Source organism: Alosa pseudoharengus, unplaced genomic scaffold (genome assembly GCF_046254945.1).
Source record: "Alosa pseudoharengus isolate Yale_2024_CS ecotype anadromous, Long Island Sound unplaced genomic scaffold, YU_APseudo_1.1 YU_APseudo_1.1_scf_6, whole genome shotgun sequence".
Lineage (NCBI taxonomy): Eukaryota > Metazoa > Chordata > Actinopteri > Clupeiformes > Clupeidae > Alosa > Alosa pseudoharengus.
In genome coordinates this window covers 39,224,225-39,296,313 of record NW_027468848.1, presented here as the reverse complement: position 1 = coordinate 39,296,313, position 72,089 = coordinate 39,224,225, and the positions used below count along the sequence as shown (strand labels likewise).

The window sequence follows — 72,089 nt, the reverse complement described above, 5'->3', positions numbered from 1 at the left end:
CTATATATAAATACAAGTGTGGCATGGCTGGGCAGACTGCGCCGGTGCTCCTGGAGGAGAGACACAACACATGCTACTGAAGAAATCATCAGGAACGCTCTTCATCATGTCATCAAACAGTGGGATTGAAGAGTCGCTCCATGACGTTCACATGGGAACCGAGCCCAGAGTCGACACGGTGACTTGACTGGGCTCTCTGCTCCGTGATCAGTCTGCCAAAAGCACACCAGAGAGGGTGAGTGAGGAGCAGTTGTATATTTGTGAAGGGGCAGAGGCCCAGATTAGCACTTGGGACACAACAAGCAAGTTCTGACTGGAACAACAGCCTTGAGTTTACACCATAAAAAAGAAATGAAAACAAAAAAGTCTGAACTGTGAAATTCACTTGTCAGTGTTACAGCTACTGGATGCAGCTATCAAGGGTTCATCTTGAGGAAGGTCTCAAATCTTTCTACTGTACTGGTTACTGAATAACACCTGACTGTTAATACTAATAACTGGTTGTATTTATTTTTAATAAGTGCTTTCAAAGAAAGACTTAATCTTTTTAGGCTCAAGAGATGTTTTTTTAATTATTATTTTAATTAATCAAGTGTAAAATTATTTAAAGTCATTAAACTGGAGCCAGTTCAAGTCTTTTCCATTGTTGTTGTCAGAAGACGTCCGCTAACTCTGTTTGGGGCCTTTGCGAAAGTGAACATTAGAGAGCTCTGACCCCTTGCGTATGAGGGTGTATATTTATTTAACTGTGCCAGAGATAGACCAGCCATGGACCTGTTTGCTCAATGTTTGGATGGTCAAACAAATGAATAAATCATAAGAATGGAGAATTTTAAACTCCATCCTTTACTCTCACTTCCTGGATGGCCATCAGTGAAGCGGGTTTATGGCCTGGAGTAGGTTTATGACCTCACTTCCTGTAGAGTTCAGTGACCTCACTTCCAGACGACCACTGGCCCTTTTTGTGTTACAAGGCTTCATATTTTGCATGTGAAAGTGCAAAGGAATTTTTTGTCCTCCCCTCCCCTTTCCACAACCATACACACAAGTGCAGACACACACTCCGACAACTAGAACGTGTGGTTGTTTGGACTCATCGCCATGCTGTTGAAAGCACTCAGCTTATTGAGGACGTTTTTGACATGGATTATTTTATGCCCTCCTGACTACTCAAACCTGTTACCAGTGACGTCTGATCGGTCTGTTAAATAGCCTGTTTGTGTTTCACTTCCACATGTAAATTTGTGCCTTACACTCCTTGAGTAGTGATTTTTCTTTGTTTTCTTTTTCTTTTGTATTTTCATTTCTTACTTTTAACTGTTTTCCCTTGTAGCTTTTATGATGATTATTCCCTTTGTTTAAAAAAGAAAAAGCAGTGAAAGAATGTAGGTGTTCTTGTTGTAACTCTGGTCCCATTGGAATAACAGTGGTGTGGGGTGGGTGGTTAGGGTGGGTGGGGTAAAGGGGTAGGGGTCTCTCTCTGTGGGTCATCTTTCAGATTGTGCCAATGATGCCCTCCAGTCAGCTCTGCTCTTTTCATTTTGGCCACTCAGACAGTGTCGACACATTTACGTTTTTTTTTTTTATTTATTTATATTTTTTAATGGTGTTTTTTGTTTTTTTTATGTAGCACAATGTGTTGCTGTTGTTTTTCTTAACCTTCTCATTTCTGCTGTATTCAGAGTTTTGTGTTGTTTTGGAAAAGGCCTTAGCCTTGGAGTTAGGTATGGTCCACCATAATACAGTCACAAGAAACGAGTCCCATTACAATGTATGTCTTTCCTCCCAGCTCTTCTATATCTCTGACCCACCGTCCCCTCTCCCTCGCCCCAGGCCCTCATGTATACCATCAAACCCAATTTCTAGACAGATGAAGGCAGGCTGGTTCCTGTGACAGTAAAGCATTGAGATCATATCAAGATGACAATATCAAATCCCCTTTTTAAAAAATATCTTTCTACTGTATGTTTGTGGCTTATGTATTTGAACTTAATCGTGTCTCATCCTATAAGTCCTGTCCTGGACCAGTGTTGTGTTGACCACTTCTCTTCACCATTGAAAACCAGCACATTGTTAGTGTTGTTAATTATAGTACGGTGTTGTAAATTCTCCACGCCATTCTCCAGCCCCCCTACATTCATTTCAAGTCCTTCACTCAGCCTCTGATGAAGCTGATCTCCCTTTGTCACGAGGCATGCATATGTGCAAGTGTTTTGTTCACAGAGAAAGATTAATGTGTATCAAATGTATTGACTCCATTGGCTGCATTACGGATCTTTGATATACTTAGGGGGCGTCTAGTCCTCAGTTAGTCAACTGCAGCGTTTGTGAAGTGAGGGGCAAGCCTGTTTCTGACCTCATTCAGTGATGAGCTTGCTCAGTCCTCAGTCTGTATAGTGCAGCATCTCGTTTTAGATAGAGGCATGTTCATTTCACCATGGGGGATGGTCACTGTAGTCAGATAGTGCAGCGTTTCTGCCTAGTGTCTGGATGACCATTAGTGGACCATAGGTCTCTGTGGTGTGCCTTCTTGTGTCTCAGCCCTTGCTACGCACTGCTAGACTTAGCCCAAGGCTTCATTCAAGAGCAGGCTTAGGACACAAGTTTTAAACTGCTACTCGGGCCACCAGAACATTTCCTATGCTAAAAGCAAAGTAGCGAAAGCTCACAATCATAGGTGTTGTGTGTTGTGAGTTCCTTTCTGTTCAAATGATGTGTCCAAGCTCAAGTTTCCCACATGCCTGTCTGACTGAAGCATCGTTTTTTGTTCTCAGAACGATTTCTTTGTTCCTCATTTTTTTTGTAAGATTGTAAGATATTGTTGTCACCAGGTTTTTCTTGCTGTCCACTTCCTTAACATATGATTCACAACTAAATGTATGTTGTAAAGAAATTCTCTTTAATAAATAAAAAGGTGTAATGAAATCATTCAACTCGGTTCTTGTAGATTGTCTCTGTTAGTGTTTTTGTATCCTGTTTGTTTTTGTGTGTGTTGGTGTGTTTAGGGGGTAGTTTGTGAGAGAAAGGATATCTAACAACCATGACAGACAGCTTATCTTGATTGTGTAGTTCAGATTATGTAGAGAGTCCTGGTTTCTTTGTTCAGGGACTCCTTTCATCGCTCTGATGGCTCATCAAGCTTTTGTAAACAGGCGCTCAGGGGCAATGCTGGTGCTGTGTGTTGGATGGAGTCTCTGCTGTCAGGGTGGATAAACAGTGCAGATAGGCATCGGTCTGGAGCCACAGGCACTGGGCGGCCAAGATTGAAATGCCTCAACAGCTCCTGCCAGCACTCTGGCACGGTGAGTCAGGAGTGGGGAGGTTTTGAGTTTCAGCGCAGCTCGTCCCCCTGCTCAGACGCTCCAGGTGTGTGTCAGTCTGACGGCGCGCAGCTCACCTCACAGGCTCAGGTGACCACAGTGTGTCAGGTGCCCAGGCGTAGCGCCTCTGCGTACAGACAACACTTGATCTGCCCCGTCATCATGCATCAGATCTTTGTTTATGACTCATTTGTGAGTGCGTCCTCAGATCAGATAAATGGCACTCGATTTGAAAGGTTCACACCAAGAAACAAAGACCCTTTTCATTGTGAAAGGAATGTAGTGTGAACCCAAGGTGACCGCTATAATCTCCTCCATCTATTTTACGTATATCACCTGCGCTAGCACTGTAGCCACAGAGGCTTGTGCCAAAACATATGGAAAGCTAACGTTATTGTCCTGTTGCCAGGAGGGGGGGGGGGGTTCAGAGTACTGGACAATACTGAAGAGGAGGAAATTGATGCAGCAATAAGGAAATCAATGCTAATGTACTTTCAGGGTTGGAATAAGATCCATGCTAAAAAAAAAAATACATTCAACTCATGAATAGAATTTCAGTTTCTGTTGCCCATAGCCCGATCATGACACCCTTTTTTTTATTGCTCAATGTTATCTTATTGCCATCCTAATTTAAGGATAATGGGTCTTATAGGTCTTTTATACAGTAGCACCTTTGGATTGACCTATCAATCAGAGATTTCCTAACAAGAGCTTTGAAACGGTGTGGCTGTCCTCTATGGTCCAAGCCACTGCTTAAGTCTGTTAGCTCTCTGTCAAGCTGCAGCACAATCACGGCAGGCCCACAGATCCCACCAGGTTGGAATCTGCCTTTTCCTGGCTTAAGGGCCGCTAATCCCCTGGCCGCCATCTATACTCATTTTGAGTGCTCATCAATCTGTGGTCAAAACAAGCTTAGGCCCGTAATCCTTGACCCTTATTTCTCCTACTGTCTTTTGCAACAGAAATCTCATATGGACCCCTATCCGCTTAGGACGTGTGACTTTTTCTGTCTTGGTTCAGGCCGGGAACAGTAGTGGCCAGTGTAGGCTACTGTACTCAACATGTGTGGGTCACAGTCTTAGTCCCCTATGGCTTGAGAGAGTGAGCCGGGAAGAGCAGACTCCTATACCATCTAATGATGCACCAAAATAAACCAGTTATCCAGAGGCCCTTTTTTCTTTTTAAAAATCTTCTTAATGATAATGGAATTATTTTGTTTTATATTAACTAAAAAGCTACAGCAATTCAGCATTGACCTCTAACATTTCCCTAATAATATTAGTCTGAGGAGAAACTCAAAACTATGGATTTGGCCTCCTAGATGTCAGTCAAAAATAAGACTATAGGATTGGAGGAACTGAAAGAAAGAGGTAAGAGAGGAGCGATGAGTTCCTGTTTTTTGCTGTGGTTGTTTTAGGTAAAGCTTACTTCATTAACAGGTCATTGACATCTTTGCGTTTAGTCAACAAAAGTGGCTTCTATGTCTCTTGCATAAAATATACCTATGTCATGCCTACATCACTGTCAATCTCAAAGTCATACAGAGCAAGAAATCATTTACAGCTATTTTTACATAGCATTCTGTGATTACCATGGTCTGACTTTAATACTAGAACACATGTAGTATGTGGCACCAATGGGTCTATGTTTCTTTTATAGAGGTTATATGAAACATCTGCAAGATTTTATAAATGGTGTGTGTGTGTGTGTGTGTGTGTGTGTGTGTGTGTGTGCGTGTGTGTGTGTGTGTGTGAAGGACAGAGAAAAGAAAGCTGCCTGTTGTAACTGGTCCAAGTTTCACACGGCAGCCTCTGTGGCGATGTAATGGCTTTCTCTTCGAGCTGAAAGATTTCTATGTCTATTGCCTTTTCAAGGTCAGCCAATGTCTCCGGCAAAACAACAAAGAAAGCTTTCTTTTACGACACATTCTTGTTTTTATCTAGATTGATCCATTTTCTCTGTACCCTGACTGCAACCCTGGTCATGGCAGGACATGTGAACACTGACTCTTCACCTTTCTTGCTTCCAAATAGACAAACACCTGGTCTGGTCTGGTCTGGCACAAGTGGAGAGGAAGACCAAAGACAAAACAATGAGGTAGAAAAGAGTTGGAAGTGTTCTAGCTCTATCTGTACTGTTGCAATATACAGCTTACATGGAATTCCTGTTAACTGTAGTGTGATCTGATCTTACAAATAAAACAAAGATTCATAAGAATCCTGGGCTATTCTGTCACAGGCCCAACAATTTGTTTCTTTTAGCTTTGCTAGGCTAGGGAAGAAGCAACGAAGCATATAGTACTCTTACTCTTACAGTACTCAGTACTCTTACAGTACTCAGTGCTCTTACAGTACTCAGTACTCTTACTCTTACAGTACTCAGTAATTTTACTCTTACAGTACTCAGTACTCTTACTCTTACAGTACTCAGTATTCTTACTCAGTACTCAGTGTTCTTACAGTACTCAGTACTCTTACAGTACTCAGTACTCTTACTCTTACAGTACTCAGTACTCTTACTCTTACAGTACTCAGTATTCTTACAGTACTCAGTACTATTACTCTTACAGTACTCAGTACTCTTACTCTTACAGTACTCAGTATTCTTACAGTACTCAGTACTCTTACTCTTACAGTACTCAGTATTCTTACAGTACTCAGTACTCTTACAGTACTCAGTATTCTTACTTACAGTGCTCAGTACTCTTACTCTTACAGTACTCATACTCTTACAGTACTCAGTATTCTTACAGTACTCAGTACTCTTACAGTACTCAGTACTCTTACTCTTACAGTACTCGGCACCGGTGCTGACACAAACGGTAGTAACTGCATCGAATAACAACGTGGATTTCGGTGCCTCATTTCGGTGCTTAAATAGCGTTTTTTTTTTTTATTATACGAGCCATCACTGCATGTCATGCACAATCTCTAACGTCTTGCTCTGATAGCAAGTCAAGTCAGAGTCAAGTCAGATTTATTTTTAAAGCGCATTTAACATGCACATAGTGCAATCCAAAGCGCTCCACAAACAAGACACATAACAACAAGACAAAAGATGCCGGATGGAGCGGCGTAGTCGCCAGCGTAGCCTACCCATGACATCAAGACAAGACAAATACATTTAAAAAATAACAAATACAAAAAATGCCGGACGGAGCGGCATAGTCTGGAGATGGTGGAAGCACAGTCCAAAGTACGAGCGATCGTGTAGATCCGCAATTCGGTGGACTTAACAGCGACTTTGTTGCTCCGTGAGAATGCAGCTCTTCACCGTTAACGTTAGTTTGCAGTTGGCAAGGCAGCTCGCAGGTCAGCAACAGCTCGGCGGGCACGGTATATCTTTCGCAGAGTAGAGCCTAGGTCCGGCTGTCCCGAGAGATCCACTCGACCAGACAGTGAAGTGCACTGTTCACGGATGGATGGAAGGATGTCAGAGGCCCAGTTAGTCTGCAGTTGGCATGGCAGCTCGCAGGTCAGCAACAGCTCGGCGGCCGGCAGATCTTTCGCAGAGTAGCCTAGGTCCAGCTGTCCCGAGAGATCCCCTCGACCAGACAGTGAAGTGCTGCACCGCTCACGGATAGATGGAAGGATGTCCGATGCCCAGCTAGGGCAAAAGCTAGCCATAGCAAGCTCCCAATGGACAAATGTCAACGACATCAGCTGACTTAGGAGTAAAAAGGACTAAGAATAAGGAGTAAAAAGGACTAAGAATAACACGAAAACTATCAAAAATAGCGTAAATAAATAGGGAAAACATTTAACTAGACAAACCAATACAAAAAATAAACATGACATTACATAAAATTACGAACATTACATAAAAACAAACAAAAACATGATGCCAGACGGAGCGGCGTGTCTCGCCAGCATCCCCGTAACCTAGCAACACATCCAGATACAGTTAGCTAACATATTGTAGCGTTTTACCAAGAGCCAGAGTTTCATTAACTGGTTTATTGAACAAAGCACACAATGCAGCATGTAACACACAGCGGCCCGTGTCAGGCCCAGAACGCAAAGAGGCAGAACCTCCTCGAACCGTAGACTATATTCCTCGGGGGGTCCCGCCCCCCTCTCGCCAGGCTGCCAACCATGAGCGTGCCCGGGGTTACGCATAGCACGGTCGCTACATTACCCCCCGCATCAAAGTTCCTCGACCCTGAGGGAACAACAAATACACACAACACAACACAACACAACAACTTTAAACAAAGTCTTTCAGATGGGCCGGCGGTTTTCTTCGCCTCTGGGGCCGAGCAGGCACCGCCATAACACGTGTGGGAGAGAGTGGCACTGGGGAGAGGGGTGAGGTGGGAATGTCCGAATGTGTGTCTGTGTGCCCATTTGTGGGCGTGTGTAGGGCCCGGTGCCCCTCCCGCTGAGTGAATGCAGGGTGAATAGTGTCTGGGAGGGGGCTGTTAGGGGGGGTCTGTGAGGGCCTGTGTGGGAGCTGGGGGTTAGCATCTCCGTGGTAGGGGGCCAACCTGTCTCTATGTATGGCCACTCGTCTGCCACGTGGGGGTAGCTGTACTCTGTATACCACCTCCCCTAGACGCTCCAACACTCTACAGGGGCCTACCCAGTCACTGTCCAGCTTGGGGCAACGACCTTTTTTTCTCTGCGGGCTGTGGACCCAAACCAGCTCCCCTGGTTCCAGGTGGCGGCCCTTGTAGTGTAGATCGTAGTTTCTGCGCTGCCTCGCCCCTGCGCTTTGCAGCTGTACGCGTGCAAAGCCGTGGGCTGTCTCTATGCGGTCCTGCAGTCTCCTGACATACTCTCGTCCTGGGGGCACAGCTGGGGTGTCAGGAGGGAGGCCAAAGGCCATTGCTGGTGGGGTGCGGAGCTCTCTACCCAGTATGAGCAGGGCTGGTGTGCAGGCTGTAGATTCTTGGACGGCGGACCGACAGGCCATCAGCACGAGCGGGAGGCGCTTGTCCCAGTCGCGTTGATGTTTAGCAGTGATGATGGCCAGTTGCTGGATCAGGGTCCCGTTGAAGCGTTCTACTAAGCCATCGCTCTGCGGGTGTAGGGGGGTGGTGCGAGTTTTGTTTACACCCAGTCTATGACACAGGTCGGCGAATACTCGTGACTCAAAGTTCCGCCCCTGGTCACTGTGTATGGTTTGGGGCGTCCCAAAACGGCAGACCATACCCTCCAGTAGAGCTTCAGCCACAGTTTCTGCCTCCTGGTTAGGGAGGGCATAAGCCTCGGGCCACTTAGTGAAGTAGTCCATTACTGACAGCACGTACCTGTTCCCGCTGTCAGTGACCGGGAGTGGACCGACTATGTCCACCCCGACTCTTTCCATGGGTGCGCCGACCGGAAACTGTTAGAGCTGTGCATGGGACTGTTCAGAGGGGCCCTTCCCGACTCCGCCTCCGTCATTCATCTCACCAGCCATTCCACAAGATGCGAACATTTTCTCCCCACACACTCTGTGGCGGCACCGTCTTGCTAACGCTAATCTCTAACTAAACTGGTCACTTAACTAACAGTGCAGGGTGCACCCTTCGGTCTTCCCTAATCACTCCTTCTATAATTTTTACTTCTGACACCAGTGTAGCGTTTTACCAAGAGCCAGAGTTTCATTAACTGGTTTATTGAACAAAGCACACAATGCAGCATGTAACACACAGCGGCCCGTGTCAGGCCCAGAACGCGAAGAGGCAGAACCTCCTCGAACCGTAGACTATATTCCTCGGGGGGTCCCGCCCCCCTCTCCCCAGGCTGCCAACCATGAGCGTGCCCGGGGTTACGCATAGCACGGTCGCTACATTATGATAAACACTGGATGTATAAACCAGAGGGGTGCACCACATAGGCAAGTGGACAGTGTTTGACAGCTTGCGTGAGCCCAAGTAGCTTACTTTAAAGCGATATCGAGAGCTCCTGTCAAAATCTAGCAGTGGGCCTAACTACACAGAAGCAAAAGCCTATGAAACAACATCAACAGTAGGCTAGCCTATACATTACACAATATCCTTGCTAATGCGCTAACTGACATTTATTACAGTGCATGAAAATGCACTGTACTGTTCTTCCTAGGCAACTTCTTCTTATTATTATTCCGCTTACCACTTTTTCCGTACGCTATTTCTCTTGAACAGTTTAACTTAGAAACTTCATTCAAACTTTGTAACGTAGGTATTCAAACAGACAAAGCTGCTATGTATTTTTCATCTTTGTAACTTTTATACTTTTTAAACTATTAATTAAAAACTGCTCAAAATTTTCCCATAGACTTAACATTATGATTATGACATCACAATACGGCCGTTAAGCAATTAGAATCCTATGGTAGGTGTTCGGGCCACCTGCATCAACTGCCAATCTCAGGCTTTAAGCATACAAACTGGCCCTATTAAGACTACACATCCTGTTCAGCTGCTTCCTCTGCCAAAAACTGTTTCAAAATAAAAGTCCTCACTACAATATTTCACTGTTAAACAATTTAACCCTTTAAACTACTGAACTTTTTAACTGTTCAGCCATTGTAACTGTTACTTGTCATCAACTATGACTCCTACCCACTGTAGCTAGTTAGCATGGTTAGCATAGTTAGAATGTTAGCATGCTAGCATGTTAGCATGCTAGTTAGCATGTTTAGCAAAACTATTAAAAATGATTAGCTAAGTTAGCTAAGTAACATGGTTAGCATGCTACTATGTTAGCATACTAGTTAGCATTTTTAGCAAAACTGCTAAAAATGATTAGCTAAGTTAGCTAAGTAACATGGTTAGCATAGTTAGCATGCTAACATGTTAGCATGCTAGTTAGCATAGTTAGCATAACTGCTAAAAATGATTAGCTAAGTTAGCTAAGTCACATGGTTAGCATAGTTAGCATGCTAGCATGTTAGCATGCTAGTTAGCATAGTTAGCATAACTGCTAAAAAATATTAGCTAAGTTAGCTAAGTCACATGGTGAACATAGTTAGCATGCTAGCATGTTAACATGCTAGTTAGCATAGTTAGCATAACTGCTAAAAATGATTAGTTAAGTTAGCTAAGTCACATGGTTAGCATAGTTAGCATGCTAACATGTTAGCATGCTAGTTAGCATAACTGCTAAAAATGATTAGCTAAGTTAGCTAAGTCACATGGTTAGCATAGTTAACATGCTAGCATGTAAGCATGCTAGTTAGCATAGTTAGCATAACTGCTAAAAATTATTAGCGAAGTTAGCTAAGTCACATGGTGAGTATAGTTAGCATGCTAGCATGTTAGCATGCTAGTTAACATATTTAGCATAACTAAAAAAAATCATTAGCTAGGTTAGCTAAGTCATATGGTTAGCATAGTTAACATTTTAACATTGTTAGCATGCTAGTTAGCATAGTAACTTGGTTAGCATTATTATCTTTGTTAACATAGTTAGCATAACTGCTAGCAAAAATTGGAGCCATTCCAACTGTTAGTTATTGTCAACTATCTGCCTAAATAATTTAACCATTTCAATTATCAACCTATTTAACTGTTCAGTCATTCCAACTATATTAAACCTTATCTACCAAGCAAATAATTTAACCATATGAACTCATCATATTTTTGCATTATCATGCACTATATTTCCTACATTTCTAGTTTGAAATGTTATCAGCAAAGTTGTAGGCCTAAGGTGAAAACTTTTTCACGGTGTGTTAAACAACATAATGGCATGATATTAATCTTTCATGTGCATGAGGCCCATATAGCATCACAATGAATAAGAAGATCATGTTAAAAGTTAGCTGGCAAAAAAAATAAATATGTAGGTTACATACCTGATGTCACTGAGCTGTCAAAGAGGCTACGAAACCATCTCCGTACGTTATCGCTAATTAAACTCAGCTGACTGGTGTTAGCGCATAGCCATAGTTGCTGTTAAAATGCCTACTAGGCTAGCGCTGGGAATCGAAACACTTCAACACCGACATGTAGCCTAACATGTTCATGAGTCCCTGTTAGATTAGCTTGCTTACAAATGCCGTTGTCCATGACCTGGCAGTTTTATGGCAAGCGGTTTTAACATAGGCTACATTATGGCAAACCGCCTACACTGGGTAAACTTGAAAGCAGAGCTCACCATTGTGTGTGCATGCATGGCAAGCTGTTTTAACATTTAAATGTATTATTCGTAGGAGCAATACACGGGTTTCCCGTTTACCAACAAAACTAGATGCGCGCGCAGCCGTGGGGCAGAAGACGCTTGGTGGCCGTCCACAACGTTATAAACTTAACCTAAATAGTAGGCTGCTGTAAGCTACAATCGGATTTTTTTGTATACCCCTGTTGTCTCAATGATAATAACATCTCATTTCAGACTATATTTCAAAGTTTGCCGTTCATTTGCATTATTAATATAACATCGTATTTTGTCATTTTTGGCAAAGACATGCATTACGTTAGGGATATTGAACATATTTAACATTCTCTAACCATTCTCTAACCACGTGATTTCGAATTGGTGCAGTTTTCAGCACAAAAACTCATTTTATTCTTTTGCTCTTTTGCATTGCTCTATGCTGTTCTATGGTGCTTTCTGCCTCTTGGTTGCGCACACATTTTTTCGTGACGTTGCATAGAAATCCATGTATGAGATATTGATAGTAAATTGAATATAACAGTTCAATTTCATGTTCAAATTTGTCTTAATAATAATAAAAAAAAGCAATTCATGCTTTAGACCATTTTAATTTAAAACATTTTAAAAACAAAGTACCGGTTCAGGCACCGTTTCGGCACCGGCACCGTTTTAAAAGTATCGATTTAGCACCGGTATCAGATAAAACCCAAATGATACCCAACCCTACTCTTACAGTACTCCGTATTCTTACAGTACTCAGTACTCTTACTCTTACAGTACTCAGTACTCTTACTTTTACAGTACTCAGTATTCTTACAGTACTCAGTACTCTTACAGTGCTCAGTACTCTTACTCTTACAGTACTCAGTATTCTTACAGTACTCAGTACTCTTACTCTTACAGTACTCAGTACTCTTATGTAGAGCTTGCCTACTTCTGAACATGTTGTTGTGTGAGGGAGGGAAGGAGGGAGGGACACACCGTCCTCTTTTGTGAATCCTAGCTCCTCATGTAACAGATGGAGATATGGTCTTTAGCTCTGTGTTTGTATCAGTTCTACATTAGTGAAATTGCCAAAGGGTCAACAGTGCCATTATTACATCACTGTGAACACTGACAGTGTTTGTTAAAGTAACACAATGTATTTCTTACACATTAAGACAATGGCTTCACATTATTTTTACCACACTGACTTCCAATATGGAGTAAGGAGAAGGAGAACGCCTGGTGTTGCACTGCTGTTTGCACTACACTATCATTGGTGTCAGTGGTAGGAGCATAACCCTTATCGTTGATTTTAGACTAATTGGATATCCTCTTAGTGCTAAATAGATACATCATGTTGTGACAATGTAACATGTGACAATGACCTCAAAAAACGTGTTGAAAAACAGCTCATGTACACAGGTATGTATATATACTAGGGGTGTACTGTATGTGTACCTGTGTTTGTATAGAGACCCAGCTGCTGAGAGATACCTCCCTTCCCCCCCTGTGTTCAGCAGCAGTGCTGCTCTTCTTTAACTCAGAGGGACCCAGGTGTCTGCCATTTCATCTGAAGTGGGAGATATGACCTCCAGCATCCCGCAATCCCTTGAGGCACTGAAGGTCATCCCCACAAGCCCTGGCTGGCACCTGATAAAGTCTGTCGGAGCACAGATTGATTTCTCCACCCGCTGTGACCACAGAGTAATAGAAAGTATGATGAAGGGGCTGGAGAATAATTCACAGACTTTCCTAATTATAGAGCAGGGTATCGCATAAAAAAACATGATAATTTTAAATGGAAAACTCTGCCCTATGTTTTTAAAGTAAAGGAGACTTGATATATTGATAGGATATTGAAGATGACAAGAAACAAAAATATTTTATGAAATTCAATGATCCATTTTTTGCCAGAAAAAAAACAGAAGCAGAACCAGAGCCTGGAGTGAATGTCCCAAATAACCCTACTCATGCGGGCCATCATTACATCTAATAATATGCTTTGTGAATGCATTTTTGATCATTTATGGCCCAATCTTCCATATGCTTCTACTAAAAAAGAGACATTTGGGAAGGAGATCCTATTTTGAGCTGACAGTGTACAAATAAACCCAAAAAGAATACGTTTGCTACTTATATATTTATCTGTCCTTGATACTTATACATGGCAGATTGTTCATCTTTCTTCAAGTGTCTGGACAACGGACAGCCCTGGTAAGTGGGTGTCAGTCAGGGCCTTTAGAGAAGCTGGAAGGCCTAACGAGTTTCATTTCAACCAATTAGGTCAAGGGGCAAAGGTTAGGTTGAGTCATCAGTCATACGTGACATGTAGTATCGACGCAACCCCCACCCAGCCTCACTCACACACACACTCACTCACTCACTCACACACACACACACACACACACACACACACACACCAGACAGTCCAACCACAATATGAAGGTTCCAGTGCAGGAAGGAACCTGTGAGGTAGTTTCAACTGACAATTAAACGAATGGATCAATGGCCAATACTGAACTTAAGGGTCATATTTCCTAACTGTGACACTCCTTTCTGGGTGATAAGTAAGGGATGACGGCCGCCGAGGTGTCCGGTTATACGGAATTAATGGACGAGGCGGAGGCAAAGAACTCTCCGACACGCAGTGAAGAGGAGTTTCCTCTGCCGAGTGTATACAATGTGCATCTTCACAGCTAGTCATGGCCAAAGCCCCATGGTGAGCTTGGAACAGTACCCGTTTATTTACCCTCATGTGGGGCAACCTAGTCCTCATATAAATGACTGTACCTGTGGTCTCCAAACTCATCTGTGGGTGAGGATCACACAGATATGTACGTAGTCTATCTGTACACTACAGCAGTGCCCAGCGGTGTCAGCTTGATTCAGATAGAGAATCCATACAAAACACACTGAACTCCCCAGCGTGGGTTTGTCTTTTGTCTTTGTGTATTCAGAGGCCAAAGATGCAAGTCAAAGAGTTTGTGTGCAGAGGGAGGCTGGAGATGTTGCGTTTGGACTGGAGAGAGCGCCACATAAATCAGTGTGCTGGAGAGATGTGTGGGGATCCGGAGGCCTCTCCTCTCCCCAGCTGCACCTTGTCTGCGCTCCCCCTCTCCGCTCCCTACATCCATAATAGATGAAGGAGGTGAAGCTCTCCCAAGGGCTCCCTGTCGCTTTCTATCTGTCCATATTTATCTCTTTCTTTTTCTTTCCATCCTCTGTTCACGTGTCCTTTTCCTTCTCTCTCTCTTCCACTCTGGCTCTTTCTGTTCTCTTTTCTTTCTACACAGCTGTTTACTGGCAATGGCTGGTCTCTCTGTGTGTGTGCTGTGTGGTCTCTCTCTCTCTCTTCCTCTCTCTCTCTCTCTCTCTCCTCCTCCCTCATCAAGCTGACAGAGCAGCAGCAGGAGGGAGAGCAGGAGGTGTGCCCAGCCAAAAGCACACATCACAGCAACTTTCATCCTGCTTTTATCATCCCTCTCTCTCTCAACATCCCTCCTTCTCTCTCTCTCTCTCTCTCTCTCAATCACACCCACACATACTCATATGTGCATGCAAGCAGTACATACACATACACACTCACAAAGAGCATAAATACAGATACAGATATGTGGTGATTAAACCCACACACATCAGGTGATTGTGCCTCTAGTGCCAGTGGGAATCCACGTTTCTTCTATCGTTCTTTAAGACATTTGGCCCAATTTTTTGCCCTGCTTCAGTCAGCCCTGACAAAGTCTATAATCAGGACACGTTCCTGACCGATCAGTTGTTTGCCGTGGAGTTTGAGCAGACTTACAATGCCTAAAAATGTAACAATCATCGTTCCAGCTCCCAACCGATCAGGTTGGAAGTCAGACATTTCTGTCGGCTGTCTCACAGTGTGAGCAGTTACAGTAGAACATACAGTGTGAGCACAGCACTCGACCTACCCATTACAACATAGTGTGAGTTACCACATTGTATGCAACTGAGAAAAATCACACCATCTTAAGTTTCAAAGATTAATCAGATGAGAGCATTAATTATATCATGCTAAAATTGCATAAGCTAATGCTATTCAACATGCAAGATATAATAACTATATAAAACATTTAGTTTTCTATTACTGAATGAAAGGGGGCCATATATGTGTGTTATTAACACACTCTTATTGCATATTATATACCCTAGAGACAAGAAATACTATGCTGGCTTTTCCCACGTTCATCCCCCACTAACTGTCATACATTCACCATTTTCCATGTATGCTAATATGCCGGTTCTGATACGTGTAAGAGCTCATCTCTGCCCAGCTGCCCCAAGCAGATCGCTCTCCCACCACAATGAGTCATGAATCTGCTCAAAATCTCTTCTCCTGCGCCAGTCACCTCAGCGCCTGCTGTTGGGTGGCAAGTTCAAACTGGCCTCTGGAAAGGGCCTTGAGACATATGCATAGGTTATAGAGCATATAGATAGATAGTATACAGTGTATATGTTAATGTTACTGTTCATTTTACAGACCTTTACCATGTGAGAGATGAGGGTAAGTGAGGGAAACAGTGAGCGAGGTAAAGGAGGAGAAGATAACAGAACACAATCCATTTGATGTGTCTGCGCTGCCGCTGAGATGGGTTGCCATGACTTGTCCTTTTAAAGAGAAATGAGGGCTATGACCATTTACTAAACAGATAGGGAGAATCTATAAGTATATTTATTTTCTGTTTGTGGGAAGTGTTTGTAAAATGAAGACATTGGTCCATTTTATTCTCTGTGTAGAGTGCACCATTCTCTTGTGTTTGAAGAGAAATGCACTTTTTTGTGTTTCTCTTCAGGGGAGTGGGAAGTTCTCTTTTTACGTGTTGAATGTTTCACCTGAACGATTCCACTGTGACTTGATCTGTATTTCTATAAAGCAGACTTTACTGAGATGGAAGTCTACACAAAAGACATGCACCATTAGTCGACTGGTGAGTAAGACACGTCTGTTTTCTCTATGGAGACAAACAAAACAAGACTGCTTCCTCTTCAGAGACAAAGAAGACACAGCTTTGTTCTCTGAGAGAAAAGATACAAGTTTGTTTTTATTTTGAAGCAAACATACTTTTTTTCTGTGAGAGGTAAGAGGTTGGAGTCCCTTTGGCATTGTCAAGGCAGAGCCAGCCGTCATGCTCACTAGACTGGGGTCTCCATTCCCAAAGGAGTAGAGTGCTCTATCTCTCTCTCTCTCTCTCTCTCTCTCTCTATCTCTCTCTCTCTCTCTTTCTCCCTCTCTCCATTCACAGATGGTGGAGATTGACACAGTCCATCCTACTAGCCAACTTATTCTCAATCTGTATAAAGCACACAGCAAAAACATCTAAATAAATGAAAACAGCCTCAATTTAGACATGAATAAAATATGAGCTTGTGACTCGTGCCTGACTCAGCCCCAGTGTGTCCCACATCAGACAGTGTGGCACAGTCTCTCACATGTGAGGATGCCTGGAGATCACAACACACCACAATAAGTAATTTGCACTGAAAAGTCAAGATTAAAGAATCATGAAGAATTTCATGCTTCAGATTTAATTTTGTAAAAATAAATGTTGATACTGTAGATCGAAACAGTCGATTCTATTGCATTACAATGAATGGATCTGTGTTGACTCAAAACATTAGGATGTGATGAACTGAATGGATAATATTACATGAAGCTGTTAAAAACTCATTTAAAACATCACATTATTAACTGCAGGATAACAGTTAACACTCTCCAACAGTGCAAGAAATGACACTCAAAATTCACAGGTTTATGACTTTATAACACTGTACCAGGTGGTTAACGATATGAGACTTTAATTAACTTTTATAAATCTGTGTATTGTCCTTTGAACATATATTTAAACACCTCATAAAGCATTCTGTAAAGATATCATTTCGTATCCGATATATAATGATTAGCTCAGGGAATGGTGCCAGCAAAAGCTGGATGGCTTCGTGCTTCCGTTTAATAGATACAGTTAGAGTCCCTGACCTGATCAAACACAGACACGCAAATCACTCTTAACCTTTACAGCACAACCAAAAAATACTATTAATATCACAACACACAATGCACCCAATATGCAATGAAGAAATGTGATTGATAATGACTGACTGACTATTATTTTGTTACATGCTTCAAATGTAAAGCACTTTGAGCTGCATTCTGTGTATGAAAGGTGCTATACAAATAAAGCTTATTATTATTATTATTATTATTATTATTATTATTATTATTATTATTAATATGCTTTCAAAATCACCTGCAAGCTTCAGGATGGTAAATAAAGGGACTGGGCTTGATACTGTAGCAGACTGCAAGTCTCTAATGAGCGGGGGATCTACAGTGTGTTTGTAAATGAATGGTACAGTTGTTAGCATGTAAGCGGAGGCTGACGTCTGGCTCCTAATTAAATGTGTCTGGGCAGCAGGGGGAAGTGAGGCTACCTGAGAGGAGAGACGGCTTTATTTAAGTGGACACTTGGGCAGCCACTGCTCTGCACTATGCCAGGGGACCAAACAGCATGGCTCCTAACCGACCCAGTCAATCTCATTATCACGCACATGCTCCTGCAACTCACACACAAATACACAATAAATGCATGCTCACACACACACACACACACACAGACACACACACACACACACACCCCACTCACACATAAACATACACCCTCACAAACAAACACACACATTCTCTCTCTCTCTCTCTCTCTCTCTCTCTCTCACACACACACACCTCACTCACACATAAACACACACCCTCACAAACAAACACACACATTCTCTCTCTCTCTCTCTCTCACACACACACACACACCTCACTCACACATAAACACACACCCTCACAAACAAACACACACATTCTCTCTCTCTCTCTCTTTCTCTCTCTCTCTCTCTCACACACACACACACACACACACACACATACACACACACACACATACACACACACCACTCACACATAAACACACACCCTCACAAACAAACACGCACATTCTCTCTCTCTCTCTCTCTCACACACACACACACACACACACACACACACACACACACACACACACACCACTCACACATAAACACACACCCTCACAAACACATTCTCTCTCTCACTCTCTCTCAGTCTCTCACACACACACATTCTCTCTCTCTCTCTCACACACACACACACACACACACACACTTCCCTGATTAGAGTCTGTGACCCACCTACTTAATCTTCTTTTCATCCCACTTGAGCCACACACACCACACACACACAAACCACCCACCCCCACACACACACACACACACACACACACACACACACACACACACACACACACACACACACACACACACACACACAAACACACACACACACACACACACACGTTCACACACAGACATGAGCGCACAGGCTTAAAGAAATTTGTGTTGGCACTGCAATCTCATAGCAGCTGTCCCCTCCCCAGTGCGTAAGACAGCCTCATGTGTTTCTTAACAATCTGTCAGCAGACTTAATAAAGAATGATACTCCATGGAAGACACAGTTGCTATTAGTCTACTAATGGCACACAGTGAGGTCTAGGTCAGGTACAAGATGGAAAGGAACGGAACATCAAATCAAAACATTTTCATACCAAAAAGTAAAACAAAATGAATCCCAATATATATATGAAACAGAGAAAACCAAGGATTTAACAAGTAGCATCTCTCTCTCTCTCTCTGTATTTGTCAATGAATCAGACTATTTAAATATGTAATATGTAAGCCTCTGTATGTGTGTGTCCATGGATTTATTTCTGGTGTGAATATATATATGTGTGTGTGTGTGTCTGTGTGTGTGTGTGTGTGTGTGTGTGTGTGTGTGTGTGTGTGTTCCTGAGGTAAACAGATGGGAGAGTAGTGGGATTCTCTCTGTCCTGGCTACCTGGATTTGGGTAACAGGATTACTAAGTGTGTAATGATATGGGTGGTGTGGGGGCATAGTATACTTATCATGCAATTTGGACAAATGACTATCTCTCCCTCACTCTCTTTCTACAAATATGTATTATTCTGTCTTTATTCAGTGTATAGATTTATATGTTTTGCATATGTGTGTGTGTGTGTGTGTGTTCAGATCTTTCATTGGGAGGAGGAGGCTCTCCAGGTTTTGGGGAGCTTTTAAGAATTGATGTGTCTGTCCTAATTGTAGGCCTCCGCCCCCTGTTGAATGATGCATGAGATATGTGCCACCCAGTGCGCCCAGCCCAGGCCTCCTCAGGACACAGAGCCACCGCCTGCACACTGCTCACGGACATGCAATGCACTACACCATTCACTAGTCCAGAGATCACAACAGCAAAGAAACCTCATTACAACAACCTATATTTTCATATTTTGTGAATATGCAAAAAAGCATAATTTATTCTATTAAGTTTGATAAACTGCAGAGTTGAAAACTGTATTCCACAGTAAAGTAGGGGTCTCCAACCTTTTTTGGGCTGAGGGCTACCTGAAGGGTGAAAACTTTGACGGAGGGCTACAAATTTGAAATCATTTTCTTGAATAAATTAAATGTCTTAATTTCACTATAAAATGATGAATAGATTATTTGTGGTTTTTTTAAGTAAGTAACAGTAAGCAATGAATAGAAAGACATTTAAATATGAAATCTAAATTATTAATAGTCTAAACAAGCTTACTCAATAATATTAGTAATTAATAATGCTTTCTTTTTCTTACTTTCTGACATTAATAGTGGTGCCAATAATTTTGAGCAATGTGCTTTAGTTAAAAATATTTATTTCTTTATGAGATTTTCCTTTTTCTCAAAATAAATTTGCTTCCCTTCAAGGTTGGATTTTTCCTGTTTTTTTTTCATTGTGAGATTACAATAAATCACCAACAGATTGTTTTTTACACCGTTTTTTAGTCAACTTTAGCAGAGGTGCCAATAATTCTGGAGGGTACTGTATGTGATTTAGAACAATGGCTATTTTTAGAACATAAACTGCAGGCACCTCATAGGCTCCCAGCAGGCTACCTGGTGCCCCTGGGCACTGAGTTGGAGACCCCTGTTCTAAAGGATGTCTAAATATTACACAGACGTTTACTGAACAGCTTTAAACTGAAGGAGTGACCATCAACAACATGATGTGATTTGAAATACTACCACTGCTGCTGTGCTACAATCCACACAATAAAGTCATCTATATTATGTTACCATTAGTAACGTTCGTAAAGGTAAGTTCACCTTACATTTACATTTTATTCAAAAACCTAATAAAAATGTAAACTTAGTAAAACAACATAAAAAGAGGTAATGAGTGATTTATTAGGCTACAGTAGGTTATCATATAGGGATCACTATGTGTGCCATGTGAGTTTGGAGACATATAAAAGTGGCCATGTTGGATAATTATGTTGGGTGAACTGGACAGTGCTGTCCCTCACACCGCTCTCCACAGTCAGTGGGTAGAGGCAGCGCATGAAGTGGTGTCCTCCTTCACATCCTCCTTCTCCTGGTGGAAAAAGCCAGTGAGTCTTGACTTGTGATGCCGTCCGCTCCACGCGGTGCCACACCATGAGGGGTGCCCAGCTTGAGCCGCAGCCTGGACAGTGGAAACAAATACATACAATTAGTCAGGACTTGATTGAGTGGCCTGCAGGGTAAACAGTATGTCTGTGTGTGTGTGTGTGTGTGTGTGTGTGTGTGTGTGTGTGTTTGTGTTTGTGTGTGTGCGCTGCTGGTGCCATACTGTGCAAAGTGAGGACAGGTCCTCTCTCTCTCTCTCTCTCTCTCTCTCTCTTCCAAGTTGGCATGCCCGCTCCTCCAACTCATCCATCTGTGCTGGCTTCTATTTACAGAACACACACACATACACCAGCACACATAAACACATACATACATACATACACACACACACACACACACACACACACACACACACAAACATACGCACACAGCAGGGAGAAGAATACACACTTCTACAGCTTAAAACAATGTCAACACGAAAATCTCACAAAAGCTGAGTTAGTGGGAGCAAATGTGGAAGGAAAAGAGCCCTTAGAAGATACATGCTGTAAATGAAGCAATGTGAGAAAGCAGTGCCGTGTGATATTGTGATGAGTGGTGGCCTTGTGCTACCGCGTGTCTCAAGACACTGAGGGAGACATCTTCTCCTGGACACTGACTGGACACTTACAGGCTTGTTGAAAATGCTTGGCTGCAATTCTGTAACAAACAAACAATAGCCATTATTTTCCTGTGGCTGACGCCAGTGCTCTCGATTTCAGCTGCTGTGCGGAGATTTCAGGCATGAGTGTGTGTGATTGGCCCGCAGCACACGGCTGCATCAGGAGCCATTGTGTTTGGACACGAGTCCAGTGGGAGATGGGGGAAGAGGGCAGTGTAAAAGGGCTGATGAGTCTGGACCATGACTGTGTGTGTGTGTGTGTGTCCTCAGACCCAAGACTGACCTTGTCACAGCTGGCCTGTGCATTCACTCACTGCTACTGAGTGTGTGTGTGTGTGTGTGTGTGTGTATGTGTGTGTGTGTGTGTGCAGCACAGCTGGGATGTGGATTGACTCTCCACTTTGACTGTTGCATCAGTTCATTCATCACAGGCTTCACATCACCGTGGTAACAAGGTTTGCTAACACCCGCTCCCTGTTGGGCAGCACTTAAACACACACAAACACATGCACACAAACACTATACACAACCACACACAAACACAACCACACACACACAAACAAACAGCTCTGGAGCGGGGCACTAGGATGAATGAAGTCTTATTGTGCTGTTCTAGATGGAAATAGGCTACTCTTGCCTGCATGAAAGGCACTGTGTACACTTTATGGTGAGTCAGACTACTGATGATGAGAACAACACGGCATTCCTCAAGATTCAAAAGGAAGCGTTGTTTCTCATTTGTCTGCACAAGTAATCACATTTATTTCAATTTATTTCTGTAAATCTTCAGACACAGATCTGTCCTAAATCTATATACACACAATTCATATATCGGTGCTTGTCCTTAAAGGACAATTCTGGTCCAAGAGCAACCTAGGGTCTATTTTTGGATGATAATAGGTGTAAACTTTTGTTGGGGACCAATAGTAATAAGGTAATGCACTGAGTGCACAATCAGTCATTTTAATAGTTCTATGCTCTACACTTACAAAGTAAAAGCTATTTCAGTTCTTCTGTACATGTACCCTCTCCACAGTTGCACAGAAGTGTAATGGTATGTTAAGCCTTGTCAGTGGCTTAAAGTAGCTATTTACTTTAATATAGCGAGCTTGCCCCCAAGACCTTCACTATATTCTATTTTATTGTAAATGTATATTCCAGTCTTACTCAACTGCTCCGATAAGCATTGCTTTGGTGTCAAGTGTCATGTCATTTTTCATTCTGATGCAGCGAGACATTTCAATTAAAATAATACTTTTAAAATGAAAATGGCAACAATATCACCATTACGTTCCTGACCCACAGCATTAACCACATCTGACATGAAAATGAGATGAAGACAGAGGGCTTTGCAGAAAGTCTATTTCTAAGGGCCTCTGGTTCGGAATCTTTTGTACTAAACAGGCGGTTAAAGTAGGCACCATTTTACAGTATGAATCAAACACACAAGCATGTTTTCTTTACCTAATCTAAATTTCACCAGATTTACATGACGTCATGACGTCAAGGATGTCATGTGCATATATGACTATATGAGTGTGTCTCACACGGCTTCCTAACGTACACATTTTTAGAGCTGTGTGTTTGCTCTGCTGGAGAGTTCAGCACGGCCCGTCTCTTGCACTGCTGCCTCCGAGCCTCCATCTGCTCCGCCTGCTGGGTAACACACTCCTGCCTCCGGCAATGACTCTGTGTGTGTCTGTGTTTGTGTTTGTGAGGTTAGGGGTGCGTGTGGTGCTGACGGGGGTGTGGGGAGGTGTAAATTGGGCTAAGATGGCAGCTGTCTTCAGACATGCAAGTGTTGGGTGCTGAATCTTGACAAGGTTTAGCTCAAGAGGTACATTCTTCTTTTTCAACTGCGATCTAGTTTAGGTCAGAGGGGTAAAAATGAGAAGGAAAAAGGGAAAGAGATAAAAATGCAAATCCATGCGTTGCGTTTATCATCAGAAGCGTGTGGTTGGCTTAATTAGCAGCATGTTGCACCATGTGCGACACACACTTCCAAATCTCTGTATGCAAAATGTAGGTTAAGAGCTTTACGGTCTATCCATGTACACAGCATATTGTATGTCCCCCATCTCTGTCATTTTACTGACTTGACAGTATGACGAGATAACGAGCAGGTGATGAGCAAGATAACAGTGTTAATAGACCCATGTTTATAAAACACGTTTAGATTTTCAGCATTTCATTATCACTTTGGGGACACCTCGTTTCTGTGATGTTTCTCAAACCCTCAGCTCCAGACGGGTGGGTGAAACCTCCATCTGCATCCGCATCCGCCCACTAGATGCATCTGAGCTGATGAAAGCACCTTTTCAAAAGTGCGTCCTCACGTTGATAACAGCATTTGATGCATTTGACAAGATGGGCAAGTATGTGTCTGATACCTGAAGAACCACAATGCAAAAGGCCATCACAAAAGATGTGTGTACAAAAGATCACAGTCACTGAAAGTGAGAAAAAAAACCATATATTTTAATTTTTTTATATACACAAAGTATGTGTTCAACTTCAGGGTCTGAACAATAAAAAGGTTTAGAAAATAACAAGAGGTGTTCAGAGAATTTTGTAGAAAAAGAACAATTAACATAATACTAAAATCGTCCATCATTGTCCCCCCTGCTCAGTGCATGGAGAGCCCAGCCTTCATTGCTTAATCTGTATAAAGCGGATGGTGGGGTGGGGTGGCTTCAAGTGAGCGAGTCCAGCTGAGCTTGTATCGTCTCTAGCTGCAAAGACAACAAAGAAGACAACAGTTGGAATGAGGAATGGAGTCATGTCTTGGGCACATACAACAAACAAGCAAAAGAGTGGATATTGACCTTGTGGTAGAACTCCAGCAGCTGCTGATGGTTGAACTCCACTAGGACATTCTCACGTTGCTGAAAGACAACAGGAGAGGAAGGGAGATAATGAAACACTGTCTGCGGGCATCATGACAACTCCCCTTCAGCTCAAGGCAAACACACCCCATGGGTCATCTTTACCCTTCTACTCAAAAAGCCACAGAAATCCAGACAACAGTTAGGACGAGAAAGTAGCAGGGTTTAATATGTCTGCTATTGCATGAGTCTCAACCCACAGGGTTGCAAACTCTATTTCACCATAGTGGAGCTTTTGTTCTCATTAGTCAACTGTGTATTGCTGCAAAAATCACAAGCGTTAAAATTTGAGACAGAACTTCTTCTTGCTTTCAAAAGGCAAATGGACACAGAGGAAGCACAACTGCAGGCATGCACTTAGTGTAGTGAAGCAGTGAGGAAGTGGAGAGCGGCAACCGCCTTTCGCAGAATACGCGTCCAGCACTGGGGGTCAGGAGCTCGGAGGGGATGTGAAGTGCCAGCGGGAGAGATGGGGTGTCACAGCACATTAATGAAATAGACGTTAATTAGACCTCACATTATCATCATCCATAATTAAGAGCAAAAGGGGGAAATGTTATCTTGGGCTGACCCCACAGGACACACAGAGGAGCAAATCTGGGCCAGTTCAGTATTCAAGAATCAACAATCATGCTCATGTTTAAAAAACAACAATCATGCTCATGTTTAAAAAACAACAATCATGCTCATGTTTAAAAAGCGCTCTACATACTGTAAAACACTGCTGTTTCCTGCAATAATGCCACAGTAAGATGCTTACTGTGTTAACAACAGCAATGTGATCAATTAAAATAATATGTTTTTCAGACATGGGCATCAGGCATGGGCATATCAGCTCATAAACAAGTTACATTCACACTATTCCGTTTTCGTTTAACATGGTTTAACACAGTTTTACACAGTTTAACGCAGTTTAACGCAGTTAACACTGTTTGAAAACTAATACGATCCAGTCCGTCCAGACACACATTTGCAATTCTGGAACCAAAATGGTGGACCCCTAAAATGGAAGATGACCACATGACCATTTGCACAAATCACATGAGCACTCCTGCATTTGTCAGCACTGTATAATGTACACTGTTATGTTCCCAACAACAGAAAGGCCAGTTAAGCATTTTGTTCTCCATGGTGCACTCAGCGCTTGCAGGCTAATGGTGCAAGTTGAAGGTAATTATTGTTTTTTTCTTTTTCGGACTAGGGGCACATGACCGTTGTATGAGCACAACGAAGGAAACATGAGACTGACAAGGTCCAATCAAGAAGGACACATGGGTTTCTACCAGGGGGTCAGGGACTGGAGGGTAAGCTTCAGCCAGTTAGCATCCCAGCTGGCTGCCACCATCTTTAAAAATAGTGTCCAACATGCGCTCACCTCTGGCTCCATGTGTGCACAAAATAGCCAATTAGGTGCCACATTTTTCAATGGCCAAATGACGTCATTGGTGTGGATTGGTGGTTGAACTGGCAATCCCTTGCTGGGATGATAAACCAATCCACATGGACGACAAATTAATTATGCACAAAATTATGATGGTGCCAGAAATTAGCCTTGTGAAACGCCATTTTGAAAAAGATGGTTGTGGTGAATTTCAAACTTTCTGGCTGAAGTAGCTAGCCTAGCATGGGCCATTGAATGGTGACAGTGTTTCCTCCCCCCCCCCCCTCTCCCTTTTTTTTCTCTCTACAGCTTTAAATAATGCCTCCATGGTTTCTACGCCATCATCATTTTCAGATGTTTATGGATTCCCCTGTCCAAATTAAAGTTTTCTAATTAAAACAGAGCCGACATCATTTTCAATAGGTTCCATTTCAGGAGCTCCAAAACACTAAATTGGGGTATATGAAAGGCACAAACTTAACAAAAGAGTTTGAAAGTGTGAATGTACCCACAGATACAACCACAAGGATGACGCGGATTTAGAAGCTAAGCATCAAAGGCTCTGCAGCAAAACCCTGTGACTTTTCAGTGCAAAGAAAGTGTGTGACTAAACCCAGGGGGTTCTATGGACATATCTACCCCCTCACACAGAGCTACAAGTCCCTTAAAACCTGACCATGGTCAAAACAGCAATATAAACGCATACAAGGGCTCTAGCACTTCTCCAAACTGTGTCCTTGCATCAGTGTCATCCAGACGGACATGCTGGAATGTGATGGACAGGCTTTCTAGAAGCTTTGTGGGTGTTTGCAAGCGCACAGGAGGATGCGAATGTGCATGCAAAATGTATAAAGCTGTGTACAGAATATTCCCCACGATCTGCACTAGCATCCCGGCAGTGTCTGAATCAGGAAGTCTCGTGAGAAGCGAGAACGAGCAATGCTTCAAATTCTCTAGACATACACACGCCCCCCTCATGCACTGGTTAGCCATGTCGGCTAGCTATTAGATGACTTCATATTTTAGATGTTCATCATGGCAGAGCCAGCGAAAAGACCAAAAAGACGGTTGTGAAATATGCACCCCAAAGCTGTAGGGGGAGCTCCGTAGAGAAAAAAACGACAACAAAAGTGAGAAAACGGCAAAGAAATGACTGGAGTTACAAAAGAGCCCTTTAATAAATATTTTCTGTTAAAGGTGCTCTAAGTGATGTTGGGTAATGTCACTTCTGTTGACGTTCGAACAAAACAGAGAGCTAGCTAGCCCCTCCCTCACCCTCCCTTCTGTGCAACTGATACTCTCCACCAGACTGTTTTTGTTACCATTTTTGGAGCCTAGGCTGTCCAAAGAGACCTTTTTACAGTGTATTCAGGGCACAGGCAGCTAGCGGATGGTGAGCTGAAGTTTGCTGTAAGTGACAAAAAATGCTTTAGCTTATAAATCTCAGCACCTTTAAGGCAAGTATGAGAGTGACAACATTTCAATGGGGTAATCAGCAGGATGTAGGGAACTTACAACTATTCAACTCATTTAATTGACCAGTGTTGCTGCAACCATACGTGTCCAACAGTGGTTATATTGTCTATCACCTTTTATTTGTTATCAACGATTCCCTATTTTTAGCTCACAAACTATCAATCAAAATTGTCAGGGGGAAATATCAATAAAATTTCCTGTCATCCTGATGGGTTAATTAATGGTGACATGTTCTTTTAAAGAATAAAATAATGTCACAAAGGTTAAATATATCATATCTAGAAAAAGTTTTAAATAATGCTGCTTTAAGTGAGTGTCATGATGTTTGAAAAGATGGTAGAAAGCTGAATGAAGGCGCCATGAAATCATCCACGAGCGAGCACAGAGTATCACAAGGTATTATTGTAATGCAGAGCAGACAGTGAAGGTACCCACTCTGGCACCCAACCTGCCATCAGAAAATGTCTGCCCCACAATCTGTGATTTAAACACGGAGTGCCCATTTTTTTTATCAGATGACATCTCTGCCAAAAGTGTTCTCTTACAGTCCCTCAATCCAGAGAGGGTGAGAAGAGAATGACATAAAAAGGTTATTTTCATAAATTATTAGTCAAAAGCAAGTTTTCTGTATGTTTTTAAAATCTGCATCACTTTCATGAAAGAAAAAAGAATACATGCCACTTGTCCAAGCACCATATGGAATTGTCTAGAGAGAGTGAGAGAAAAGGGTGTGGCAGTTGGGAAGGAGGAGAGGAGAGAGAGATAGATGAGAAGCAGACTTCACTATAAATAAAGGAAGAGCACGTTTGGAGAGGCTCCATGCCTGCAAACATCAGGCCACCATCAGAGATGCTCCATGTGACAGAAGCAGTAGCAACAGGAGGAGCAGTGGCAGCACAGCACTCCAGAAGCCCTTCCTGTCCAACTGTGCTTCCCCACTTCACACACAAAAGCCTTCTGGGAGAGACGGGATGGCCTAAACATTTTAAGTGTACGTGTCATATGGTGAGTGCATCAGGGAAAAAGGCACCTCATTCCCAGAATTAAAAGAGGTTCTGGCACATTTCTCTTCTGTTTGTAAAAGACCATAATGGCAGGAAAATATAAAGAAAAATCCATTTGATTTGGACAGCCAACATGTGTTAGAGTAGATAAACACCATTACAACCAAGCATGACATAATACATATAAAACATGCATTCCAGAACAAACAACGCCTGATTTAAGGGTTATTGCTGACAGAGGAGATCATGATGAATGCCATTTGGTGAAATGATTAATTAACTTTCCCTAAACAGTTAACCATAAGTGACGTCACGCTCTGCCACTCTGTTTCTTCAGCTGAAGTGCCCAGAATAGAATGTTCTTCAACTCTGAAACTGTCCTGAAATTCAGGTTGATGTTGGCATTGTCGCTCATCTATTGCTTGGCATGCTCAGAATGGCAGTTTATACATTATTTTTATCTCATTTTGAACAGACACTGCATCCTATTGTTGGTCGGCAAGTTGTTGAGGTCAAAATGTTTTCATGCAAGCACACTGCATCCAGACATGGTCTCTATATTTCTGAAGTGAGACATGATGTCTATTAACAATATTTCATATTTCACATCCAAACACCTTACTGCACTGCATTCACTCGTGCTACTTCCTGTAGATGCGTGCTGACTGAGTGCTGTACTGTAGCCTATGGGAGGGCAGTGGCTAGAGTGGCAAGAGCTGAGAAATGCTTGAGAACCACTTTTTGGGGTGGAGGATCAATGAAGAAAAAGAAAAATGGAAAACACAATTTGTTGTCTTTAACTTAAGGTATTGGTAGTAGAACCACACTCCTTGTCATGGGGTTGGTAAAGGATATTGTCACGGCTAAAATTCAGTTGTAGGCACAAAGCTGGATGCAGTACATTTTTTTGTGGATTTAAAATGAAGGAATATTTGATTTGCAATTTAAACAAACATACTATCCTAGATTGGTAATTCAGATGGCTTGGCAACAGCTTGTCCTGGCTCAAAAAAATATCCATCTTTCTTACATACATACATGTACACACACATGAACTCAGTTCGCTTTGAGAAAAAACATTTGTTGGCATGGTTGGACAGGCAGTTCAGAATAAGGTGGGACCACTGATTGGCAGTCAGTGTGATATGTGGGATCCCAACAGTCCTTCATAATTAAAGTCTTGTGCATGTACAAGCGCCGGCGCAGGAAAAGCTAAAGGGAGGGGGACCCCGCTTCAGTGGTCTGCTCATTTATTTATTTATGTATGCAACGTTCTGCATATGGATAAAATTCCTTATCAGCACATTTAAATTCCACACAATATTTGTACTGACACACATACATAGACACAGACACATACACACACACACACACACACACACACACGGGTGGATACCCCCAGAGAGTGGATAAAACCCATGGATAGAAATATGTAGGTTTTTCCTCCCTGGATGTCTACACCTCCCCCAAACATGGTTAATTATGAATAAATAAAAATTCCCCTCCATTCTTGGTTAAATGGTTTCCATGGACACCAGTCCTTGGCAGAACCTCTCCTCCATGCACTGCTGTCTGTCAGTCGGATGAAATGTCAAGCTCCCTTTGTGCAAGCAGGCTTTGTCGCTCTGAGAAAATGTGCCCGTAAGTTTGATTTTTGTTGTATGCGTGTGCTTTCTGTTGTCTTTGTGTCAGTCATTTGGGTGGGAGGATTTTTGGGGAGATTGAAAGAGCAATTGATATTCTGAACCATTTGGGCAATACAAACAAGGGGAGGCCATCCAACGCCTGTAATACCAGATTAGGCTTCTGCATGCTCCCAGGTACAGCGGGAATGACTAATGCTGTGGAGCTAAGCTTCTCTGAGCCTCCTTCACAACGTCCTCCTTCACAGCATCCAATGGCTTCTCTGCCCTCTTCGGAAGGATTCCACACCACAGTAATGAAAGCAAGGTGTTGAGGCATGGCGTTTGAGACTAAGGGCCCTATTCTGACTATCTAAAACACATGCTCTGAAGCATCTGGTTCAAGTGCATTTAGGGCGTGTCCAAGTACACTTTAGCTAGTGTGACGGTGGAATAAATGATAACACACCAGGCACATGGTTCTAAAGAGTTGTACTTACGTTTCTTAATTAATTATAGGGTTATATGTGTTTTGGGCGTAACATTCAATAAAGCCTTCTCCCATCCCCAGAAATGCTTTATCCACGGCACATGGCTATTATAATGATAAATGAACACATCTCTGCAGAAAGAATCTGCTCGCATGCGCGACCATTTAAGCAACAGCAAGATTGTCCCAAAGCTTGCTTTGCTGAAACAGGTGTGTGTGATAAGAAGAGTATACACACTGGGCATATAGGCAACAACATAAAGTCTTACATTTAAGACGTATTTATTTTCTGACTGACAAAGGGGTTACAATCGAAGGCGTAACAAAAAAAGCAACACTCACCCTGATAACATTTGAATGTTTCCTACAGAAACTCAGCCAAACCACTGGGTAAATTATAACGTAGATATTTTGATAATGCGCTCTCAAAATAACTGTGAAATACTGTGCATTTCACTTTAGACCAGGTTTTTCTGGCTCAGTGGCGTAATCATTTCCAGCGGTGTCAAAATAGCCATGCACGATCAGTGCGCCTGGCCACACCTCGTTTTCTCACTGGCGCCTGGCACAGGGATGGCACAGGGATGCGCCCGGGCACACGGCAGGGCCCTTAGGCTCACTAGCTCAATGAGCAAAAGGCAAATAAATACATAAACAACTATTCAGACACAAATAAGCATACATACAGAAAATAATAAAACTAAAATATTTAAATGAAAAAATGTCAAAACAATGCACATCTCACTGATGCTTTTTCCAGCAACTTCTCAAAACAAACCCTTGGCATCATCCATAAATATAAGTACATATCCTGAAAAAACAAAGGCAAACTCAAGAACAAGGCTGTCTATGTGAACTGTTTGGCAAGGGGGGAGTGTTGACAGACAGACTGACTGGCCTGCATATGTCTGAATCTTTTTTCTTCATGAAATGTGTTAACATGGAGAGAGAATGATCCAAGATCAGCCACGCAGAACAAAAGGAGAAATATTGAAATGGCAGCCGTAAACAGGAGGAAAAGGTCATCCAAGATTCCTTGTTGTCTGACTCTTCAGACACACACACACCTTCCCTTACATATGCGTGGTCACACACACACACACACACACACACACACACACACACACACACACACACACACACACACACACACACACTGTGCTGGTGTGATGAGCCTTCTTCAATAGCAGGAAAGACAGAGGAAAGAGAGGACTAGGAGAGGTTGAGGGGTTGTGGGTGTTGATGGCTTTTAAGACCTATTGCCATACAGACAAAAAATACTAAGGACGAGAAGGAAACTCTCAGAATAATTATCAAAGTAAATACATTTGTACTGCTATGAATTCTATTCAGACTGCAAAGTTTGCATCAGTAATCAATTCCATGTTGATCTTGTTTGTAGTTTATCATATACAGTACTGTATCAGTACTGTTAAAAGACCTATAATACTGAACCAGCACAATCTATGCTGCCAAGCTTGATGGAAGGATTAGATGACTAAGATGTAGCATTAAATGAGTGTTAGGATAATTGAGACCTACCTAAACACATTTAAGACCTAGTGTGTAAATGTATTAAAGACTTTTTAAGACCCTGCGTAAACCTTGATATAAAGTTAAATGTACTGAGATACGTGTTTGAGTGTCTATATGTGCACTGATGCTGGTGCTGGGGAATGTTTCAGAAAATGGGAACGTGTGTGTGTGTGTGTGTGTGTGTGTGTGTGTGTGTGTGTGTGTGTGTGTGTGTGTGTGTGTGTGTGTGTGTGTGTGTGTGTGTGTGAGGTAGAGGGAGCTGAAATCCCAAAAACCGCCATAGCTTTTTTTTTTTTTAACTGGTTACGTTTTTTTATTGGTTTGGCCTTGCGTCCACATGACCTCGGCGATTTAGGAGCCTAAAATCGATCATTTTTTAAAACCGGGTTCCAGAGTGTTTTTTTTTTTTTTTTTTAAACTGCCGTTTAGCCCTCGCCGTGTGGACAGCAAAACCGGCATTTTTGATGACGACATAGCCCCACCCCTAAACTCAGTCACCACACTCGACCATGACACTCTGCTCATCAGAACAAACCAACCATTTGTTTGTCATGTCAACATTAGGGCTGTCAAAATGAAAGCGTTTGACAGCCCTACAAGCAACACAGTGTAGTTATTTTACTTTAAAATAACAGCTATCCTCGCAATTTAAAATTACCTTATGCTAGTGAGTGACCTGATATTTTAACCTGATACCTGATATGTAAACACACACACACACACACACACACACCCAGCAACAACAGAAGAGAGACGCTTCAGAAAATGTACATAAATAAATTGAAACTGAGCTTCAGCATTGAACATCAAAGTTTAACTTGGACCGGGGACAGAAAGTGTCAAGCAGATTTAGTATCCTGTGCTCTTCTTCTGACTGTGGTGCTCACTGCCATTATGTCTTTGTTAATTGTTCAGTGCCTGGCCCAGTTCGGCCTGTGCTCCAGTGCTCTGAGCGCTGGGAGTGGACAACAGGTTCTTTGTGGAGGAGAAGACTGGAGTGGCCCTACACCTCATCATTTCTTTAATAAAACCAAACGGATGAAGTCATCAGTGCCAGACCTGGCCAACCAGTGGCCCTTATCCATGATGACAAACCACATCCTTTCCTGTGGTTTCTGTCAAAGGGGAGGGGGTGGGGTGAGGGGGGTAGAGGGAGAGAGAAAGAGAAACAGAGGGAGGGAGGGGGCAGGAGAATGAAATGCAGAAAAAGAGCACACAAAAAGGCAACTGGAACACAGGAGAGTGCAGGAGAAAATATATGTGAGAAAGAGAGACTTGGAGAAAGTCAGCACTGACCTCCAACAAAAACAGCCCAACACATCTGATTCCTGACCACAAGAGCTGCAGTGCCCAACAGCAGCGAAGTTTTCAACAACAAAGGAAAGGAAGAAAAAGAAAATGATTCCCTGTGCTCCTACAGGCTGGCTGCCTGGTGGGCATGTGTCGGGACACTCGGAGGAAGGAGGGGGGCAGAAAGAGGAGGAAAGAGAATAAAAGGAGTGCAGATAAAGAAAGGGAGGAGGAGAAAGGAGAGAAACGCTGGTTTTGTGTCGATCAGGCCAGCGCTTATCTTAATACAACTCTTTCAGTGCCACGGTCGGTCACTTGCTGAGAGGGGACGCTCATGACAAAGATCTCAATTGTCTGTTCCTTGGCTTCCTAAGACCAGAGCAGTACAGAGAGTTCTTTCAGCAGCTCCCCCAAAACCCAGTGCAGAACACATACAAACAGAGCCAGATACCCACATGTGCATTACCTCAATTTGCAGATTAAAACACAAATAAATGTCATAAATAATGACCAAAACGTCACGTTTACACTGACAGGCCTTGATGCACAGTTCAGATTTTTTGACTATATCAGATTTTTTGGACTGCCTGCCTGTTTACATCTACATTTCAGAGTGGCCCATAGCAGATATCTGTGTTTACATGGTACACTCATCTGTTTAACACCCGCATGTGCACCAGAGGGATTTTGGTCACTGAAATGAATGCAAATGTACAGACAGCACTGTCTAGCTTCTCTAGCGACAGCCTTTTTATTGTTAACAAAATCAACTGAAGGCACTCAGGTGACGTGATCGACTAGGCACCGTTGCTCATCTGTCCATTATCGTATAAAGCTCATCCAGACAATTTGATTGGTACCCGAGCTGGTTGTGTTCCAGATGTCAACAAGACATCTGGGTTAAATTTGGGCTGGCTGCAGGCACCACCAAGCCAGGAATGAACTTGCAGAGAAACAAGTTTGACTGAGGTAAAAGCAAAGCAAAGAATATGATCTGTACATATTCTGATAACACAGTTTTCACTATTCACTATTGTCCCATCCATCTAGGTTGAAATCGGCTTTGAAGTTGGGAAAGCACACAATAACCTGAAATAAAAAATAACTGATAACTCGCCTCAAATGCATTAACACAAAAGTCACGAGACTTTTGTGAAGAGAGTTTTGAAAATGTAAGGAGTAGAAAGTAGATATTTCTGTGAAAATGTAGGGTAGTGAAGTAAAAAGTTACACTTTTTTCATAAACTAAATACTCAAGTAAAGTAGACACCTGAAAATGCTATTTAAGTACAGTTCTTGTATTTGTTCTTTATTAGTACTTTATAAGTCCACAAAATAGGCTACCGGTTTGATTTTAAGGCAAAAAAAAGTGGAGAGCCCTTATTGCAGCTTATTCATCTGCATTTTCATTCATTTCATTTCATTCACCGTTCTGCTAGTTGTGCACATGATAGCAATATTATGTGTAATGTAAATGCGAAAAAGTAAAAGACTGTGGCCATTTTCAACGATGTGCAAGTTGAAAATGACAGGAAATATCTGACTTGCCCCATTTGACGGTATTTAGACATATTCAATTCATATCTGATTTATTTCAACATATGAATGAGGCCTGAAACAAATGTGCTTTTTTCCTGTTTAGACGCTAATGCTGCACATCGGAACTGTCCCAGAATTGGGTCACATTTAGCCCAAGTCATTGAAATGTAGTACCACATTTAAATGCCTAACAAGTAAATGTACAGTCAAAATATAGCAGCTTTGTCTAAATTCCACCGCATATTTTAATTTCACAATGTCATAAGGGTGAGGGTGCTGGTAAACAACTGGTATTACATTAGCAGTTCCTGGATCCTGCAGTGCTACCAGAAAGTAAAGCACAAAAAGACTCAGGAGTAGCCAGTTCTCAGTCGCTGTTCTCTGTTCTCCAGCGAATCGGTGGTACTGTACACCTCCAAAAAGCCACTGTAACTTTAAAAACCGGTGCATGCATACAGTACATCCCCAAAAGACATGTGGGAAGGATAGGGTTAATCTCTGGTAGGATGCAGCCGGCTAGATGTGCACATCAATTTATCAGCGTGAAATAACAAAATGGCCCCTGTGGTATAGTCCGCTTTTAATCAACCATCTGCAGGTGGCCTCTGTGTTATGATATGAGGTACAAATACAGGAAGATGGCTAAAAGAAAGAAAGAGGGAAGGAAAGAGCTGCCAGGGCTTGGTGTGCATGAGGACGGACCAGGTGCCAAACCAGTAAGCTTGCTGCAGGGCTTAGTTGCTCTCTCTCTCCCACTCCCACTCATGCAGACCTTCCATTACTGTAATCATATCTGACACATTAGCATTAATTGGGGGAGGGGGAAGGACATCTCCACATTTGCATTTTCTCCAACAGTGACAACTGAAGGATGCAGTGAAAGAAGTCAAACAAATCAGATCATGAGTACACAATCCGAACACTATCCTCAACATTACTGGCCCTGCTCATTCTCCATGAAGCAGACATACCATCAAGGTCAGCTCATAGAGCTCACAGATTTGAGTGGCAAAACACTTCAATTCAATATTGAGGACTCAAACAGCTAGTATGAGTAAAAGAAAGTGGCTCACTCTGACGTTGGGTCAAGAAAAGACTGAAAACAGTCAAGAGTATTAAATCATCTTAACCATGAATCTAAATATTAATATCCCTCTTCAATAACAGACCACCAGTTTGATTGACAGGGACATTCCAAGTACCATCTGCACACAATACACTATTTAAATGAAATGCTGGGTTCTCCTTCTCTTATTCTGACTTAATTTGTATTACATAAGAATTGTTCTGTTAAATACATCAGAAAACGCAATTACACGCAGCCCAATGACTGCATCACATGGATGTTTAATTAGGCCATATGTGCAGTGTTACTAGTCTACTGAGGTTTATAAATTGGCATTATTACAACTCACTGCACACACATACAAACTGATACATGCACATGCACTGACATGCACCCACACCAACATTCAACACATGCATGCACGCACACGCACACGCACACAAACTCAAATGTTCTATTTTTAGAACACTGCTTTCATTATTGGGTTCTAATTACCGTAGCCTCATTCCACCCACCGATTGCCCCTAGTTTGCTTGGCTTTTGCTGGGATGGCTCTGCTGGCAGTCTAGGTGTAACACATGTTGTAGTGGGTGCTTACATTAACTCACAAAACCAGCCAGTTATTTGACAGCAGGGTTGCTGTTGGCTGTGGCATCATTAATGTTAGATAATGGTAAAGATGTTCCATTGGTCACAGCGAAAATTAACTTCTTCTCTGACTGAGTGTTAACTATGATTAACACTGAGTGTTAACTACAAAGAGTTAAATGTTCCACTCAGTTGTAGGTCTACATCAACACCCACTGGACATCCTGGCTGCTGTGCCGCTTTACAGCCTTGACTGTACTTCCCCTGCTCTGTGTACAAGAGCACTTAGCTCTTCTCTTTCCTCTCCACCCTTCAACCCCCCTCATGCTAGCTCTCCCTGTTTCTCCTTCTCCTCTTCTCTCGGTCTTGCTCCTCTTCCTCCCTCCCTCCCTCCCTCCCTCTTCATATTCATCCTGCCCTTCACCGTCTCCCACCATCATTTCTACTTCCTTCTCTGTGGTCCCATCATAGGATGGGTCATCCCCATTAGTGCCTCTCATGCAAAGTGAGATTAAGAGCTCATTAGCATACAGGAGGGCCTTGTGCTAATTACCCCTCATTGCTAATTACCCCTCTGTGTGAATGTGAGGGGCAGAAAGTGGGGCAGGGAGAATATGGGTCAACAAACTAGAAGAACTGTGGGGAGATTGATATACAGACCTCAGGTAAATGTGCATACAGTTGCATTACAGATCTATTTTCTAAACGTAAACTTTGAGAGGTCCATTGATATGGAGAACTCTGGGACCCAAATCTAACACTTCAATAAACACCTGATCAACAGCAGAAAATGTGAAATTAAATGAACTATATCATACATTACTGAAGCTTAACTCTGTCTTTTAGCTTAACATAAATGGAGAACATTTCTAAATATCTACACAGGATAACAGACAACACTGGTCACCATATCTGGTTTTGGACACCAACATAGCTGTATGTCAACCATAAGGTAGCAGACCATTTAATGTTCAACTCTGTCGAGGATTTCACTTCTTCCAGGAAAAGCAAGGGGAAGATGATCTCTGAGGACTCAACGATGGGAAATGGAGGGAGTGTTGGCTAGCCGCTCACTCCACTTTAGCTCTGGGGTGGGCACAGACATGTACTGCTTCACTGGCCCGGGATAATGCTCCTTAGAAAGTGGGGCAGCAGATAGTGTATGTTGGCTTCGAAATACTCACATAGGATGGACTTGTTAATGATTAATGTGGCTCTCTGTCAATTATTTAGCATTGACTGTTGCTAGGCATCCTTCAAAATAATTTCAGGTCAAAATAGGTAAGCAGACGGAATTGTACAATTCTCCAAGGGTATGGTGGGTTTCAGAGCAAGAGCAAAAGCAGAAAAGGTGGAAGATGTTTTTAGAGTTTAGTTTTTAAGGCTTCCCTTTAAAAATCTGGAATTTCTCCAATATGTCTGTTTTTTCCAACAAGGCAAGACAACACGTTTGCTGAAGAAAGCTGAGGCTTAACATCACTCCAAAAGCCTTTAAGGGCAGCTGCAGAAAGCCAACTAAAAGAGAAGAAGAAATGGTTTCCTTTGAAGAGAGTTTTTTTCCTACAGCACGACTGTGACTAAAAGGATTGTGGTAGGAGTTCACTCCAGGCTGGCACAGAGAAGCTCCTGGCCAGGATAATTACCAAGAGAAGAAGATTTCTCCCTTTCTCTTTCTTTCTCTCTTTTCCCCCTCTCACTCCAGTCACCCTTCTTTCTTGGTGTACTCTCACTTTCCTTGTGAATCCTATCTCTTAGTGCTGCCTACACACCAGTGAGCTCTTCTGCTGGCTGAGCTTCTGAGGCAGAGGTCTTATCAGAGCCTCACAGGACCCAGGGAATCCCATTCTGATGACGACTGACAGGGCAAACCAGTCCAATCCCTGGACTCGTCATTAATGAGTTGACACAGCCGTACAGGCATAACATTCAAACGCTAATATCAGGAGATGCATCCTGAACTTGTTCCACAACAAAGACATCATGTGTTTGGAAACTCCGGAACAAGACAAACAAATTCAATATGTGAGAGACAATGCAAATGTTGCCTCCTAATGGTGAATGTAAGTGGCCAGAGTCTGTGGTATCATTAAAAATGAAAATAGTGCCACAGAGGAGGTTTACATTTACAAAGCCACAGGCTGCATTCAAATAGAAAATCAAGTTGGGGAATACAAAATATTTGGCTGAACCTTTATCTCCACCCTAGCCTTTGTGGACAAAATCTGCTGCAGGATGCATAATGCTAGTATGCTTAGACATGTTGGTAAGATAAATATCTCTGGCTGGAAAATTCGGTACGACATCCATTTGGGAAAACACATTTGTACCGGTCCTTCCTCCTGCGTCTTCCTGCTCCAAACTAAAAGTGCAAGCCAAGCTATAGATGTGGAAGGTTAAGAGCTAAAGGAGATGAAATAACTACACAGCCAATCTCTTGACATTAAGGAACCCTTAATTAAATGCATCAATTAACAAATAGAAGTAATGATTTGTTTATGCTAACAAATGCATTCAATGACATAACAATTCAAACATATGCAATCACTTTCAGATTACATTCTAATACTATTTGATAGCAGCAACTGATTTACGCATTGGTCTTTTCCGAAAATAAGCTGCAGCCTCATGTAGGCATCTATATGTGCATAAATAAAAAAACGGGACAAAAGAGCCTGTACAACGAGCTGTGGCACTGAATGAACAGTGCTGTCAACACTTGACCACACCAGCGGTCGAGCTTGAGGAGTCAGAGGGTCCCTGCTGTTGGTAAGCATTGTGTGGTTCAGTGGGGATTAGGTAGTGCCTCTTTCCACATTATTTACTGGAGTTGAATGGTCATCAGCACAGCGCGCACACACACACACACACACACACACACACACACACACACACACACACACACACACACACACAGAGAGAGAGAGCTTCCAGTGTAGAACTGGCTTATTCAGGCACCTGAGTTACTGGGTTGTCGGAATCAACAATGTTTGTGATGTAATGACAAGCAATAATAATGGCATAACAGAACGGGCCACCCATGAACTTGCAGTATTCAAACAATACAAGCGAATGCACTGGCACCCCGTTTGCCTTCCTTTCAGATAAACAATGCCTCTGAGCAGAAATCAAACATTTATGAAAAAGGCTGCATTCACACAGAAAAAAACATACAAAGGTGCAGTAGAGCCATTCAGCGCAGACAAATAATGGAGGACAATGTAGGCAAGCTAGGATGGAACATCCTTGGAGTCTTTCAAACACACAAACCTTCTTTGTTTCGGGGGCTTTCTGATTTTTGCTGGCCCCACAGATTCAGAAATCTGTGTTGATCAACAATGGGAAAGTAAACACAAGTTTTCTGTCAAGGGTGTTAGCTGACCACTTTGAAGATGTTGCATCAATACTGTGCACAATCATTTGTTTTTTTTTGCAGTAGTTTCAAATTATTTTTCACCTCAAGGATCTGAAGAGAAAATATCATATGAAAACTGCAGCACTCCTGTGTAAACTCTGACCTGCACTAGCAGATATTCTTTCATTCAAAGTGCACAAGACATAATTGGTCCATCATTGACCAGTGTAATCCTACCAAGAAGCCACTGTTCTGCTTTTGAGATGGAGACACGCAACGCCCAGCAGTGGAACCTTTAAACTCTACTATCAGAATTTAATCAGTAATCCAAAGACTCATATGCACAATCCTTCAGTGGCCTTCCCAAGGTATACACCTATATTAGCTAGCAACTAAACACGTAGTTTTGTCACAGATGGGGATATGCGTGGCAGACTGTCAGCCTAAGCCTTTGCTAGCCATAAGGTAAGCTTTCATACAGGGCTGTATTTTGCACACTGGCGCATGGCGTAAAACTTGTTTTCCACCCGCGCAAAGTTTAATTTCTTATTTTGCACGTTTATTTTTTTTAAAATGCGCCCAGGGGTGTGGCAATTAACAACTTAGGGAGTGGCTTAGCGCATTGTCTAAAAATCGCTATTGTACACCTGGTCAGAAGTCTATGGCGAGTTGTTTATATGTTATTTTAAGAGCGCATTGTCAATAGTCATATTGACGGGTGCACGCACCATCCTTCTATCATCCATGAACGCACACCAGCGCACGTCCATGCAAAACATTACAAATTGCATGATTACAATGGGAAACATAATTAGAATAAAGATATTACGAAATACTGTACATCTCATGATGAATAGTTATTCACCATCATTTGCAAATTGGTAATGACAGTTAAAAGTTATAGGGAAGAGGCGAGAGACACGTATGGAGCACAGCTGAAGACGCAATCAGTCAATAGTGAAAGTAACTGCATATAACTGTCTTGACGTTGACTGACACCATGGTGAAGTTAGTTTCACTTTGCCAGTGAGTTCAAATAATAGAGTGCAAATGTGTGAATGCTATGCTAGGTTTTAGTAAAGCATGGTTTAGTGGAGTGAATATTCCATACGGTCTCGCAAGCAGCCTCCTTCAAATGCGCCGAATTTGAATGTCAAAATACCGATGCATTTATTTGACATCACGCTTTGCGCTGGTAAAGGGAATGACAGATGTCATTCTCATTGGTTTAAATGATGTTATACGCCCCAAACACCCATGACTGATTAAAAAAACCTAGGAACACCTTGTCGCGCAAGCGCTCGACGTTTGATAACAAAAACCCTCCCAATGTGGACTGGACATCCTACTAAATTTGAATAAGCTTTTGACGAGTGACGATGCGCTTTTGACTGTCATGATAGGGCTCACAGAATGGCAACATAGTGACTGTGTTTTACCCATTTGCTGACACAGGATTGAATCTATAAGCATAAACAGGAAGCAATCAGAATAGCAGTAGATGTAAACCAAGTGAGGCTCATTTTAGTGTTATTCTTGTATTTATCATAAAAAGATTAACTGTGTTATACTATGGCAAGTAAACTTAAAAAAAAAAAAAAATTCCCCCCTAATGAATCTCTAGTCGTATTTTTCACTGGCTATCAGCCCACCACATCAGGGTCAGCAAAATGATAACCCTGGCCACACTTACCAGGAGTGCTCTGCTTTGCCAAAACACATCTGCAATCAACACAAGTGCCGTGGAATAGCACATATAGTGAGTAAAATGCGTTTACACTGGTGTCTCTGTTCTCCTTTCCCACTGGAGAGGGTGCTTAATACAATAAGAGTGGATGTGCAGCGTAAGCAATAATTTGTCCACCTCAGCTTGATTTATTACTGAGAGTGGATAGACCAGAGGGTGCCAAGGATGGTCAGGGCTCTGCCCTGTCTTTTGACTCATGAATGGAACACGGGAAAGTTTTTAGGGGATAACAAGACAGCAGAATTGTATTTCAAAATGGACACTGGTATTCAGCTTACTCGCACAACTCCTCCTGTGGAACCACAAAATCCATGTGTATTTCTGGATCCTCTGATTATAAATGAAGTTAATTTCATTAAGGGATGACTATTAAGTGGGACACATAATGCTCTAATAACTTTCTTTAACAAGCAGAACCAATGTCGTAGAAGCTATGGAAGATGACCACGGAGAACAGTGTGTCAGCAATTTGTCCACAACTCAGATTGGATCAGATCAGCTTGTCCAACAGACAACAGAAGATTGAAAAGAAAACGGGCAATTCCGCGCAAAGCTGTCACATCCATAACGCCAACACAATGCCATGGTATATATATAGTTGGCGCTATGGATGTGACAGTTTTGTGTGGAATTGCCCAAATAGTCATTTTTATCACTATTTCAACCTCTACAAACACTCATACCAATGGAAACTACTAGTTGTGGCCTGGAGCCCTGAAAGAGATAAAGGGGAATAAGACACACTGTGATAAAATGAAGATAAATACTCTGCTCATTTTGCAATCTAATCTAATCCCTATTCCTCGTGCACTGATTGTGATTCCTCCCCTGCTGTCATATCCAGAGAGATTTTATGATAACCTGCTGACATCAAAGTGAAAATCTCCACGACAAAGAGGAAAAACATTTTTGTTTTGTTTTTCAGAGCAAGGCCGCCATTTAAAAGCTGCAAGGGGCTGCAGGTAATTCACTAACAGTGGCAACAAGAACAGTCAAAGTGACTGCAGCCCATGGCCTGCAATATTAATCAAGGTGAAACAAATTCAAACAACTGCATTCTGAGCTAGATCTGGATGAGTCTGTGGGAGGACCAAGGAGCACAAAGTAATGAAGGGTTTATATGTTGTAGTCCTGCTGAGTGTCAGATTTGAGCTGATATGTTCACTTTGTCCTTGGACTTGGTACACTTGTAGATTGTTTAGGGCCCTGAACAATTTCAGAAAAGGAGTCATTCCTCTGTGGTGGCTATTTTAGTTCCAGGCATACCTGAATTATGTATTTTATATCATATCTAGAGACAAGAGATATGATGCAATCATATTGTATCATGAGTTACTCTGTATTTCCCACAGAAAATATAATGCAACCAGCCCTGTGACAAACATACTTAAGCAGTTAAATTAAAAGATTTCACACATGTGAAGATTTTCAGCAGACCTGCATTATTTTACTTTATACAGGCTAGTAAGGGTGAAGGTGAGATGTATATTGACTTCAACCACAACAGCCTTTCATTTTGCAGTGAAAAATAACAATCCACTGCTAAAGGTAACATTGTAAAAGCTGTATAAAAGATGTAGTTCTCACTTCCAATACAACAAAGTGAAGAACAAACAAAGAATCACATATACATAGATAACATTAGATAGCACACAATCTACATCTTCTCAAAGGGGGCTGACTGGAGGCAGCACCTGAGGCCGCTCAGACAAGCGTGATGACAGCCAAGGACTGCTCCTGTGGAGAGACTCGAATGCCTCCTGTTACTGCTGTTCCTGCTGCTTCCTCCTTTTATAATTCATCTTCCTGCAGCAAAGCAGGTCAGGCCAGGGCTGGGGCTAGCAAATTCTGGGCGGATCCTAGCTGGAACAGTGAAAGCTGTACCTATATTTGACCTTCCTTCTCAGTGAGGCTAGAAAGTGAACATATATTTCTTATCCTTCCTGTGCTAGGTTGAGCGTGCCTTGCTAATGTTCTTGGATCATAATCTTCAAGGCAGATAAGCACAATTGCTAGGTAACTTGAAATGTGAAAGACACCATGGCAACAAACTGTTGTGGTAGGTTTGGGATACGGTATTGATCAATATTTTGCTCAAAGGGGGGGGCATCTACTTGCAATGTTTGCCGATTTAGGAGAAGACTGCAAGTGGGCACATGGAGGCTATAATCCGGCCATCTATCCACACTCTGAATACCTACACACACAGAGCAACACAATCAACACTCTGCATACCTACACACACAGAGCAACAAAATAAAAGACTGCTCCATTCTGTTCTCTGTTTTCTCTTGCTCCTCTCCCTCTCTTACTGCAGTTCTGCCCATTACAGTCCACTGATTACTTGGGCATACATCCTTAGCTCCCTCCATCATTATAAACGATACACACAGTTAAAATACTACATTCTCTAACCTGACTGAACAGTCTCGGACTCAACGGCCATTACTCTGGTTCCAATTCTTGGATGCTAATTATGACCGCTGCTAGCAAAGCGGTCATATAGGGATTGTCAAAGTTTTTTTTATTTTCTTTTTTTATCTATTTCCTGAATTTTTGGTCAATGATACCCGGGACAACGAACCACCGGGGCACATGAAATTTGGTGGGTATGTAGCCCCACTAGACTTTTACGGAAAAAATTTGTTTGGTCCCTGGGGGCCCACATCAACCTAGCCCATATTCATTAATTTGTGATTTGCACCCCCCCAGTAAAAAATGAAAATGCAATATCATTCTGCTTTAATCGCCCCTCTCTTCAGTTAAGATGTTCAGAACTGCACCAAATTTTATGTGTATGATTAACCTGACATTCTCTGGGGGTATGCCAAGTTTCGTATAATTTCATCCATGGGGGGGTCTAAAGAAATTAAGTTATGTGTACATTTAGTGACTGTACACTCATTGGCCTGTAGATGGTGGTGCACACATATACACACACACACACACACACACACAGGCACGCACATACCATCAGTATCGGCAATTAGAACGGCCGATACATAATTACAAATTCAGTAGGATTAAAGGAAAACCAAATATTCATCATAATAATTTGGCTGCATTTCCAGTATTGGCGTCACGTAGTTGTTTGTCCACCAGATGGCGCATCGTTGCAGTGAGACGTAATTTGTTAGAAGTTAATCTAAAGTGAGTTGGAAAGACACTACGCTTCCTACAAGGACAAGACTGCAGTTTACCGCAGAGAACGTCTAATAAGGGTAGGATGATTTCAGCATGACATGTAATTCCCATTTCTTCTTGAAGCCGAAATAAATCTGAGAATGTTTATCGGACATGCTTGGTTTTTACTGCAGGTAGGCTACGTTAATCTTAAATTATATCAATAGCCTAGGACGTAGCATTAGTTGAGTGATGGAGGGCAATTTGATTATTGATGTATTTGTAGAAAACCATATATGCGGTTATAGGCTACCAAGCAAATTGATAACAGCACTAATTGTATCTTTCGACTGTCATCTCATTTGCTTATGACCATAACCTAGGCTACTAACAGGAGCTAAGTGAGTTAGCCACAACACGTTCGCTACGTGATGGTTTTCTAATGGAAAATATATAGGCTACCTGAAAGATAACCTGTCTATGATGCATCCTAAACACCGGGCTGGGACATTTCTGCTCAAAGTCTCAAAAAGCATTTGAGTCAACGTTCATTCCCAAACACCCATATAGGCTACTTCAATCCTCTATTTTCAAAGGTGATTCAAGTAAGGAAGAGCATGGCTCAAAGTAAAGTAACTAGGACTGAAACTACATAAATTCGTCAAAGTGAATAATTTGTGTCAACTCGCCGCAATGTAGATTTATTAACGCACCCGTGATGATCTACATCTCCATTTAAACCAAATGTTTTAGAGCGCACGTTGAGAGATGTATCCAGGGCAGGACTGTACCTACACATATTTGTTGCAGGTGCTACAAAAATAATTCTTTGCGATGGATGATTTAGTACCAACGTTACACCGGTCCGATACAGTTTTGCCTATGGCTATACCGTGAGACTGAGACGCTTTTTGTTTGTTCGAAGTGCGTATTTAGGGTAGTTGTAGTCTATGCGATTAAAAAACATGTGTGTGTGAAGTATCCAAACAATGATAACGCTTTCATTATGGCTGCTTTAGCCACAGACCTTGAGCTACTGTACAGTGGGTTGGGTTCCATTTAGAAGTGTCCACTTCATTTGCGCTTTCCGTGATTCACACAGCTGCGTGAAATGTATTACTACTGATATGCAAAACTATTTCGCCAAGAGGTGGCAGCTTAAGTCCGCTTGATACTGTAAGCCATTGGTTCCTAAAGGAGATTTTATTTGGGTCGCCAGCATAGCCTAGTGACAATTTATGTTGGTTAATAGGCCTAGCATAGGGCCTACCTTATATAGCTTATAGTTTCAACAGTCACGGTTTTGTCATAACTCCTCTATGCATTTTTGCATTTAGAATAGCTCTGAAAACGGGGGGCGAACACGTCGCGGGGGGGGACGCCAGTGAGTGGATATCTCAATCGCAAAATTAAACAATATTTCTATCGGGCGCCTACCATGGACTAGGCTGGGTGAACTCAGCCTGATCTGCCGGCGATTCCTTTTCGATTTCTTAAAAGATTGAGCTTGGTCTGGCGAAAGCCAGACTAACCATGGACCTCATAGTTGCAAAATGAAAGGGAACATGAATCAGCATATTATTTGCACAAAGAATAACGGACAGTAGCTCTTGAACTTGGCCCGTTAAAATGTGCATGAACAGTCTAGCAACACATTTTAATTAAGGGCCTTTTGGACATGGGTAAAATGGGACTGGGTAAAATGGCATTTTGTTTTAGACTACTGGTATTCTACTGGCTGAATATCATATGAACTAGATGACTAAACTTATGCATATGTAGAAGAAGAAACATTCACAAAAATCCATGACATGACCTCTCTTCTTGATAGCTGTTGAAAATTGCATGGAACTGACAGGGATTGTTTTGTTTAATAATAAATAAATAAATACATTATGCTGCTACCTTCTGCTTTTCCCAAATACAATGTAGCCTACAGGTGTACCTTTCATCAGTCCAGTTGCAATGGATGGACTGTGATGAACTGCCCTACTTGTGATTGTTTAGAGATTTTAAAGGTTTTATAAATGCTACAAATTTGTTGGCAAGTGCTACAAATCTATTCACCTTTGCAGCGCCAGTAGGCTACTTTGTGTGCGGCCCGCAAACACACATTCCAAACAAGCATACACAAAAGTTTCAAGAGTGGGGGATGGAGTAGAAGATGGAGACAAATTTATTAATATGATTTATTTTCGCGGAATGGATGTACAGGACTGAGCAGTGGTCATATTTTGTACCGTTATGCGGTTCATCTAGTTGCAGATGCTTTGAGTGGTGACCAATTTCACCAAACATGTGTGGTGATTCTTTTTTGCAAGGATGAAGTACACTTTTCTATGAAAGTGTTTTTTTATGAGGACGCCTTCACAGAAATGTTTGATGTTGAAGTTTTGTGGTTATTGTCCCCCTCCCTAGGCGGACCTATCAACAAAACATGCACATCTTGCTTTCACATGAAGCAAGGCTTCAAAATCACGGCTTTGAGGCCTTCTTTTGGCCTTCAGCAATTTGTAAAAGTCAACTTTGTCTATCCAATAGTACAACAGATTTGGGGCTGGTTTCCCGAAGCCTTCTTAATGCTACATAGTTCGTAATCTCTACCTTAGCTCTATCTTAACATTTTCACACATTTCCCGAAATGTACTTTGCTACGAATGTCTTTCGTACGTTGTTCGTGAACTCTCTTAGCTGCACCTTAGCAATGTTTCGGCTCTCGACGCTAGTTGCTGGCTGTGTAACCTATAGCAATCTAGAAATCTCTGTTGCGCATAACTCGTATGGTATATTACTGTTTTGGTTCGCCAATGATTTTATGTAAGTAGGCCAATTAAGAAAACTGGAAATGTTTTCACACAAATAATAAAATGTGCACGCATTTGAAAATGATTAAAAGCCTTATTCTCTTATTTCTTGGTTTTTCCCCGCAACATCTTCTACAATGTTTAATGTGGGGGATTGCTTTTATGTTTAATGTTAACCAACGGCACAAAATACTGAATTAAATGAGGCTGCTGGTCAATCAGCTGTGATTAAAAAACAATGAAATACTATTATTCAAATAATTTATTCATATGGAGTGATGAAGGATGGCGTAGGCCTAACGGATAAAGGTGTAGCTGGTCATGCCGACAGATTGCGGATCGCTTACCCCTACAGACCTTGTGGAAACTTTGTTAATTAAGGGTAGATCATTTCATTTCTACTTTTTATCATCGTATGCTATTAATAAAGTTCATCCATGTTGAAGTAGCGTGAATGTTAGGCCTACCGGAGAGGCGATATTTGAGCAATGTTTCTTTTTTGCAAAGAACATCATAATGCTGTTATGCCTCGCGTGAAGTGAAAAATCGATTTCTGAGCAATCGATGTCAACCAATTCAACACCTTCAGGGTGGACAGTGCCTTGTACGTTGGACGTAAGGAGCTTTTTGTAAGAAAACTCTTAAGGGACAGTTCGGGAACCACGACTATAAAGGTAAACAACTTTGGTAAGGTTTACCTTTGGAGTCTTCGTAGCTCACTAAGAGTGAACATTATAGGGAAACCGGCCCTTGGCCAGTCTTGTTCTAGGTCTGTAAACTATTGCTTATTGAACACCTGACAGTTGAGTCTTTCCACTGCTTTTTAAAGCTGATAGAAAAAGTGACGTCCCTCTTTGTCTCTTTGAGAGAGAGAGAGAGAAAGAAAGAGAGAGAGTATGTGTGTGTGCACCTATGTTTGTATGGCACTACCACCCTCAACAGATCAAATCACTACAGTGGCCTAGACAGAGCTGCGCCAGCTGTAGTTGTGTGTGAACCCCTAGCTACTGTAGCGCAGTCTCCTTGGAAACCAGACAAAAGCTGGTTAATTTAAACAATGTGAACACCAGCTAGCCCAAGCAAGCCCCGGTCTCACCCTTACCATCTCCAATTCCATTTGATCCTACTGAGCCATACTGAAACCAATGTGCAACAGTTAATTCCTCAGTTCCAGGTTCAATTCCTCAGAGACAAACATCCAAACAAACATGACTCGAGTCTGATCTGCTGTGGTCGAGTGGGTGTGCGTTCCTCTGAGCCAGGTTTGGTGCAAGCAATGCTCTTGCCAAAACACTTCTGATCTACAAGGGGGTGGCCTGGAAACAACGCAGTGGGTTACATGACAAAACGCAACAGAGCGCCAGACTCCTGCTAACATGAAAGCTCATAGTCGTCCATTTTAAAATATAGTACTGCTTTTCTCTTGCCCGTCTCTCCCTCTTTCATTGCCTCCTTTTCTTCATGCCTGTGGAGTTCAGCAGTGAAGAAACGAAGGCTCAGGACAGCTATTCATAGGCAGAGAAGTGCTCTGTTGTGTGGTGACTTCAGCCATTGCCTAGGCAGCCCTTCAGGGTGCCTCTGGTATGTCGTCTGAGCAGCCCTGGGAGCGAGAGGGCTGTGTCCTCTCCACCACATGCTTGTGGGAAAGAGTTGCCAGCGATGGCCAATCTCTCACCGCTGGCTCTATAAATAAGAGCCATTTGTCTCAACGGGTGCTTAGCAAGAATGGCCAGTGAAATGGGGGTCTATAGGTTTTTAAGTTGGGACAGGAATTCCATGGATGAAAAACAATAAGACTTGCTTATTGCACATCAGTTAAGCCTCTGTGAGAAAGACAGTACACACATGTTGTGCCCTGACTGATAATACGTTCATATTCAAATATGACATACTGTATGGCCCTTAACTGTCATGGGGAAAGATTTTTTCAATCACATTCATAAAGAACACTGGCCACTTAGTTTAATCAGCAAGCATAATTTCTGTCTCCAAATGTGATAATTAGTGATCTCTGGTAGCCACAACAACATGCAGTGATCCTCTCCTCAACACAGGTTTACTAGAGAATCTGGGCTCAGTGGAACTCTATAACGCCAAATGCATGGCTAGAGTGTGATTCAAGCTCATTCAATAGAATTAATAAGCAGAAGCAAATCAAATGTTATCAAACTAGGGTGTGATTCTCACGAGTATCTTTGCCAAGCTTAAAGGCAATGACCACACTAACTAACAAACCCTGTGAGCATATTAATAGAGACCATTATTTTAGAATGGTTGTGTTGAAACAATGGCTGCTACTTAAAAAAAAAAAATCTCTCTAATAAACTAAAATGAGAGAGAGAGAGAGAGAGAGAGAGAGAGAGAGAGAGAGAGAAAGAGAGAGAGAGAGAGAGAGAGAGAGAGAGAGCAAACAACAAGTAAACAAGGCAGGCAACAAAAATAAATAGTGAAGAGAAAGAAATGGCAACAAGTGGGAGGAAAGACGAAATGTGAATGAGTGAGCAACAGCGATGAAAGCAAAAGATTGAGCCCATTGTAATAGCTGCAAATGTCTTGTAAGGGAGCCCCTGGTTTGTCATAAGCTACCAAACAGCACAGAGAGACAGACGATGTGAGTCAAAAGAGGAATTAAAGGACAAGGCCCAGTGATCAAGCTTAAGGATGACATCATTACCAGAATAACTAATATTATGCTTGAGGAATCACTCATGGGAATGAATCAGCCCTGAAAAACAACCTAAAGAGATTTAGCAAGACATTTACCCAAACACAACAAACAGACATGCAACCTTAGGACAACAAGGAAGGGACATGAGGGACATGAGACACACACACCCACACACACACACACACACACACCCACACCCACACACACACACACACACTAGATTATAGGCCCTCTCAGTAACCCAAATACTTAGTGTGTACTGTTTTTTACATGACCCAGTCCTACATGTTAAGATACCCAATACATGTTCCCAATTTATGTTCAGGGCTAGCACACACCTGTGAATCCTTTCATGTAATGATTTCATGAATGATTTCGTGTAAATTTTTTTTAAGATATGTAAGCATTCAGAGAGGGAAAGGATCATAGGCTCTTGCTTCACGCATGAAGAGAAAAAGACGGAAGAGAAGAGGAAAAAGAATGGGATCTTTAATTACAGGCTTTATCTGCGGGTAATAATAAACGAGGTCGCAGCCTTCAGTGGGAAAACTCTGACAAAGGCCTTCCGTTCCTCAGTGGCTGAGCCCAGAAAAACAAATTAAGTATCAGCAGCCTTTCAAGTTGAGGCGCTTTGATAAAAAGTCATGAACAGATTTCATGAAGAGGGGAAAAAAAACAGAGAATTAGTTAGCACTGCACATAATCCTAAGGATGACACACCAGCATCCCATAGGCACATGGGATGTTCCAGGGCACATTCACCAATTAGCAGGTTTCAATGTGTGTCTCGTATATGTGCCTTCTCCCTCGTCTCTTAAAAAAAGCATGGTGATGAAGATAAACGTACAAAGGTGATGGTGCATGAGATCAAAGAGATCTAAGAGCACCATTTAACAAGCCTGAAATCAGACATGACTCATACATCTTTGTGCTCCTCTTGTCACTTGGGAAATCAGAGGGGTGCCAGTATGAGGGAGCCTCCCTGTATCCAGGGCAGAGATCCAGGAGGCTCCAATCCCCCTAAAGGAGCGCCTGACAATGGGCTGGGAGTCTGCCGGGGCCCTGACATTGTGGGGGCCCAGGCCTGGGTGTTGTGAGGGGGTGGAAGGATGCAGCTCATCTCCTGCCCAGCGTTTTACTCCATCCATCACCTGAACTACCCTGTCAGCTGGAGAAAGGGGGTGGGTGCTCAGGCTGGTTACTCTCAAGCAAAATGCTAACGGAGTCCATTTATATTTTCATAATTTTGTCTTAATGTGTGGGGACCCTAAAGCCCCTTTAAATACAATTTTATATGTATATATATCCACCATTTTAACTTGGGTTGCATATTTCAAGGTCCATCATGTCTGTCAGTCTAAGACATCCGATATTTATCTCACTGTGAGCTATTCCAGCAGTCTTACCAGAATGTGAAAGAATGTTGTCTGATTTCATGAAAGTAAGACGTACAAATCCACCTTATCAGCAAGCTGTCTGCAGTCAGTGAAAATGTACACAAATACATACTGAAATGAGAACGCACACACACACCAGGAGAAAAAGTAAAGTAAAAATATATTTTGACAGCTAAACTAAAGCTCATCAACTCGTAGTCTGTGAATGGAGGACTATTTCTATGGACTAAAATGAATGTAAGCTACACTTGTCTATTTGCCATTTTCAGCCTTGCAACTCTGAACGAGCTACTCTGGCAGGGGGAAGAAAGAAAGAAGAAGAGAAAGAAAAGAAAAGAAAAAGAGTGAGTGAGTAGGTGACAGCAGGAGGAAGAAAGCCAGCTTCCTGGAAAATCTACTATAATTTAGCAAACATGTTTCTAACACCATGAAATTGTCATAATTTTAAATGCATATTTTGGGCAAACAAACTAAAGTGGTTGTCTTTTCATGGAGCGTGAGTAAACTGAACAAATGCCATTTAACTTTTTGGAAGCAGAAGCAAAATATTGCAGGATCATCGCACAACTTCATGAACAACACCAAGGTGAAATGTGGTTTCAATTTAAAAAGTGGGCTAATTACAAGAGATCATGCCTAAAAAAGACTTGAAAGAGATAATTGTCTTAGGGTTGATTTTGTTCAGTATACACAAAGCAAACCAAAATCATTCATAAGAGTCAGACACAGAGAGAGAGAGAGAGGCAAGTCTGAGTTCCTCATGGTTTTACAGTCACAACCAGTCTGCCCAGTTTTTCATGTAACAACAGTGCCCCCTCGAGAAAGAAAGGAGGAGTTGCCATTACTCTGGAAGGAACTCCAAGCCGATTAGGCCCGATTCACCCCGGGTGCGTGGCGAGAACGTGGCGTGTCTGCTGCGTGGCGGCTGCGTGGCGTTTTCCATGTCTTTGCACACCAGAAGCCTGTCTGACAAGGCACTGCGGCGGCTCTTCATTTTTTCTTCTTCACTGTTTTGAATGGAAATGCTTCCAACACGCTTGCGTGTCACGTGAAAAATAGGCGTCGGTCCTATTTCTAGCATGCACACGTTTTCGGCGCGTCTCAAGCCGTGCCTGAGACATGCGCGTCACCCAGGCGGCGTGCAAGCTGTAACCTGTTAACATGGGAGCCGAAATAAAAGCGGACAGGCCACGCGCCCAGTGTGAAACGGGCCTTACCCTTCAGACCACTGCTCCAGCTGTTCCAACACAACAGCACCCTGCCACTGGTGACTAATGTGGCTGAACTGTGTTTCATGTCCTGATTATTGCAATGTATTTATTGCACATGTGACATCTGCTTGCCATCAATGCCATGGCTTATCACCACCAAGGACCACCTCAACAACATACGTTTGTGACGCATGTAACAAAATTCTACAGTAATATGCTGGAAAATCTGGCAAAATATGGAAGGCAAATGAATGGATTATGGGCATGAATAAGATGGCATGCTTGAGTTTTGATATGCAAGGATAGGGCTGCTTACTCTGCACGTCCCCCAGGCTTATCAAGACCCAGTTGTCCTGTAATATTCTGAGCCATTTGAGGGAGAACATTCAGCACATGTTCATCATGACAACGGGGCTTCATCATGACAAGGCGCATGCTCACAGTGCTTGGAAACACCAATTTTCAACACAATAATTGCTCCCCTCCGTGCATACTTGACAGTCTGAGCACTCTTTGATCGCACCTTACACATTGTATGTGTGATTGGAGTTCTGTGTAGAATGATATCAGATTTGTCTTGCAATGCTTTTTGGCTATGGCTGTATCTGCATGCACTATATGGATGTGTGTTAGAGGTCTGCACTCCCGCGGTAGACCCGCGGGTCCCGACGCAAAAGAGTGCGGCGCGGGACAATTTTTGAAAGCTCTTTGCGGGAGCGGGCGGGATGAGAGAACTGCGTTCGCGGGTGCGGGACAAACCGATGATTCACTGCAATCCCGCAAATTAAATATGTGCGTAAAATTAAATATGGAAATTATTAAAGTAGTGTTCATAACTATAGTTCGGCTGGATGTTCTGTTAGGCAGCATTAAAAAAACGGGGTTTAAGCATAACTGACGGATAGCAGGTCTATAGCCTATTGTCGTTTACGTGGGTTCAATTTGTTCCTGCTGCTCATTGTCAAAACTCGAAATCGAAAGCATGACAGAGGAAGATGGCACCAGACTAGGCCTACTTCAGTTGTTAGCCTTCAGAACCAAGAAATTTAAAATCAGACATCTGGAGTCTTTCTCAGGTGTGTGTGCTCCTTTCGTGAGACAGAAAGAAAAACTGAATAGGCTATCCCTCCTGCATGCGGGCGGGAGCGGGACTACAAATGACACATTAATGCGGGAGCGGGACAGAATATTGCGGGAGCGGGACTGAAAAATCAGTCCCATGCAGACCTCTAATGTGTGTACATTTCATATACATGCACAGAAGTCTGTGTGTGTGTGTGTGTGTGTGTGTGTGTGTGTGTGTGTGTGTGTGTGTGTGTGTGTGTGTGTGTGTGTGTGTGTGTGTGTCCTTACCTCTGTATCTTCATGTTGAATTCCCAGCTCCAGCACAGCATGGGGGGCCTTGAGCTTGGCCTGGTTGGACTGGCCCATCTGCAGACTCATTTGCCAGCCGACCTGCTCCAGCTGAGGGCAACACATGACCAAACTCAGGCATTTGGCAACAGCTGTGCCCACTCTACATTTCCGTGCGTTTCCAAAACACAAACTACTATCGACGAACTGTGACTGAGAAAGCTGTCGTCATGAAGGGACACCTGTGTGCATATGAAAAATGCTTACCTGCATGTCAAGCATAATGTGTTGTGCATTAGAAAAGCAAAAGCAGTGCTCAGTTTTTGTTAATTAAAAACTTTGGATGGATTAAATGCAGGGAAACCCTGTTGCTTTGGCCACAGCTGTGCCCCAATAGTCCTTGAGCTCCAAATGTTGTTCTAATACAATTCATTGAATGCTAAGGAGTGGGAGAGACCATCTTGTATAAAGCTTTCAGTTGAGCAATGTCATTTCAGTATCCCACAAGGCAACTAGCATTTCTTCTCAGTAGCTCAATAGGTACATGACCAATAATGGCCTCAACAAGATGAAATCACAAGTATTGACTATATATCTACTATGAATCTCTTTGATAACATTGAATAGAAAGTAAAAATGTCCCTGTGAGTTCCCAAGGCCAGCAGGCTGGCTCTGTATGAAGGCTAGCAGCTGCTGCAGCATTAGATGTTAGCCTCACCATTAGTGTCAGTGAGGACGCAAGAGTGGCAGGTTTACTGTCGAGCACTTTATCAATCTGCTTTTGTGGGTTAAAACATTAGCGGAAAAGAGAAGTGGGTGAGCTGTTTTATGAACAGCAGTCTGATGAGTTGATGAATGGGCTGTCTGAAGGCTCAGAGCAAAACGAATGGTTAGGAATATAACCACAGTTATCGGAGCCGATGCCACAGTTGGCATCGGCCCTTAGTAGCACTATTGAGAGGGCGTTGCTCTGCCCAGCACGTGAGGAATTATGGGGCAGCTGTGGCCTACTGGTTAGCGCTTCAGACTTGTAACTGGAAGGTTGCCGGTTCGAACCACGACTAGTAGGAACGGCTGAAGTGCCCTTGAGCAAGGCACCTAACCCCTCACTGCTCTCCGAGTGCCGCTGTTGAAGCAGGCAGCTCACTGCATCGGGATTAGTGTGTGCTTCACCTCACTGTGTGTTCACTGTGTGCTGAGTGTGTTTCACTAATTCACGGATTGGGATAAATGCAGAGACCAAATTTCCCTCACGGGATCAAGAGTATATATATACTTATACTTATCTGAAGAAGCACACGAGACGCTAACCAATGGGAAGTCATTCATTGACTTCATCAATCTGAATCGATCTCCAACCACCCGTCTTAGGGATTTTTTCGCAGGCTACTGTCTATATATAGCTGCACCGCAAACAACCAGTCCTCATCTCTATGCATCAGGTCCAGAATGCTAATGGGGCAGGAAAGGGTAAAGTCTAGTGTTCTTCAAAGGACAGAGGTTATATTCATAACCATACATTATCTTTCAGTCAAGTTAACTTAATGTTAACCAATGGTAATGCCACGCCACCAGGGTGCGACGTAACTTAAGCCGTCAACCTAGCACAAGCAGAACACTGATGTGTCCCTGGTGTCAGGCCATGGTGATGTGCTCATTGAGTCAACGCTGCGGAGTGGTTATACCATAGTCTGCTGCACTAACTGGTACCAGGGTGTTCCATGCGTTATTAGCTGCCATGAGAATAAGCTGGGAGTCTAGCAAAAGCAGAGTGCTGACAGTAATAATAATAATATAATAATAAGCTTTATTTGTATAGCACCTTTCATACACAGAATGCAGCTCAAAGTGCTTTACATTTGAAGCATGTAACACAATAATAGTCAGTTAGTCATTATCGATCACTTTTCTTCATTGCTGGGGCCGTTTATGATCCACTCAGCAACATATCAAAAATATAGAAAATAACATGTCATAAGACTGGCAGCCTTAACCCTTTACCCCCCATAAGCACGCCATATGGCAACTGTGGCAAGGAAAAACTCCCATATTCCAGGAAGAAACCTTGAGCAGAAGCTGACTTAATAGCTTCTAGCTGGCTGTGCCCTCCAATGGCAGCAGATGTAGAATAATCTGAAAAAGTAGTCTACAGGATAAGATAAGTTATGTCATGTTTTTCAGACACATGATCTCCTAGACTGATATAAAAATCTCTGCCAGTAATGTAGGTTTGAAACCAGTTTAGAGCATTATCAGAGAGACCCACCCACTTCGCAAGGCGGTGAATTAGGATGCTATGATCAAAGGTGTCAAATGCCGCACTCAAATCCAGAAGAATAAGGATTGAGACTTTGTTTGAGTCAGTAGCCAGTCTAAGATCATTGACTATTTTTACTAGAGCCGTTTCTGTGCTGTGATTTGATCTAAAACCTGATTGGAATTTTTCAAGGATACTGTTTTCGTTGAGGAAGGTATTTAACTGATTACAAACAACTTTTTCAAGTACTTTGCTCAGGAACGGTAGATTTGATATAGGCCTGTAGTTGCTCAGATTGGTATGGTCAAGATTCAACTTAAGTTTTTAAGGTTTCACAACAGCGGTTTTAAAAGCTGTTGGAAATATACCTGTTTCTAATGAGGTATTTATTACCTTGAGAAGGGAGCTAAGCTATCATATACTTTTTTGAGGAATCTAGTAGGGATTGGATCCAAAACACATGTTGAGGAGCCGGTTTGAGTTATAATTTTACTAAGCTCAGATTGAGTAATAGTGCTAAAGAACCTTAATTTTGGGGGGCTGTTTTTGGGTGTACTATCAAACATATTACTTGTGTTACCAATAGCCTCCCTTATAGAAATGACTTTGTTTTTGAAGAAGTCTGCAAATTCTTCGCATCTTAGAGAAGATGCCTGACTGAGTGCATCAAAAGGTGGCGTAGGAGGCACAGGTGATGTACACTCTGGGGGCGTAAAGCTAAAAGCACAGAGCGGCCTACTGATGTGCTAGCAACAGGTTTCCAGGTTACACAAGTGGGCACAGGTGTCGCTCACACTTGGACATATCTTCTGTTGGAAGAATTCAGTGCATGGGGGCCGCAGACAGTTTGTCCAACGACCCACATGCACTGAATTCAAGCCACAGCACACTGAAGACAGTAAAGCATGGTGGTGCACAATTCATGTTATGGGGATGTTTCTCATACAGTGGTTTTGGGTCTATTTATCGCACACCAGAGATCATATTGCTGCACTCTGGGGCATGTTCATGTTCATGCCCCCAGAGTGCAGTACTACAGCTATAATATAGTGGCTGCAGCAACTTTTTTTTCATAGCGACAGTACTTCGAACTGGCCATCTGGCGAACTAGAGTATCCTAAGCTCTAATATTAAAGTTGCATTCATATACATGTTATATATGTATAAGGGAAACTTAGCAGGATTAGCTATATTTCCCCCTCTGCTGGAGAAGTTGTGCATTATGCTATTTTAAACTGTGGGAAAAGGTAACGATAAAGCACATGGATTGGTTTACAAGCTAGCGAAACGGTTAGCATAAGTTCAGCAGAACAATGCAGATGTTACAAGGTAATAAACACAATTTAAAACGAGTTTCTTGTTTCTTACTTCTCTTACCAGGACGGTAGTCCCAATGTTGCAAGGTTGGTTTTCCACCTGGGGACGCTAGGGGGAACGGGGAATGTCACTGTTTTCACCGGAACAGGTCATTTAACCATCCAAATGATTTCTAAACGGCTTTATTAAGTTGAAATAATTGCCAAGTTCCCCTTTAAAACTAGATAACGCTATGCAATGTTGCGTTTGGTTTTCAATCAACCATAAAAGGGCACACAATAACCCACCGTTCATTGAGCTCCACTGGCTGCCCTTAGCTGCCAGTATCAAACTCAAGTCCCTAATGCATGTTTACAAAGTGCTAGCTAGGTCTGCTCCCACTTACTTAAATGCTCTCTTAAAGGCTTATCTTACTCCCCAGCGATACGTTCCTCCAAGGAACTCGGAACTTGGAGTGCTGTCTGGCACTGCCGCCCCTGTGCACTGGGCGATCCAGACTGTTTTCACGTACAAATCGCTACCAGAGCTGGGGCTTCCCTTCCCTCTTTATTTTCAAGAAGCTCCTGAAGACCCAACTCTTTCAAGAGTACCTCTTCTGTGACCTTTACCTTTTTAGGAGCAAAGATTCTCTCTCGGATCTTCTCAATGACATCTGGGCCAGTGGTGGTCCAAGCCTGGCACAGAGTGTCTGCCTTATCTGATTCCATGCCTAATGCCTCCAGCTGTTGCTTCAGAGTGGCTGGTTTTGTGTTGTGGTACACAGCCTGAAGGCAAAAGCACAGAAAAACATGACACCTGTAAAATGAAGTTTAGATGAAATCGGTTTCGCTCTTGCTGGGGTTGTAAGATAGGAAATAAAGTGGCTTTCAAAAGCAGTAAACTATGCATTTAATTTTAATCTCAGTAGACAAATACTTTATTTACACCTGAGAAATATACTAAACAGAAGTGTTTACAATAGGGTCATTCAGTGTGAAATCACCCAATTTCAGCGCAATTTGGCAGGTGACCCTCTCCGAAAAAATCTGAAAAAAATCACAGGTGTTTGTAGACCAAATCCATGCATAGATCTTAAATAGTATATCTGTATAACTAATCGTTGCAAAACTACAGCCCTTTGAAACTTCAAGTCATTTTAAGCATTGTGGTGAACAATCCTTTTTGTTCAACTTCCAGCATTATTGGCTCTTTTGGTATTTCACACACTTTAGTGAAACTATGTGAATAGAAGTACATTTTCCTGTTGAATTAAAGAATCCAATCGGATCAGACGTATCTTGTATACTTTCCCCTCTGCAAAGCTCTGAAAATGGCTATAAATTCATAATGTGAAAAGACATCATCACCTTTGAGGGCTTCTCATTCAAAAAGTATGTGACACAAATTCATCAGATTTTTTTCCTACACATATATGTATTATAAGGTCCTGTCCATGCATTAACTTTGGTTGTTATCATTTTCATATTTTCAGAGCATTTTTTTTTTTAATTGGGCTTGATTTTCAAAAAGCCTGTTTTCATCTTCTCGTTTCACCACGTGGACAGTTAACAGGATTTTTTTTAATTTTACCATATATCATTCTGTATGTGAGGATCATCTGCCCAAAATTTGGGCTTGTTGCTGAGTTTCTTCATTGAGATAAGAATTTTTATTTTTATTTTCTATAAATCCACTGAATTTGTACTGGATCTGCAGTACCACTTTGCACCACATGTGGTGCTCTTTTAATACAATGGAAGTCAATGGAAGAGTAAGAGAGTCACTTGTTTGCTGCACATATCCAATCTAAACACACAGTTTATGGTTCATAGTTGAATTGGTCCAAATAATTATTGCAACATGAACAACATACTACTCATACATAAATCTTATTTAGAGAAAATAAACTGATCAAGTAAATTATACACACATAAGACTGACTGGTCATCATACAGTACATGCAGCAAGAGGATTTAGCATAATTACCATCTTTGTAATGAGTTTTCTATGCCAGCTTCAACCTATCAGTGCCTATGTGAGTACTTTAATAATTACTAGCCAGCTGGTTAGGCAAAGTCTATATCCATCGTCATATGCATACAGTCCTCTGTGATACACAGACAAAGAGCATCAAGATGGAGACTGCTTTGTCTCCATGTGATCTGGGAAAGAAGTTGGAACATATTCAAGAAACAATGGGTTTCTAAAATTCAGCAGAGATGGCAAAAGTACTCACTTCCCGTACTCAAGTAGAAGTACAAATATTTGTGTTAAAAAATACTCTGGTAAAAGTAGAAGTACTGATTTAACTTCTTTACTGAAGTAAAAGTAACAAAGTACAGGCTTGGAAATTTACTTAAAGTATAAAAGTAAAAGTAGTCTTGTGAATGACAACCATTTTACTGTATATGCAACGGTAGCCTACCTGGATCACACAAGTGTTACTAGAGTGCAAGAGTGCCAGTCTCTCTTTTTAAATCTTCCCATAACCTGTTGGGACATTTCTAGGCTTTCCCCCCAACATTGCACTGCCTATGCTACTTAAGAGGGCAGTGTGTTCTTTTGACCTACCATCAAATGCTGGACATCTTTAGAAAGCTAAGATCCTGTAGTTTCTTAGGAAGCACTGGCACGGAGTTACAGAGCCTAGAATATTGTTTTCTCCTTCTGCCGGATAACAAGCATCTCTGAACATCACATTTCAGCCCTCTAGGTCACTTGATATGATTTTAGAAACACACCTGAGTCTTAGCACCAGGTCTTGCAAAGCTGTGTGCAAAAGTAGATCAATATAGAATGAAAAATGAGTACTTTAGACCATTATTTGCCAAGGTATGCTCATGCATTTTGTAATGCCCTATGGAAACTCCCCATAGGACTTTTTGTTACCCAAAATGCATACTGACAATAAAAGTATGCATTTCTGAGGTTTCTTGTAGATTATTTGGATTGTATGTCAGGTTCTGATATAGAATGACTACACAAAATGGAATAATTACACAAAGTCTCTATTTTTGCATTTTCTTTGTTGGCTTCATGGGTGTGTATACAGTAAGATGGACTATACATTTGCACAACTAATACTGGATAAAACAACATGAATATTTAATTCCTATGGATTCCTGTGAATATTTCAAGACCAGGAATGTAGTGGTAAAATAAGAGGTGGGTGAACTATGAATTCTGTGATCACGGTAAGGTGGACTGCGCCATGCTTTATTAGAGTTTTAGAAAAGGCATTCATGTTTGATGATGGTGGAGGTTATTGTCCATTGTTAACAATACAAAAGTGGCATTAAGTGGTTCATAGAGTGTTGAGTGTAGCCTACAGTACATATTGTTATTGTGGATAATACAGTGTGATTTTAAAATGTTAACAGTTGTAATTGGTGAATAAACTCCTTTGAGAGGTGGATAATCTTTAATAAGGGGTGGATAAACTATTTCTAAAAGTTCAGAGGATGGCTGCGTTTAGCCTCCACTACATCCCTGTTCAAGACCCAATGCTGCATCTTCTTATTGCTAAGGATATAGGCTACACTGCAGCTAGAAGTTAGGGAAGCACCAAAGCCGAGGAGAGGAGGAGGGCATTTTGGACTAAATTTACTTGAGACATACTGTGCTAACGTTACTGCTATCAAGCTGCAATAATTTGCCGCGAATGCCGCCCAAATCTGTCGAGTCAGCTTGTAGTGGTGCGTCAAGTGCAACGTCCTATATTCCCATCCGCTATTGATGACGCGAAAAATAATAAGGGTAACTCTACTGAATTTATTTGAAACTAAAGTAACGAGCCAGTTTTGTAAAATGTAAGGAGTAGAAAGTACCAATATTCGTGTTAAAATGTAAGGAGTAAGTAAAAAGTCGCCTAAAAAATAAATAGTAAAGTAAAGTAAAAATATCTGAAAAATCTACTTGAGTACAGTAACGAAGTATTTGTACTTCATTACTTCCCATCTCTGAAATTCAGTTCATCAAGGTATTTCACTTGATGAAGATGACCATGTGTGTTTCCATCACAAGTATTCATAACAAGGTTTGAGGACTTGTGGATCCAAGAGGCATTTGTAAAAAGATGATAAATCTTTAGTATTGATTTTTCTGCATCTGACAATGCACTGAATTTTAGAAACCCCTTTTTACTTGAACCATATGAACCATAAACTGTGAGTTTAGATTGGATATGTGCAGCAAACAAGTGACTCTCTTACTCTTCAATTGACTTCCATTGTATTAAAAGAGCACCACATGTGGTGCAAAGTGGTACTGCAGATAAAGTACAAATTCAGTGGATTTATAGACAATATTTGTAAAAAATCTTATCTCAATGAAGAAACTCAGCAACAAGCCCAAATTTTGGGCGGATGATCCTCACATACAGAATGATATATGGTAAAATAAAAAAAAATCCTGTTAACTGTCCACGTGGTGAAATGAGAAGATGAAAACAGGCTTTTTGAAAATCAAGCCCAATTTAATAAAAATGCTCTGACAATATGATAATGTTAACAACCAAAGTTAATGCATGGACATGACCTTATAATCCATACATGAGTGGGAAAAAAATCTGATGAATTTGTGTCACATACTTTTTGAATGAGAAGCTCTCAAAGGTGGTGATGTTTTTTCACATAATGAATGTATAGCCATTTTCAGAGCTTTGCAGAGGGGGGATTACACAAGATACACCTGATTTGATTGGATTGTTTAATTCAACAGGAAAATGTACTTCTATTCACATAGTTTCACTAATGTGTGTGAAATACCAAAAGAGCCAATAATGTTGGAAGTTGAACAAAAAGGATTGTTCACCACGATGCTTAAAATGACTTAAAACTTCAAAGGGCTGTAGTTTTGGAACCATTAGTGATACAGATATACTATTTAAGATTTATGCATAGGTTTGGTCTACAAACACCTGTGATTTTTTTCAGATTTTTTGGGAGAGGGTGACCTGCCAGCCACTGGGTGATTTGACACGGAATGACCCAATAACAGCACTGACTAATGTAAGTATAATATCAAAATAATAATGGCAAAATGGATGGTAGATTTCAGACACAAGCTAATAACTTACTATTTAGTGGCTGGTGAATTTGACTATTTATCTGACAGTGGCTGGTAATGGCTAATTGCCAACCATAAGCCTGCAAAGGCCAATTTTCTGCAACAGCCTTTAGTGTGTTCCAATGCCACTGAATGTTAGCCAACTTATTGGGTTAAAATGCCAACTCATTATGAGAACCTTATTGCAATTACACATGCATGGCTAAAAACCGTGCAGTTCAGGGAAGCATCAGCATTTGTAGGTTCGTTTATGGTCCAAAATGGACAGAAAGAAAGACCTGACAAGAAACTTTGATTTCTTTTCTAGGATATACATGTGCTTACAAGTAGCATTTGTAGGAAACATCTCTGATTAAGCTTTATGCTTCAATTTGAGCTTGCTGTACTACTCAAGGACAACCTTTTTTAAGTCAGAGAGGGTGATTAACTAAATGACGAGACTCTATGGAGCCAAGCTGTGATGGAATGATTGAGAAAACCTGTATTGCAAACCTGTTCCAAAATAAAAGAGATGGTCTCCAGCACCAGAGTTAGGACAGGCTTCTCCATGGCTAGAGCACTCTGCAGCTTCTCCTCCTCCTCCTCACTAAAAGGGCGCTCTGTCTAAAGAGTACAACAGTGGGACAGTTTAGTTTAGTACAGTACAGTCGGCTACAGTAGCCTACAGCCAAAGCCCATCCAAAAGAGCAACCCTGGGGCTTATAACTTCCAGTTTGACATCCCAGCTATTAACAATATTAATCTTGAGTTCATAAGGAGAAATGTCATTACATAGGCGTAAAGTGGTAAAACTTTGAAGATGGGGTTGCAAGGTGCACTATGAACCTACGAAGGGGGTCCATATTTTGTACAACACTAGATAGATAGATAGATAGACATTGGTTATAGGTCCATATTAGTAATATATTAGTGTTGTTATGATTAGCCTATTATTATATAAAAGAACTTCCACTACAGCCTGCCATGTCCAGTAGGTCCACTTTTGAGATCATTATCCCAATTTGCTAACATGTACCTTCGAAAAATTGCAGTATGCCTACTTGATAATTCGCTAAATTCACTTACCTTTAGATGTAGTTTCTGCAAGATTCGCGAGAGGAGCCGAGAGAACTTGCTGATGTCAATTGTGTTAATGTGCGTCATAGCCTCCTTAATACTAGAGAAGAGACAGGTTTTATGCACCCTACAAACACTAACCAGTAATAAAAACTAGAAGTAGCCTACTAGTCGGCTACATCATCATCATCACTCAGTGGTGTAGACCCCAGTGCACACAGAGGAGTCTGAATTGCAAACGGCTAACTAGCTCCACAGCTACCCAACAAACATGAACATTATCTGGGTGCAGAATTGTGTGGGTACGCAACACACCTCCAAACTTACCTAAGCGTTTCCTTGATGATAGTGGCCATTATTACCAGTCTTTGTTTTAACTGCAGGTTCTTAAAAAAAAAAAACATACCACCTTCACATTTCCTGCTCTTCCTGTTAGTGTAGTCATATGACATACGCAACGTCATATTGGAACCACCCACAAAGGCAGGCTCAAGGCGAAGCAGCCCAAGAGCAGCCAGGGGTAGCCTACTAGAGGGAGAGCTCAAAGAAGAGAACTTCTGACGGCAAAGTTGAGGGAAAAGTTGGTAAACCACCCTTCTTACCTAATTTGAGGATGCTGATTCTGAATATTTTGTTTACCAAGCTGAATTCTGAGTTCTAAGCCGCATAATCAGCATTTACATAAAATAGCGATTTTGTTTTGCTTTGCAACAACCGACAAGTAAAAAACATTTTACTTCTAGTAACACTGGATTTGGTATGTGCTTGCCTCCATACTAGAGCTTGATAATGTGCTCTTCTAATATGCCATTGAGCAGCATCACTTGTTGGTGGTAGAGCCTTCGATCCTCAATATCTAGAAAACAGAGTGGCTCTGGCATAGTGTTGTCACAATACCAAAATACAATACGATACAATACCTGACATAAATATCTTGATACTCGATACTGAAACGATATCCAAATCCTAAAATATCTGGAAAAGAAAGGACGCAGCCTTTGTGTATTGAGTCATTTGTGTTGAATTTGGTGCACTTTTGGTCAATTCTGGGTTTTAAACTTCTAACTTCCTTCATAATTATTATTTTTGTAGTCAGTAAAATAGTAGTTTGTGTGTGATTAAGTCCTTTATTGTTTGTTATAGCTAATTTATATTATATTGTGTGGTGTTTTGGCAATAAATTACCTTTATATAGCCAAAGTAGGCTAGATCAAGGTCAGTGTTCAAATTACTACTGTCACGACCTCTCCAGAATATATCCCGCCTCCTAACTTCCGTATCCATCCAACTTCCGGGCGTGGATTGTCTATGGGAAATAACGCATGGACGAGCAAGTGCAATGCAATATGGGTAATAGCCGAGAGCTACTTGCCTGTCGCACGTTTTGAGGAACCTGGTTCTACGTGCAACCTGCACGTCTGACGGATGAGACCGGGCTGGAAATAACATGGCGTTTTGAAAGATCGTACCTGTCAAACTCTGTAGGTGACAAAGTAGAAAAAGCTGCTGGGCAGATTGGCCTACACACTTCTGCCATCTAGTTTCCACTGGATTTTTTGATTTTCGGTGCCGTTTAAGTTAGGGTGACCAGATGTCCTCTTTTTGAAACCTAAAAATGTGTCCGGGCGGAATTTCAAAGTCGTCCGGGATTTTGTTATTCTAGCCTCAAACATGTTTACAGCGAATTTGCATTGCTCTCTCTTTCATTCATGGATATATCTATGTCTTTCTTTCACATACTAGTCACGGCCTCCCCCTACAGTTCGCTTTGCATTGAGTGGAAAGTGTGTAGAGTCTGACCTAGCTACCGTCATTGGTCGATATAGTAATCTTAAACATTTAATTGGTCAGTCAGTCACCTCAATAGCGCAAACTTCCTTGTTTAGTGTAAGTTCACTGACGAATTAAAACGTAAATTTCCATGTTTTTGTCTCGGTCGATATCAACATGAAGCTGAGTGCCGGTGTTGTGCCCCTTCTGGTTTTTCCACCTACTGGTTTCCGAGCTGTTTCCGAGCCTGTCCAGATGTCATGTATACCTATCAACAGCAGCTGACGGCTACCACGTCGACAGATTCGCTACATATTCATAAACATTTTACTGGCCTTTGCATGTCGCACCTCAATAAAAACTGCACTGAACTGAACTGAATACCTGAGAACTACATTACTATAACATTTTCCAGCGAGGAAAATGCTTTTTTAAAGTAACCTAATTTCGATTCTCTGTGTCGCGCTGGATTCGAACCTTCATCAGCAAAAGTATCACCATGCTAGACTGTCTCGCTCTCCACTAAACTATCAACATCTACATAACTTCTAGAACACAACGCTGTGTTCACTCAGTAGGCCTAGGCCATGATTCACCATTTATCTGAATATTTTGAAACAACTGGTTACCTTGATTTAGGCTTTAAAAACGTAACTGTATCATGCACTCTACCTTCTGTTACACCTCTGCGCTATTCATGTGCAAGGATTTGTCATAAATTCTACCAGGCAACGCACGAGTTATGAAACAATGGGTCTAAAACAACTGGTTACCCTGGACTGAAAACGCATGATCTCGCTCTCAAACAGCTAGGTTGCAATAGCCTACGTTCCCTGGATGCATATGCCTACACATTTTACTGGCCTTTGCGTTTCGCACCTTAATATAATCCGTACACAGCTGAGCACTATAACATTCTCCAGCGAGAAAATTATTTTTTAGAAGTCGCCTAATAATGACCATGACCATGATCTAGATTCGAACTCTCTTCAGGAAAACAAATTACACGCGTGACCACACCGTTCCCCACTACACCATCAACACTGTGTCAATGATCGTTTAACTATTTTCTATCAAGTCATACATCACTGTTTGTCTGAACATTCCGAAACAACTGGTTACCTTAATTTAGGCTTAAAACATATCGCTCTGCTACACCGCTGCGCCATCTGTGTGCAATGATTTGTCAAAAATTCTACCAGGCAGCATATGGATTCTGAAACAATGGGTCTGAAACCACTGCATGGTTACCCTGGCCTGGAAACGCATGAATTCGAGACTGTGAAAAACAGCTACAATAGCCAGTTCCTTTGGTTTAGGACAAGCAGATTTCTATGGCCATGGCGTCTCGTTTCCAAAATTATAGCCTATGCTATCCTACAACGTTATGTTTACGACGGAATATAAATATTTGCAACCCCTACAATGCTTTTCATTTCAGGTTTTTAATTTTAAAAGGTTAACCTCATATCCCTGTTATCACAAGCAGCTTGTTCTAAATTGGGATGAAACTGGTTACCTTGCCTCAATTAGGCTACAGATGATCCCCACAAGCTGCTTGCGCATATACCAACATTATGTGCTAGTTAATTTGCACCAAAAGCTCTCCAGCTCCAGCTGTTGAGTGTTTGACAGCGAGATCATGCGTTTTCAGTCCAGGGTAACCAGTTGTTTTAGGCCCAATTGTTTCATCATCCGTGCGCTGCCTGGCAGAATGTATGACAAATCCTTGCACATGAATAGCGCAGAGGTACAGAAGGTAGAGTGCATGATACAGTTACGTTTTTAAAGCCTAAATCAATTAAGGTAACCAGTTGTTTCAAAATATTCAGATGAACGGGAAATCATGGCCTACTGAGTGAAAACAACATCATGTCGAATGAGTTTTGTAGTTGTTAGTAGTGTGGTGGAGAGCGAGACAACCTAGCATGGTTTTACTTTTGCTGAGGAGGGTTCGAATCTAGCGCGACAGTTCATCGAAATTAGGTTACTTTTTAAAAATAGCATTTTTCCCGCTGGAGAATGTTATAGTGATGTAGTGCTCAGATGTTCAGTTCAGTACAGTTTATATTGAGGTGCGACACGCAAAGGCCCGTGAACTGTGTATGAATCCAAGGAACGTAGGCTATGGCAACCTAGCTGTTTGAGAGCGAGATCATGCGTTTCCAGGGCAGGGTAACCAGTTGTTTTAGACCCATTGTTTCATAACTCGTGCGTTGCCTGGTAGAATTTATGACAAATCCTTGCACATGGACAGCGCAGAGGTGTAACAGAAGGTAGAGTGCATGATACAGTTATGTTTTTAAAGCCTAAATCAAGGTAACCAGTTGTTTCAAAATACTCAGATAAACGGTGAATCATGGCCTAGGCCTACTGAGTGAACACAGCGTTATGTTCTGGAAGTTATGTAGATGTTGATAGTTTAGTGGAGAGCGAGGCGGTCTCGCATGGTGATTCTTTTGCTGATGAAGGTTCGAATCCAGCGCGACACAGAGAATCGAAATTAGGTTACTTTTTCCCGCTGGAAAATGTTAAAGTAATATAGTGCTCAGGTATTCAGTTCAGTTCAGTGCAGTTTTTATTGAGGTGCGACATGCAAAGGCCAGTAAACTGTTTATGAATATGTAGCGAATCTGTCGACGTGGGTAGCAGTCAGTTGCTGTTGATAGGTATACATGACATCTGGACAGGCTTGGAAACAGCTCGGAAACCAGTAGGTGGAAAAACCAGAAGGGGCACAACACCGGACCTGCAAAGCAGGCACTAACGCGTCGGTCGCAAATAAAGGTGCCAACGACCTACAGGTAGGCTACACCAGTGTTTTTCAACCACTGTGCCGGGGCACACTAGTGTGCCGTGAGAGATCATCAGGTGTGCCGCAGAAGATTACCCAAATGTCACTCACTGATCAACTCAACTGTTGCATCAACGAATTTATAACCACATGTGCTCTCATTGGTTGTATGATTGCACTATTTGTAATATGCAGGCATTGTAGAAAACTGTAGAAGACTGTAGAAAATATAACATGACGAACGGCACGCCATTGTCTGAGCTATTTTTTTAGCTGAACCTTTAAACTGCCTTTAAGGGATAGCCTGCACACTGACAACAGCAGATGTCAATAATCCTCTATCTACTGCAGCCTATATTCAGGTGAATTTAATATGTTGGCATAACATGAGGGATAGATGTAGGCCTATTTCTTTACAAAAGAAATATCTAATAATAATGGATTGAAAAGAGGTAGGCCTAATAATAGACCAGACATGATTGAATAGATATAAGAAAATGGACAACATATCCACATCAGTCCCCATCAACACAACTGTTTTCACAGGTCAGGACTATTAAAGGAATTATCCGGAGTAAAATGCACTTTAGATCGATTTCCGGATGATTGGGGGTACATACGTTGAGTTGACATCAAAATTATGTCATTCGGATGTGTTTTGAGAAAGTTCGATACCGTTTTCAGTCACAACTCGTAGCCTGGAAGTGAGCGGGGCATTTCAATTGCGCCGCTACAAAACGCTATTTTTGTACCTCTTCTACAGTTCCAAACAACATAACACTTACGTGGTAGTGAGTAGAGGGTCCCTAAAGCCAAACTGAAGTATCCCGAGGTCTTTATGTGGTCGAATAGAGAGTCCAGAATGAATTTCATCAAGCCAGTACCTTTACAGAAATGTTGCCATCTTTGCCGCCACTTTGAGGGGAAAGTCCGTAGGATTAGGCCTATCATAATAATAATAACAACAATGATAATAGGCCTATAATAATAATAATTATAATAATAATGATGATGATGATGATGATGATGATAATAATGATAATGTTATTATTACACAGACCTATTATGGTTATATATGGTTATATTATGGTTATCATAACAACAATGATAATATAATGATGATGATAATAGGCCTAATAATAATAATAATGTTATTATTACACAGGCCTATTATGGATATATATATGGTTATGGTTATGGTTATATATGGTTATTTGAGAATTACATTTAAATTGACTTGAACGCTAAAAAAATTGGGTCGCGACCTAATGACAGTGGAAAATTGTGGGTCCCAAGACTGTTCCAGTTAAGAACCACTGGCTTAGAGCGCCTTTTATTTTCACCTTTTATAAGAGCTCTTTTATTTCATTGAGTTAAATCGAAACAGTGTCTTCTAGTGCTTGTGGACTGATAGCAATTATTACCCCGCTTGTATTTTGGGGCCGGCCTTTATTTGTCCTAATCGACCACGACCCCGGCTATTATTTTATAGATTTTCGCCATAGGCAGTCAAAAACTCAAAAACGCTGAGAAAGTTTCAAACTATGACCATAACGGCCTTTCCACCAATCAGAGGCATCACTGTGGGATTGTTCAGGATTGTGGGTAATGAAGTACTTATCCAAGAGATCCCGAATAAAAGGCATTTATCTCAAAACAAGGTTAGTGCCCCACGAACTCTTGGTGTCTATAGGAGCATAGGCTATACAATCGCTTAGTACAACCGTAGCTGGTTTTAAGTCTACCACGTGCAGTTAAGTTTTTATGGCTTACACCGCAATTGTCAATGGAGAAATTGCATTGACTTTTTACATCCGGCATCGGCTGTGGGTGGGACTGTGCAGCTCTATACCTCCATGGTCACAACCCCTCCACCCACACGTCCTCCGGAACAGCGGAGGGAGCAGACGAGTCAACGAGTGACTGCCATCTTTAAAAGGGGCTGAGAATTGTTTGTCACTGTTCATGCATGTGCTTATGTTTGCGGGAGCGTCTGTGCCTTTGTCCTCGCTTGGGAATTGTACTTTGGTCGATCTGGACTGTCGGGACTTTAGGACTCTTTCTGTGAACTGCCTTCGTTAACATCTCACTTGGTCACGGTACTGTGTCTGCCCAACTCTTTGTACTCTACTTATACCATTTGTGGAAATCGCTGTCACGTTGTCTAATTTGTGTACTTGGATCATGGACTGCCTTTATACCTTATTCTTTGGACTGTGTTTATGATGAGAACTGAATCTTGAAGACCTAAGTTTGCCCTTTCCAAGTCTGACTTTTTTTACTGCTTTTGAGCGTTTTGTGTTCTAAACCAATTCCTTTGTTGATACATTGAAGATTCTGCTGAAGTAAAAACTTTGAACCACATCTGCAACTGTGCTCTTATTTCCAGTCTGACATCTACATGCAAATCACTTGCTATGCAGAAGAGCCTAATCTTTAGGCCATCTGATGTAGGCTACCCTAGGCCTTCCCGTGTTTATGGGATTTCTTTAACAGTTGCAAAGGTAAAAAAGTGAAGATGGTCTTCTTTGCTCCCAGTGTAATTTAATAAGTACGTTTCAACCACTCAGGTCTTAATCAGATAGGACTACACCATTATCTGTTGCAATAGCTGTGTACATTCCTACATTAGGTCTATTTCTTTGATAGTTAACATCATTGGCTACCACATAACAAATACCAAATAACAATGCAAAAGTTTCTTACACATTTTCCTGCATAGGCCTACTACTAAAATGTGCTGCAGTCAGATGGGTGTCCTAAAGACAACTAGATTTTGAGCATCTATGTTGAATGAGCAGTTTTTGCAGTGATCACTGGACATTCCACATTGCTAGACAGCACTTGAGTAAGGATAGACTTATTTCCACTTCACAAATAACAATCGCTATCTGCAATAGCTACAGTACAGGGACATTAATCAGTTCATAGCTGAGGAATTGTCCTAGGTCCACTTCCCTTTTAGCATCATATGCCTTAATGATGCACTGGAGAATGTTTCTTTTTGTTGCACTATAAAGGATATCTTGTCTAATTTTTTTGCAAATAATGCAATCTCCATAGCACTCTTCAGCACTCCTCAAACATGCACACTCTTCCATTTTTCTGCATGGCTGGAATTTGAATGATAGGAAAGAGCACCAGTGAGATGTTTTAACTAGGCAAGCACAGTCGCCTTTACAGTAAAAAAAAAATACAGTGTAAATCCTCTGTAAAGACTGACAACTGTTCATAATAGTTAGTGACAAAGGACTTTCTACAGAAAAATAAGCAGTCACCGACTATACTATCAATTTTCTTATCAAGGAATCTATTTTGTTTCTAAACGTCACACTGAATTTTAGCTATTATTTCAATTTATAGTTTAATTTTAGCTTATTTTAATTTGCTACTTGAGGGTCATTGGGGTAATTCCTGTCCTACAACATATCTGATACATAAAGAGTATATTAATGCCTTATTTTTTGCAATTCCAATGATATCTGATGGCAAAACCATTATTATGCTAATTAGCAAGCTTAAAATTCTTTAAAATATTTGAATTCAGCACCCCTCAAATTGTGTGAAATAGCCCCTTTACCGTCTTTTCCTGAAATTTGCCAACAGGACTTTTTCTGAACGTTTGTTAGCTACAGTATCTGCTCTCCCTCTATATTGGGCTCAAGCGGATTTATCATAAATTACTAATTTTTACTCTTCTGGAAGGACTAATACACCACTATAGGCCTACTCTAAAATAAAATTCTTCAGAATTGTATTGATATCTAAACTATTCTA

The 72,089-nt window shown here is 41.8% G+C and overlaps 2 protein-coding genes across 6 annotated transcripts in view; one reads left to right on the top strand and one right to left on the bottom strand.

Moving 5' to 3' along the window:
- The window catches only part of sema6a (sema domain, transmembrane domain (TM), and cytoplasmic domain, (semaphorin) 6A), a 70,913-nt gene extending 67,980 nt beyond the window's left edge, over positions 1 to 2,933 (top strand). For all 4 annotated transcript variants that reach the window (XM_076271210.1, XM_076271211.1, XM_076271209.1 and 1 more), the window contains one exon: positions 1 to 2,933. This exon is cut by the window's left edge and continues 1,342 nt beyond it. The gene's annotated coding sequence lies outside the window, so the exon portion shown is untranslated.
- A 21,064-nt stretch (positions 2,934 to 23,997) lies between these two features.
- On the bottom strand, positions 23,998 to 64,197 carry commd10 (COMM domain containing 10). 2 transcript variants are annotated; one of them, XM_076270442.1, is made up of 7 exons: positions 64,076 to 64,197; positions 63,758 to 63,848; positions 63,185 to 63,295; positions 58,255 to 58,410; positions 54,073 to 54,183; positions 24,366 to 24,425; positions 23,998 to 24,272 (listed from the first exon to the last, which is right to left on the bottom strand). In XM_076270442.1, the coding sequence occupies exons 1-7, from the start codon at positions 64,150 to 64,152 to the stop codon at positions 24,234 to 24,236; spliced, it is 645 nt and encodes a 214-aa protein (XP_076126557.1). In that variant the 5' UTR covers positions 64,153 to 64,197; the 3' UTR covers positions 23,998 to 24,233. The 2 variants fall into 2 exon arrangements, with proteins under 2 accessions (XP_076126557.1, XP_076126558.1); XM_076270443.1 differs by having other exon boundaries at positions 64,064 to 64,189.
- Between the last annotated feature and the right edge of the window lie 7,892 nt (positions 64,198 to 72,089).

Coding starts and splice junctions, on each gene's coding strand:
- commd10 (XM_076270442.1), bottom strand. CDS start 64,152: ATGTTTTTTTTTTTTAAGAACCTGCAGTTAAAACAAAGACTGGTAATA. Junction 63,296..63,757: donor TGCAGAAACTACATCTAAAG/GTAAGTGAATTT, acceptor TGTACTCTTTAG/ACAGAGCGCCCTTTTAGTGA. Junction 58,411..63,184: donor TCTCTTTTATTTTGGAACAG/GTTTGCAATACA, acceptor TTTTGCCTTCAG/GCTGTGTACCACAACACAAA.